General features: G+C 35.2%; 8 protein-coding genes and 1 pseudogene across 13 annotated transcripts; 7 read left to right on the top strand and 2 right to left on the bottom strand.

Moving 5' to 3' along the window:
- Positions 1-155: 155 nt before the first annotated feature.
- LOC116016789 (protein CNGC15b-like) lies at positions 156-4183 on the top strand. Its single transcript, XM_031257192.1, has 8 exons — positions 156-418; positions 931-1009; positions 1145-1697; positions 1790-2002; positions 2083-2381; positions 2561-2672; positions 2750-2986; positions 3157-4183. The coding sequence occupies exons 2-8, from the start codon at positions 981-983 to the stop codon at positions 3862-3864; spliced, it is 2151 nt and encodes a 716-aa protein (XP_031113052.1). The 5' UTR covers positions 156-418; positions 931-980; the 3' UTR covers positions 3865-4183.
- Positions 4184-6362: 2179 nt separating this feature from the next.
- Positions 6363-9234, top strand: LOC116016791 (UDP-xylose transporter 1-like). 2 transcript variants are annotated; one of them, XM_031257194.1, is made up of 8 exons: positions 6363-6604; positions 7221-7345; positions 7457-7641; positions 7839-7906; positions 8035-8167; positions 8442-8603; positions 8699-8971; positions 9051-9234. In XM_031257194.1, exons 2-8 carry the CDS (start codon positions 7225-7227, stop codon positions 9150-9152), a joined length of 1044 nt encoding a protein of 347 aa, XP_031113054.1. In that variant the 5' UTR covers positions 6363-6604; positions 7221-7224; the 3' UTR covers positions 9153-9234. The 2 variants fall into 2 exon arrangements, with proteins under 2 accessions (XP_031113054.1, XP_031113053.1); XM_031257193.1 differs by having other exon boundaries at positions 7218-7345.
- Positions 9235-12713: 3479 nt separating this feature from the next.
- LOC116016812 (protein ENHANCED DISEASE RESISTANCE 2-like) lies at positions 12714-19303 on the top strand. Of its 2 annotated transcripts, none has more exons than XM_031257228.1 (21): positions 12714-13141; positions 13669-13743; positions 13872-13925; positions 14022-14087; positions 14166-14224; positions 14357-14487; positions 14849-14895; positions 14981-15078; positions 15636-15731; positions 15813-15877; positions 15961-16032; positions 16294-16440; positions 16541-16845; positions 17146-17221; positions 17299-17474; positions 17865-17966; positions 18102-18152; positions 18246-18389; positions 18538-18633; positions 18764-18865; positions 18960-19303. In XM_031257228.1, the coding sequence occupies exons 1-21, from the start codon at positions 12974-12976 to the stop codon at positions 19050-19052; spliced, it is 2223 nt and encodes a 740-aa protein (XP_031113088.1). In that variant the 5' UTR covers positions 12714-12973; the 3' UTR covers positions 19053-19303. The 2 variants fall into 2 exon arrangements, with proteins under 2 accessions (XP_031113088.1, XP_031113089.1); XM_031257229.1 differs by having other exon boundaries at positions 17158-17221; positions 18960-19052.
- A 2312-nt stretch (positions 19304-21615) lies between these two features.
- LOC116014823 (GATA transcription factor 11-like) lies at positions 21616-25372 on the top strand. Of its 4 annotated transcripts, none has more exons than XM_031254778.1 (3): positions 21616-21703; positions 22799-23056; positions 24387-25372. In XM_031254778.1, the coding sequence occupies exons 1-3, from the start codon at positions 21701-21703 to the stop codon at positions 25041-25043; spliced, it is 918 nt and encodes a 305-aa protein (XP_031110638.1). In that variant the 5' UTR covers positions 21616-21700; the 3' UTR covers positions 25044-25372. The 4 variants fall into 4 exon arrangements, with proteins under 4 accessions (XP_031110638.1, XP_031110639.1, XP_031110640.1 ...); XM_031254779.1 differs by having other exon boundaries at positions 21617-21703; positions 22802-23056; XM_031254780.1 differs by lacking the exon at positions 21616-21703 and adding an exon at positions 21715-21871.
- A 14521-nt stretch (positions 25373-39893) lies between these two features.
- Positions 39894-41720, top strand: LOC116016191 (auxin response factor 18-like). Its single transcript, XM_031256353.1, has 3 exons — positions 39894-40450; positions 40694-41358; positions 41631-41720. Exons 2-3 carry the CDS (start codon positions 40786-40788, stop codon positions 41718-41720), a joined length of 663 nt encoding a protein of 220 aa, XP_031112213.1. The 5' UTR covers positions 39894-40450; positions 40694-40785.
- LOC116016517 (auxin response factor 18-like) lies at positions 41383-45777 on the top strand. Its single transcript, XM_031256823.1, has 5 exons — positions 41383-41930; positions 42174-43351; positions 43748-44631; positions 44767-44829; positions 45333-45777. Exons 2-5 carry the CDS (start codon positions 42266-42268, stop codon positions 45412-45414), a joined length of 2115 nt encoding a protein of 704 aa, XP_031112683.1. The 5' UTR covers positions 41383-41930; positions 42174-42265; the 3' UTR covers positions 45415-45777.
- A 5566-nt stretch (positions 45778-51343) lies between these two features.
- On the top strand, positions 51344-53673 carry LOC116016968. The gene has a single exon (XM_031257456.1). It carries the CDS (start codon positions 51941-51943, stop codon positions 53282-53284), a length of 1344 nt encoding a protein of 447 aa, XP_031113316.1. The 5' UTR covers positions 51344-51940; the 3' UTR covers positions 53285-53673.
- Positions 53671-55342, bottom strand: LOC116016969. Its single transcript, XM_031257457.1, has 2 exons — positions 54709-55342; positions 53671-54493 (listed from the first exon to the last, which is right to left on the bottom strand). The coding sequence occupies exons 1-2, from the start codon at positions 55307-55309 to the stop codon at positions 53775-53777; spliced, it is 1320 nt and encodes a 439-aa protein (XP_031113317.1). The 5' UTR covers positions 55310-55342; the 3' UTR covers positions 53671-53774.
- A 10918-nt stretch (positions 55343-66260) lies between these two features.
- Positions 66261-70999, bottom strand: part of LOC116016190 — a 6278-nt pseudogene continuing 1539 nt past the window's right edge.

Raw genomic sequence — 70999 nt, 5'->3', positions numbered from 1 at the left:
AATGACATATCGTTCATTTTATTATTATTATTATTATATTTTTAATAAAATATGAACCAAAATGTTGAAAGTCTTATGGTAACTGTTCTTCCATCGCTTGTTTCTTTAAAAAAAAAACGAAAGAAAGAAAATGAACTGGCTGGAGGCAACTGGCAGTCTGCAAGAAGAAGGGATCAGAGAGAGGCCTTGTTGTTGTTGCATCAGGGCATCACAAACAAACAGAAGCCCAGAATTTAGCAAGCTCTTTCCTTTTCTCGTTCGGAGAATCAGAGGTTGCCAATTGCCATAATCATATGATTCTGGATTCTCACTGAAAATTCCTCACTGGGTGTCAGAAAGTCTCAACTTTTGCTACCAAAAATGGCGTCTTTTTGGTGTGTCACTTTCCATTGCAGGGTTTTCTTGTAAAATAATGCTGGTTAGCTCTCTGCCTCTCTGATTCAGATCATGGCAAGCTTTAGTTTGTAACTGTTGGAATTCATATTTCTTGCATTTCTGTTCGTTTTGTTTTTTGTTTTTGTGTTTATATTTGTTCTTCTTCAAGAATATTTAGTGGGATTTTATTTATATTCTTGCCCCTATTATTGGATTTTCATGAACTTATCTGAGTCTGCAATGCATTTTGTATTATGAATTATTGGAATTTCAATATGTTTAGTCAGGGGTAAGCAAGATTTTGGGGTCTTGAAATCTATGATCTGTGAGAAAAGGTCACGGGTTCGACCTCAGCTTTGAGCCTTAAAAGAAAACCAAGAATCTTACCTACTTTATCTGCAATTTGAGTTTAACTTTTTTGTTTCATCACATGATGTCTGCTGAAGCAAAGCACAGCTTGCTCTCTCTATATTGGTGGTGTAGAGCACATTAGAGGTCCTTTTCTAGTGATCCCCATGCTGTCTTTCACAGATTTCCTCTTTTTACCTTGTACAGATCAAAATTTATAATTGAAGCCGGGGCGAAATATTTTATCAGACAAAATCATGGCTTACAGTAATTCAAAGTCTGTAAGGTTTGTATATTCTGAACTTTTGCTAATTATTAGTAGTTTTTTTTCTGTTTGTGTTGTTCCACAGATAGTTTTAGCACTCCTTTGTTGTTATCAGTTTGCTTATCGATTTAGCTTGTGGTTAAAAATGTCTTTCAGATTCCAAGATGATCTTGAATCAGCCAAGTATGTAAATAATGGAGGAGACAATAATGTGATTAAGGTGAAGTACAAGATTGATGGATCGAGGCTGGTAGAGCCGAGCTCTCGAAAGGGAGAGAATGGTGGCAAGAGCGGGAAATCGTTGAAGGCTAAAGTACTGTCACGAGTTTTCTCAGAAGACTATGAGAGAGTGAAGAGGAAGATCTTAGATCCTCGAGGGCCTACAATTCGAAGATGGAACAAGATCTTCTTAGTAGCTTGCTTGATATCTTTATTTGTAGACCCTCTGTTCTTTTACCTGCCAGTTGTGAAGGGCAACTTCTGCATAGATATCGGGATCAGGCTCGAAGTTGCCCTTACGGTTATAAGATCAATAGCTGATGTCTTTTACATATTTCAAATATATGTCCGGTTTAGAACTGCTTATGTTGCTCCATCTTCTCGAGTATTTGGGAGAGGGGAGCTTGTTATTGATGCTTCAAAGATAGCGTTAAGGTACTTGCGCAAAGGCTTTTGGATTGATGCCCTTGCTGCATTGCCTCTTCCTCAGGTTGGTTGGTTTGTTGGAGCACAAACTTTTTGGCATTTTAAGATTGTTAGCAAACGAAAAAGGTTTGTTTGATGTTTTGGATGGCATCGCAGGTATTGATTTGGGCCATCATCCCTAATCTCAGTGGCTCATCAATGGCAAACACGAAAAATGTTCTTAGATCAATCATCATCTTTCAGTACCTCCCCCGACTTTATCTCATTTTCCCGCTCTCATCCCAAATCGTGAAGGCTACTGGTGTTGTGACCGAAACTGCTTGGGCTGGCGCTGCTTACAACTTGATGCTTTATATGCTCGCAAGCCATGTAAGTAAAATGGAACCATTCATTTATTAGATTTTCGTATGATTATTGCTCGTTTTGACATCGATATGTTCCAAGCATAGATATTAGGAGCTTGCTGGTATCTACTTTCGATCGAGAGACAGGAAGCGTGCTGGCACCACGTCTGCACTCTCGAGACCCCTTCTTGCCAATATGATTACTTCGACTGCAACAAGGTGAAGGACCCGAGACGAAAGTCCTGGTTCCTGTCGAGCAATATTTCAGAACAATGCAACCCGGATAGTACAAGTAGTGGCTACCCATTCGGGATATACAAGGATGCTTTGACAGATTCTGTTACATCCGCAAAGTTTTTCAACAAGTACTTCTACTGTCTCTGGTGGGGCTTGAAGAACCTAAGGTAAATCGCTCTCTCAAAACCTGCCTTTGCTCGTTTAACGTTTTCCAGGACATTATAGAATAACATTTCTGCTTGTAAATAAGTTAGAATTTCTTACCTGATCTGAAACCTTAACTAATAATTGATGGAAACTATTCCCTATATTGTTTGATTACTATATAATTTGTGCTTATCTGCAGTTCTCTGGGGCAAAATCTTTCTACAAGCACTTATGTTGCAGAAATAAGCTTTGCCATCGTAGTTGCAACTCTCGGTCTTGTTCTTTTTGCGTTGCTTATTGGAAATATGCAAGTATGCTGACACGACTCGATTAAATTGCTGTGTATTTTCAGTGTCCATTAAACTAATTAACTTGTGATTGCTGGCAGACTTATCTGCAATCGACCACAGTTCGGTTAGAGGAGTGGAGAATCAAGAGAACCGATACAGAACAATGGATGCATCACAGACAGCTACCTCTGGAGTTAAGGCAGTCTGTGAGGAAGTATGATCAGTATAAATGGATTGCCACGAGAGGCGTTGACGAGGACGCTTTGTTGAAAGGTCTCCCTCTGGATCTTCGACGGGATATCAAGCGCCACTTGTGTTATGACTTGGTTAGACGGGTAAGCTTATTAGTCTGACTGTCAGCTTAAGACTTTTAGTTGAGACAGAAAACAGACAAGAAACATAGTACAGTACAAAACAGTTATTCACTTGTCTGAGTGTCAGTTTAAACTTTTAGTTGAGACAGAAAACAGACAGTTTTTCACTTGTCTGATATGTCCTTAATTAGGTCCCCTTGTTTGATGAGATGGATGAGATGATGATAGATGCGATTTGCGAGAGGCTGAAGCCGGTTTTGTGTACTCAAGACACCTGCCTGGTGCGGGAGGGCGATCCTGTCAACGAGATGCTGTTCATAATCCGGGGGAACCTGGATTCCTACACCACGAATGGCGGGCGCACTGGATTCTTCAACTCGTGTGGCATTGGCCCGGGGGACTTCTGTGGCGAGGAGCTGCTGACATGGGCGCTGGATCCCCGCCCCAGCGTGATCCTGCCATCCTCAACTCGAACAGTGAAAGCGGTTTCTGAAGTCGAAGCTTTCGCCCTCGTGGCAGACGACTTGAAGTTCGTGGCAGCACAGTTCAGAAGGCTGCACAGCAAGCAGCTGAGGCACAAGTTCAGGTTCTACTCTCACCAGTGGAGAATGTGGGCTGCAACTTTTGTCCAGGCGGCCTGGCGGCGATACAAGAAGCGAAAGAGTGCTGCTGAGCTAAGAGCGATGGAGGACGACGGTGAGAGTGAAGAAGGCAAAACAGCGAATCGCCCCCGCCAGGCGGAGATGAACTCACGGCCTCCCGGTTCAGGGTTCGCTCTCCACGCTGCGAGATTGGCAGCGAGTAGAAGAGGTCACCATAGGCGAAACGATTCGGATTCTGGTGCTGTTAGCTCACTGCAGAAGCCTGCAGAGCCTGATTTCTCTGTAGATGATGAGTGATTGGGGAACATGTTGAAATGGGATCAAGTTTAGAGGGAAAAGATGTATGGATTAATGTTGGTTTAATTATCATAATCCTTTCCCAGTTGACAAATTGGCCTTCAAATCAGAGGCTTCTGCAACATAATTAGAATATCTGCATCAGATACAGCAGCAGAAGTTGAAGATTGTCAGCAAGTTAGAATACAAACTAGAAATTACCATCAAATCAAATTCAGATTCTCTACAGATGTTAGAATTGCAATGCAGAAAGGCAAGAGTTGTAATATATATACTTCTGTTTTACTCTTTATTTTTATTCATACCTTTTTTCTCTTTTTTTTTTTTGCCCCCTTCATAGTTCATACCACCACTAAAGTAATACTCTATGAGAATAGGCTTATTATTTTATGGCATAAGGCACTTCATTGGTGCGACTTCTTGATTCCTCTACTTGGGGAAAGGAGACAGCTAAAAGCTAAACTTGCATTGCATCTAAAGTTAGGGATGATAATAGGTCGGGAATGACTACATACATTTACGGCCTAGTTTACCCTTATATATACTTTCTCCATCCACCTACACTTTTAAATCGATAGCGAGTGAACTTTTTCAAAACAAATCCCCACTTAACCGGATGGGGCTGGGGCGGATGTCCATAGTTTATTATCTTATTAAAAAACTTCAAAAACTAATAATAATAATAATAATAATAATAATTCAATTCACTAGTTATATTAAAACATACTCCGTAAGATAATAAAAATAATCACATATAATAACTAACATATTACTTTTTTTTTCAAATAAACCTATTAGATTAAAACAAAAAAAAAACAAAAAAAGTAAAAAAATTAACGAAGGTTATAAATTCTTTTAGAATTAATTACATACTAATACTTATTTTGTTATTTATAAGTAACAACAACAACAGCATGGAGGGTTTAATTTTGTGAGACTCACCTCCAACCACCACTCCACCACCCACTATTATTTAAAAAAAAAAAAAAAATTGATCCATGTAAGGTGAATATCTGCAGGGTAGAAATTGGAATCCCTAATAACACGCTTAGTATGCAATTAAAGTACAAAAAAATGTTATTTTTTCATCTTAATTTTATGCCATAATGTAATTTTAAAAAAATAAAATAAAATTGAAATGACGGTTCAAATCAAAACCTTACTAAAAGGTTTCAATTGTAATTTATTATTGTTTAGAACTATGAACCCACGATTTAGATTTGAAACCAAACCGGTATATCACTGACCACGCAATATTCGAAACCAAACCGTGGTCCAAAAACCAACAGTCCCAATTGCATGTAACAGATTTCATAGGGCGTTAGAAATGTTAGTTATAGTCAAGGAGTTGAATTTGCATTTTTTTGGAGTAAAATAAAAGTTTTTGTCTACCAAACAAAAGCAGTTACGAAGTCACACATGAAATGTTCATTCCACCTTTCTGTCTTGTATTATAAGACTGGACCAATCTTTTAAAATCACCAATATTAGGTGAGCCCAGCCACCCAACATAATATAAACATTTAAGCTTACCCCCCAAAAAAAAAAAACAATTACAATATAATATAATATTCTCTATAATATTCTTTCAACTCCTTTTAAGTAAAAGATTTTGTATCGAATTACGTTTAAAAGTCATTCAGCATAAATAAGAGGGCTTAGACTGAATTACACATAAGCTAAGGCATATGTTAAAGAGTATTCACAAAAAAAATTGTGTGAAATAGTGTTACGAATTTTAGTATATAAAATAAATTTGACACACAAAAAAAAAAAAAATTTATTTTCAATAGTATCATCTTGTACCTTAAAAATGATATATTTTACTTTAAATTAAAGTTAGTTGTTGCTACAAAATTATTATATTTTGACTAAAAATTAATAAGTCTTACGAGATGCTCTAAATGTGCCATGTACTATTCATTTACAAATATTTAGTTTTCAATTAAAGAGTAATACTTGCTAATTTTAAAAATATTACATTTTAGTTGAAAAATGATAGATTTTGCGAGATATGCAACTAACAACCCTATAAATTAAACAAATAATCATTAAGGTTCAAAACAAATGTATTTCTGAAATCATCTCACACAAGATCAATCGAGAATTAAAATGTCTCACGTTGAAACATTAAATTGAAAAAATTGAATTTATATATAATGTTATGACTTCAACTAAAATTAGTTAAATGGATTCGATCATCCACCCTTAATTTGACTTGACAAAGTATAATAAAGGACTATAATATTTTGCACCATCCAATATAATTAATTGAATAATGAAATGCTGAGTGTTGTTAAAATAGCAGGGAATATTAATGTTTGTTGTTAAATATTAAAAAATTGAAGAATGATTGAAGCAAGCAAATCAAAGTCATGAGTCGAATGGCATTGCTTACGATAACAGAAACCAACTAACCACAGCTTACGTTAAACCACCAACCGCGTGTGTGCGCGTACTCAAATATGGTATAAAACAGTTTCTTCTCTACTCTCTGCATTCTCATTCAAGCAACTCCGGTCCCGCCTCTTCCTCCTCCTCCACCGGCCTCCGCTCTCCGCCGTCACCACCTCTCCGCCGGCCACCTTTCCGGGACATTCACGTGGAGGAGGTGTATTGGAAGCTAAGCTAGCTAGCTACCCAAATTTCCTTAGCATATATATTGCCATTTTTGAGAGTTCTTTTTCCAGATTTTATTTTCAAGTCTTCTCAGTTCGATCAGCTGCTTAATTATACAGAGGTATGTAAATTCCTATATATTTATTTGCATTATATTATATATGTGTCTGCATACATATATACAACATGCAAACCAAAAGATAATATTTCCATCTCCTTCTTGAATTATGTCATCACTACTTTTCTACTGCCTATGTTTTATTCTTGCTTTATGCGTTTGTATATTTTCAATCAAATATACAAACAGGAACCGCATTTGAGTTGGTAATAATCACAATATTTCAGATTCGGCTCTCTTAATAACTACCTATTGCCCATCTTGGTTAGAGTGGATTAGCTATGAATAACTAATGGTCGCAAGAGGCATTTCACCCGATAGCACATTTAGATAGTGATGACGATTTTTGGGTAAATAAAAAAATATACAAAAATCATACCAGATTTTTTTGTTTATAATATAATAATATTGATTTTCTATACTGTCTATAGTATTAGAATCAATGTATTATATCCGGTTCTATGTGCTGATGGACAACATAAAAATTCATATAATTTTTTTTTTATAAAAAAAATGGACATACATCTTTTATATATATATATATACACACACATATTTATTTATTTGGGATTTGTTCCTCATCATAGTCGTCTCTCATTAATTCTTCTTAATAAAGTAGAGAGATGGGAGAAATGTCAAGCTTTCAAGTTGGTGTTATTGGGGCATTGTTCCTATCCGTGGCATCATCGGTGTCCATTGTCATTTGCAACAAAGCCTTAATGAGTAATCTTGGTTTTAAATTTGGTAAGTTTTCTTTTCTTTTCTTGAGTATATTTAGAATTTTCATACCAATAACTAATGAAGTTTTTTGTTGTATATGTATAAAAGATTTTTTTTTTTAATTATTTTTTTCAGCTACGACATTGACGAGTTGGCATCTGATGGTAACATATTGCACTCTCCACGTTGCACTGAGACTAAATTTCTTTGAGAACAAACCTGTCGACTTTAAGACAGTGATGTTGTTTGGCATATTAAATGGAGTTTCTATTGGTTTTTTGAACTTGAGCCTTGGCTTTAACTCAATTGGCTTCTACCAGGTAACCCCTACTTGCCCACATATTGGCCTGATAATGATACAAAGTAAAACAACAACCTTGTACTATAGTATTTGATGTAACTTTCATTAAAAAAAAATCTTGTGCACGTAGTCATGTGTTATACATATTATCAACGTTTCATGCATGGTTTTTTGTTTTTTAACTTGTCTGTTGCTATTTTTCTGGCCTCTCTGCAGATGACAAAACTTGCAATCATACCTTTCACCGTATTGTTAGAAACTATTTTCTTGAAGAAACAATTCAGGTAGTGTTGGTTGCTGCTTTTGTGGTTTAGGTAGTGTGATGACAATCCTGATACACTGATTGAGAAAGTATAAAACAGATATTACTTAGCTACGATTATTTACAAGATAATTTTTTTTTCTTTTTCAGTCAGAATATAAAGTTGTCTCTCTTCGTCCTTCTCATTGGCGTTGGCATTGCCTCCATTACCGATCTTCAACTCAACTTTGTTGGGACAATCCTTTCCGTACTTGCCATTATAACAACTTGTGTTGGTCAAATCGTATCCTCCTATCAAAATTTGTTTAAGATATATAGATTAATACTTTTATGAAAAAATTTACCAATTAATTGACAATGGAATTAATAGTATTAATCTGATACAATCATGTATTTTATTTTTTGTTATACTGGATACTATTAAAGCTAATGTTAATAGTATCTTGTGCAACTAGATATAATATACATGATTGTATCCAGTACTTTAATATCATCGTCAATACACAGGTAAAATATTATCTTGTTTTCTTCCTTGACTTAATGATCCAACAATTCAGCTCACCAACACAATACAAAAGAGGCTCAATATCTCATCTACTCAACTTTTGTACCAATCAGCCCCATTTCAAGCTGCAGTTCTGTTTGTCACAGGGCCAGTTGTGGACCAATTTCTAACCAAACAAAATGTCTTTGCATACAAATATTCTCCCATAGTATTGGTACGTATACCCAATTAAATTACGCATTTTATTTTAACTGAAAGTTTAACCTAATAGTCTCAGAAATATTGATGGTTTGATTTTGATTTATGAAGGCTTTCATAGTACTTTCATGTTTGATTGCGGTTTCGGTGAACTTTAGCACATTCTTGGTGATCGGAAAGACATCGCCGGTGACTTATCAGGTGTTAGGTCACCTGAAAACATGTCTTGTTCTTGGTTTTGGTTACACATTGTTGCATGACCCCTTCACCTCTAGGAATATCATTGGAATCCTGGTTGCCATAGTCGGGATGGGTTTGTATTCCTATTTTTGTACCCACGAGAGCAAGAGAAAACAAGTGGCGGATATATCCTCGATGTCTCAAGTATGATATGATTGGACCGCTCTTTATTTAACAAATTATATAATATGGTATTAATTAAATCAAATTTGAATTGTTTCAGGTCAAAGACAAGGATGATACTGCGCCACTTCTGGCAGGAAAGAATATGGGTCATCAAGATAAAGATAATCATGAAGGCAACAAGAAGGATTCACTTGTTTAAAGTTTAGAATTCATCCAAGATGAGAATCATATCCACCTTCACCTAAGATTTTCTTTAATTCTTATGTTCCATTTGTTGTAAATGATTCTGTCTTTTACCATTTACCAAATAAATCCCACCATCTCCCCCCCCCCACTCCTCTTTATGAACAATTTTTGCAATATGTATGTACAAGGTATGTAATGTAAACCACTAGATTATTATTCTTGTTCAAAGAAATCTGTTAGAAAATAATTGGTTTATTATGTTTCACGTGTTGATTTCATAAAACATTTTCGAGTTAACTATTCTATAGTTTAAATTTTAGATAATAAATGGTTGTTTAATTTTACTATTTGCAATTTAAAAAAAAAAATCTTATACTGATTGTATGAGGCAGGTATTAGTATTAACAATAACATTACAACAAAAAAAATAATATACACAATTATATCAAACATTATTGAAATTCTAAAAAATTTTCGCATATATTATTACGTTCTTAAAAGTATACGCATAATCACAATTTGCAACTTAACAGAAAATGAAACAACACCAAATAGCAAATTGACAATTATATTATATATTATTGAAATCTTAAAAAATCTTTCGCATTTATTATTGTATTCTTACAAGTATACGCATAATCACAATTTGCAACCTAACTGAAAATGAAACAACACCAAATAGCAAATTGGCAATGACCAAAGATGCAAAGATAAAAGAGAACGAAACGACGACGCATCTACTATGCCTTCAAATCCCTAGTCTTCGGCTCTTTGCGAAGCTCCCAAATTGCCTCAATTTTGTAATGAAACGACGCCGTATTTGCCCTTTTATTATTCTTAAATTTTTCCCTCTCCCAGTAATCACCTTAACTGGTAAGAACAAAGCGGTGATCGGTGGTAATTAATTTAGGCTTAACAATTTTCCTTTAAAAGAAAAAAAGTAAAAATGAAATTAACAATTTGGGGACAGATAAGTATTAAATTTATAGGAATTATTGACAAATGAACTAATCAATCAAAAGACAGCTCAGACTTTAGTGCAGTAACGTCCTGGTCTCGACAAATTCTTGGTTGTCTGTTCTTTTCAGTTTTTAAGATGATAATATATAGTTATACAGAAATTTCCTGATTTAAATTAAGATATATTAAATGTATTTTACCGAAATATCATCATTACTATTTTTTAACATACGGATAAATAAAAGAATTTTAAATAAGTACGCGTTTATTTTTAGGAAAAGGACTAAACGTCTTAGAAAAAGAAAACTTCAAGATTTGTGAACACACAAATTTGGCATTTCTATTTTATAGTCTAGACTCTAGATAATATCACATATTTTTTCTTTAAAAATTTTTATTCAGTTTATTTAAATTTTAGTTATATTCTTTTCATTTGTAATCTTTGATTTAAAGGTAGATAAATTTTTGTATCCAATTTTCAGTCGTATTCAAATAATATTTATCCTGTTTTCAATTTTCATAAATTTGTAAATATATTTATGGGAAAATCCGCAATTGTTAATCGAAAATATACTTTGGGTGAAGTCCACCATATATCCTAGTCAACAAAGGACTACAAGAAAGTAAACCAATATAGGTTGCTCGTAGTTGATCAACTCGAACCAAGAAGGTCAATAAAAGCTCCCATGGAAGTCGAACTTTGAACTATGTGATTCTTAAACCAACTATTTGGCCAACTTAGCTGAAGTTGTCTTCACAATTTTTACAGTGGAAAAAAAACAGGGGGACTAACTTTTAAATTAATCAATTCTTAATATTATATTATGGACTAGCGTCCACCTTGCATAGTACGTCATGTTTAAAGCCATTTCATTTTATATTAAGTTGTTAACAACATAAATTAGTGCATAATGTACTATGTTTATAACTTTTGTTCTATAGGTTTTTAAACTTAAATCTTAGTTTACACTACTTTACATAAATACTAAAACACTCATCATATATCTATTTACATTCACTTTGTATTAACTTTATAATGTTAACAAAACTTAATGTACACAAACATTACACTATAGGCATGTCATGTTTAAAAACATTAATCTCATAGTATGTTTATAATATTTGTTTTATATGATTAATTATTATAAATCTTACATCTTAATGCACATAAACACTAAATTGCAGGTAAATAACATATATTCATATTCACTATGTAATATATAGGTTTATAATATTATTTCTATGACTCACACTTGTGTGTGCCTTTCTCACGAGAATTTATCAGTAATACGGGCCGGTTGTGTTGAGTTAATATGAAAATATAATATTTATATTGAAAAATGTAATTTTTTTTTGAAAATCAATAATATTTAGTACTAATAAGCCATAATTGTTATATAGCCACTCTTTGGAGTAGCTATTTTTGTGTAGTTAGTTGGTTTACATATATAAAAATTCAATTTACTATGACAAGGACCTTGTAGTCCAGTTGCACCAAGTTGCTCCCTCATATAGTCTCAGTGGAGACGATATTGAATTTTTATGCTTCAATAGGTTGAGAAAGTAATTATGAGCATATACTATATTGTAACAGAGTCAATAATATTCAAAAAAAATAAAAATCAATTCACTATAAAATGCCACATGTGTGTGATAAATCATAAATGTAAAGGAATTGTAGTAAAGTCTTTAAAAATAACATAAAAAGTAATCTTTGTAAAAGTATCATTTTTATTGATGGTTATGTAACTTATGTATATAAAAAATTCAAATTGAGTATTTGATCGTGTTTTATTAATTTTATTTTCTAGGAAGATAATATAGTATACAGAAAGAGGATGATGGAATCAAACCAGGAATAATTATATGTTTCCAATATGACAAAAATCCAATTTTTCTAATCAATTAAAAGTAACGGCTTGTTATTTTTTAAAGAAAAAAATAATATAAAAAACAGAATGGGATCAAATAATAATATAAAATTAAAATTCTAAAAGAAAATCAGATAGTAGTAAATAAGCTAATTGTAAAAACAACTTCAATGTTGTCCAATTCTATTTTGGGTTAGGCTATTTATGAATAAAAGTTAAACACTATATGGGTTTCCCTTGAATTTGAATTAGTTTCAGAATAGCGATAGTATAAAATATATGATAAAATTTGATAATTGAAGGACCATAGACAATTAATTTGGATCACAGGTGGTCAATTTAAAAGTTTATGATTAAACGTGACAAAATCAATACACTCGAAGGACCACATATGACATTAACTTTATTCGTGAGGCGGATTAAAATTTTCACAAATATTACACTTTCTCTCATAAGTATTACACTTTTTATTCTAAATAATTCTTAAACATCTAATATTACATTTTGAACACAGTATGATGCATTTTCGCATACCTAATACTAAACTCGCACCAATTGTACAAGAAACATTGTCACCATTTGGACCAATATATATAAATAAAGATTAAAGAACAAAATGGGATGAAATAATAATATAGAATCAAAATTTAAAAAGAGAGTGAGAGGGTAAAGTGGAGATTTGGGTATGAAATGATTTTGGGTGCCAACTTTAAGACTCAGCTAAGTACCTCCCCAGTTGCTTTAACACAGAGTAAAAGGTAAGAACCGCCCCCACCAAACAAAGAGAAGTATAGCGCAAGATTTCTGGTTTTCTCCATAGATTCTTTTTCCCAGAATCAGAGTGCGAGAGAGAGAGAGAGATTACCATCGACCTTTAGTGAGGCCATTGATGGCGTATCTCTTTCTAGCTCTCGAATCCGGAGCTTCAGATTAGTATCTCGCTGCTTTGCGCGCACAATTCTGCTGCCCAAAACCGTCTTCTCGGTGAAGTTTTGCCGAGAATATGGAAATGAGTGGTTCGCGGAGCGACGGTAGTAGTAGTAGAATGGAAGGATGGCTGTATCTGGTCCGCTCCAATCCGATTGGGCTTCAGTACTCCCGCAAAAGATACTTTGTTCTTCAAGATCACTTCCTCAATAGTTACAAATCCATTCCCATATCTAGAGACGAGGTTCGATTCTGTTACTGTTCTTCCTCTTCTTCTTTACTTGATTCGAATTGAGGCTTATTTGAGCCTGGTGTAGTTGCTTTCCGTATAAAGAGCCGTGAATTGCTTGTATTTACTTTATTTTCAGAAACCGTAGTGTAATTAATGAGTCTTACGAGAATAGGAGATTAAGCTGACGTGGTGAGCTGATAATTAGGAATGTTGCTATGTTGTGAGCTTATGAGAAACAATCTAAGGGTTATTGTGACTTGTTTTTGTCTTTATAAAAGGAGAGAAACAAATACCTAGTTGTGAATGATTCGATGCTTTCACTTTCTCTAGTGCTGAGAATAAACGATATTGAGTGTTTGGCTCTTATCCTAATCTCTGAATGCATTTTTTGAAGTCAATGCCCCAACACTGAAGTGATACATGTTTGGGGAATTATGTTTCTGCAGTTTTTCTACAGTCGATTTCTTTGGTTTTACACTTTTTTTTTTTCCTAGTATCATATTGAGTTATCTCAAAATAGACCATTTACCTTTTATCAGGATCCTATCAGAAGTGCAGTTATTGATTCTTGCATCCGGGTGACAGACAATGGGAGAGAAAGCATAAAAAGAAGGGTATGATCTTCACTAAAGTTAGATTACAAAGTTGGTGCTCTTGAATGTGCTTGCCCTCATTGGGTTTGGCCTTTGACATGCATCTTTTTCCAGAGATATTTGATGGCATTTTTGTATGCTTTTTGCAGGTCATTTTTGTTTTCACTCTTTATAATACTTCAAATCATAACGATCAGCTCAAGGTGAAGAATCTTCTTCTCCTTTTGGGCACATAACTTCAACATAATGGGCTTATTTATATTAGACCAATGTGGTAATGATGTGATACATATTCGTAGTTGGGTGCAACCAGTCCTGAGGAAGGTGCGAGATGGATTCAGGCAATTCAGGAAGCAGCTTTGAAGGTATCAGCTATTAAATAATAAACCATATGGAGTAAAAGAATCCTAGGTTCTAATGTTTATAATGATGCAAAACTGTAGGCAGACACAAATCAAGGGGATGCCTTGGATTTCCCAAAGCATGGCTCACAGTCTTTAAGGTATATTGAATTAATATCTACTGTGATTGATCTATGCCTGTCTTTTCTATGGCAGGCGAAATAGAACAACTTACTTTTCAGAAAGAATGGGTATTGATTGGTTGATGTTGATTTAATTCTATGTTTTCACAGGTTAAATTGTTCGAACAGGTCTCATCGCCGGGCAAATTCCATTGACTGGACTGCTTTTTCATCCTCTGCTGCTGATACAAGATCTGATGTTGTTGCATCCTCATCTTGGACAATCTTTGGTTGTCAGAATGGTTGGTACCATGTTCATTGATGCTTTTCAAGATGGCTGAGATACTGTGCAGTCTTCTTGTTCTAAGGAAATAAATGAATTTGCTCTGAATATCTTTTGTGGAGATTTAAATTTTAGACTGATCCGTACATAATTCCTCCCATCCAAAAAAAAAAAATTTTAAATTAAAATTAAAAGAATGAAGACCTGACTTCTGTCTCTGTTAAAGTGATATAAACAAAGTTTTGTAATAAATCAAGACACATTAATATTACTTACTGGATCCTTTGGTTTAATTTTATGTTTCATTACTAAATTTGTTAATTCTGCTCCTCTTTTTACTGTCTTTCTTGCTTACTGTCTCCTTAACCTGTCGCACGCAGGACTTCGGCTATTTAAGGAAAGTAAAGATAGGGAGTCTTATATGAAGGTTAGTAATATCAGTGTGGCTAATTGGGTGTCAGTAATAAATTTGAAAACCTATAGCCAATTGAATGTATTCCTATGCTTTGCAGTGGGATGACCATCCTGCAATAATGGCTGTTGGTGTAGTTGATGGAACATCAGAGGCCATTTTTCAAACACTCATGTCCCTTGGTCCTTCAAGATCAGAGTAAGTTTCATATCCCACTGTAAATCTTCACATCTGAAGCCTTTTATGCCCAAGGCTTGATGGTCATGAAATCTAGGTTCAATAGGTGGTTTAGTATGAACTTATGTTGGACTACTTTGTTTTCAAGTGAAGAAGGTTTCAGTTAAATTCAGTGGAAAACAATAAATATCAACTGCTGAGTGCTGAAAGTAGGAAATCCACATCAGATGATGTTGTACAACTAAAACCTAGGTTCTCAGACCCCTTAATATATCTCAGCTTACCACTGCACCTGTGCTGGAAAAATATACAGTTAATTGGATTCTTTGCATAAATCCTTCAAAATAGACTAAATAGCTATTAAATTTGTGTGTACTATGTCCTTGTGTTCAACATGTACTTGTATGCAACATGGATACCAAGTCCAAGTAAATACTCTGAAAATTTTCTTCCTCCCTCAATCTGAAAGGTGGAAAGGGAGTTGATATTGTTCCCTAGTTCAGTGTACTAAAGTTGTCCCTTACTGAATTTATGTTTCAAGCTACTTCATAATAACATGCATTTTGCCTATCCTGCAGGTGGGACTTCTGTTTATACAAGGGCAGTATGATTGAACATCTTGACGGCCATACTGATATAGTTCACAAGTGTCTTCATCGTAATTGGCTCCCTTGGTCTGATTCTTATCTTCAGTGCTGTGAGAATTTTTTGTAGTTTCTTGGTTTTGAATGTAGAATTGACATGTGGCTTCACAGGGGCATGAAGAGAAGAGATCTTCTATTGCAGCGTTATTGGAGAAGAGAGGATGATGGGACATATGGTAATAATGTCTTCTGAATTCTAGTCTCTCTACTGGCTTGGAACTCCTAGATCAAGGGATGACATTTGTTTACTTTCGTGCAGTCATTCTGTACCATTCTGTGTTTCACCAGAAGTGTCCACCTCAAAAGGGATATGTCCGTGCCTGCCTTAAAAGTAATGTATGCTTAACATATAGACAAGTTCAGTTTGTTTCGAGTTTCTTATACATTATACATTATGTTCATGCCAAAACTTTTTGAACTTTTATGTCATTCATTATGTCTGAATTGCTGGTTTTCTCATACTTAATGCATGCCTGGTATGAATTGGCTTATATATTGTGCCCAAGCACGTTCCATTGCTTTTACCTTTCTGCATAGCATTTTCTGTTGGTATATTAAGTTTCTGTCACATTAAGATATGCACTCCATGCAGGTGGTGGGTATGTAATATCACCCATGAATCAAGGGAAGGCCTCAGTTGTTAAACACATGCTTGCTATCGATTGGAAATTCTGGAAATCTTATGTACAAACATCTTCAGCTCGATCTATAACCATCCGCATGCTGGGAAGACTTGCTGGTATGTTTTTCTAAGCAATTTACTTATGCAAATTCATCTTTTAAGATAATTCTATTTTTATAGGTCACATACTTAGCTAGTTCTAAATTTGCATTTCTAGCTCTAAGGGAGTTGTTTAGGGCAAAAATAGGAGAATATACATCCTCTGATTCCTCGGGTGAGCTGATTAGAGGGAGAAGATTGCATCGAATTGAAGAGAATAATGTTGAAGCCCAAACAAGAGTAGAGACTGGGAAGCATAAGGAAGACATGGAGGAAGAAGTTGTAAAGACACCTTCTGAACATGCAAGCCTCACGGGGTTAAATGATGCTGCAGATGAGTTTTTTGATGTCCCAGAACCACTAGATTGCGAGCAATCAGAAAATGGTTGGGCATCTGACTTTGGGCCAGAGATGTGTTCTCAGGTAAATTGGTACCATTTGGCATTTTCAATGTGATAGCACTCCATATGTGACAAAGTGGATTTTTGATGGGGCATAGCTACCTTGTTCCATTATAAATTTACTTCTACACTGGTTATAACGATTCAACTAAGACTTGGCTTCATGCTGCTTGTGGATGAATCCATGAATTTACATGTCAATAATTTGTTAATTTATATATCAACACCCAGACTTGTGTTTGCTTATGCAATTTAAAATTAGAATCTTTTACCTGGTGTTGATGCTCCATTTGCCAAGTGTTCAGCAACTGTTTTTTGCAAGTTGATTTTTCAGGATACGCGCCATCCAAAAGTGTCGAGTGCTGCTGTTTTTGTGAAGAAATTGCATGATCTTGCAGGTTAGTTTGATAGGCTTCTTTTGAGAACCTACGTCATCTTTGAATACTTGAGAGCTCAAGATCTTTTTCTTTTGCAGTTCAGAAGAGGGGTTATGTAGACCTACATGAGATGGCAAGGGAAGATTGTTCATCATGCAACTATGGATCCACTCTTCCAAAAGATCCACTTTGTAATTTGCTTTGCAGTTGGACCCAAACAGATCCCTCTACATTTCTAATTCGTGGAGAGACTTATTTAGATGATCGTAAGAAGGTGAATTTACATTAAACCCGACTTTGAATCAATTTTTCTTTGAATAACTTTGTATTAATGCGCAGGTCCAGTTCTTTAATATTTAACATTGGAGTAATAGATTTATGATAAGAAATTGCAACCAGATAATTAATTTATCTAGCCAGCTCTTAGTCATCTGAGTAACTAGTTTCTGGTTCAATTGTGGTTAGTCTATGTCTTGGTTGTAAATCTGAAGTCACTTAATATGCTCCAGTTCACTTAGTGTGCTCCAAGTGTTGTCACAATTATTTACACCAATAGGTGTTTGAATCGTTTAATATGCTCTTACGTGTTATATCTTAAATGCTTACTAAAAAACATGCTTCTTTAGATCCTCATATTGTCTCTTCTCCGTACGATGTTTCATAGATTAAAGCAAAAGGCACCTTGATGCAAATGGTTGGTGCAGATTGGCTGAAATCTGATAAACGAGAAGATGATCTTGGTGGCCGCCAAGGGGGCATTGTTCAGGTTTTCCGAATATTTATTTTGGGCGTAACACATCGATCAAAAAATATTTTAGCTCAGCTAACTTTCATACCACTTTGTACTGCAATTGCGTCGTTGTCTCTGAGGTTAACATGTATTACCTTTATTATGCTGTAGAAATATGCTGCAAAGGGTGGCCCGGAATTCTTCTTCATTCTCAACATACAGGTGAAGGCAGTCTTATGTTATCTTTATGTGCTTTTCTTTCATCAACATTCGAAGAATTTAAGATTATTTAACAATAAAGTTGTGACAAATCAGGTCCCAGGTTCGACGACATATAGTCTTGCTTTATACTATATGATGGATACTCCTCTAAAAGACACACCCTTGCTAAAAAGCTTCGTAGAAGGGGACGATTCCTATAGAAATTCAAGGTTCAAGCTCATACCTTATATATCCAAGGTTTGTGTTCTTGACTTTGCATGGAACTACTTTTCCTACTATACCAGTTAATTTTAATAGCTTGCTTCCATTTTAGTCCTTTGAGTACGAACTTGCCCATTAATTGTCCTACATTTATCATCTCAAACCAATTTTTGTCTTCCCTCAGGGGTCATGGATTGTCAAACAGAGTGTTGGACGGAAAGCGTGCCTTATAGGCCAGGCGTTAGAGATAAATTACTTTCGCGGGAAAAACTACTTGGAGGTAAACTGCAACAATAATTTAACATTGCATTGAACAGAAACTTTTTTCCTCTGACATCGATCTGCACATAATGCTAGCTCATTGTGCTTTGTTCTAAACGAGATCGAAATATTTTCTTCTGCAATTTCAGCTTGGAGTCGATATCGGTTCATCCACCGTGGCAAGGGGTGTGGTTGGCCTTGTTCTAGGCTACCTAAACAATCTAGTTATTGAAATGGCATTTCTCATACAGGTAATTTTACAAACATCATATGGAAATGTTTTGTGCTTTTGAATGTTCTGACAGTTGATTCTGAGAAATATATGAATGTTGTTGTTGTTAACAGGCCAACACACCAGAAGAGCTACCAGAATATCTTCTGGGAACCTGTCGTCTTAACCATCTGGATGCTTCAAAAGCAGTTATTGTGAAACCTTGATGATGTATATTCCTTGGATTCTCCCCTCTTCTATTGAAGGAAAGCTGCACATCTCATCTATATCTATTGATTTGCACAGAATCACACAGCATTTCAAGTAACATGTGGATGTTGCCTATTCTTTCATTTAGACCAATCAAATGATGTTTACTAATTACTATAGTATATTGTTGTGAATACACAATTCTTGTACTGGGGTTTACTCAAGATTGAGATTTAACATGTTAAGGAATATATTTTACTTCAACCCATCCTCATCTAAACCAACCAACTTGGTTGTGTTCTGTTTCAACTAAAAAGTTAACCCGATTAATCTGGATCACTTTCCTGGACCAATTAACAATATTGGGCAGAGGTCGATAAAAGTAAAGTCCAGTACCATGTGATTAGGGGAATTGTTAGGCGGATGTCGGTAGAATGTCAAGTATAGCACCCAAGATATGTGACAGTATAAGAAATAAAGTTGTGTCTTCATTATTTAGGTGTAATTTTTGGTGTAGTGATAACAAATATGGTGACCTTTGTGATTTGTGATTGCATTAACAATACATTTATCAATTGTCTCAAACTATTAGTGTCAGAGAGATAATGAATGTGGCCCTGTTCTCGATGAGGAAAGCCATGAAACCTGTATAATATGACAATACAGAAATGATAAGTCATAACCATTTTCGTCTGGGCATGGCTCATGATAAACGAAACGTGTACCATACAAGTAAAGAAGCATGTTCTTGCCCATCTCAATCCAATTTATTTTGGATCCACTCCCAGCTCATCAAGACCTACAATTCATTGGTAGTGAGGGACAGGAAACCAAAGGGAGCCCCCACATCTCTTGACAGACAAAGTGTTGCATGAAATTGGTGCACTCAGAGATGTCATGATGCAATTCAATGGTGAAGCCTTGTCCTTACTCCTTACTGGTAGGGCTGGCAACTAGTATTTTTGCGGAAAATTTATATTTTTGGTCATTCAGTTATATTCGTGGTACAGATTACAGACTTTATTCCTGAGTTATATGTGTGGTTCTACCACCAATTTGTCACTTAGTGACAAATTTGGTCCTTCAGTGACTAAATTCGCTACTTTGCATATAACTAGAGAGACTAAATTTGTACTACGAGTATAATTTAGAAGGCCAAAAATGTAATTTTTCCTATTTTTTATTAAATTAGAATTCACATACATTAAGCATAGCTATAATGTGGTGTTTGGTACCATGTATCATAACTTAGTGCCAAACTATCATGATGAATGCTGTACTGCACACTAATGAATCTCGTATAATGCTGATTTTAGTACGACAATCACGCATCACTTTCCTAGATCCATAATCAACGGCCACTTTACTACACCATTGACATGAACCTGCAACATCATAAAATAATAGCAATAATAGCTTCACTTCACCAATCTCAATCCATGATTTCAATTTTTTTTAATCTGAAAACGATAAAATAAATATATATACATTTTCACCACAAATAAAAACTTTATTACGTTATGCCTCTACTCTTTTGGTGGGATAAAATTTATATAGGTTGTTACTATTTAGTTGAGTGATTTGAGTCCAACCATAATAGAACGTGATCTATAGTTTAATATCACCTCAAATAGGACTTACAAAAAATATTAAACATTTTGTCTTTTAATACGGATCACTCTGTTTTTTAATTGATCCTGATACTTAGACTCCATTTTGTGCACAATTAAATTTGTTTTCAATATTAGTTGTCTAGTTTACGGCAATCATGTGTATAACCACAATATATTCTGAGTTCAACTCTCCGTGTGAGTTATCTATTTGTCTTTTTGGTTTAGGCCGATCAATTATGGGTACTCTAGGTAGATTTACCTCCTTGTGGTCTTTTAATGACTAAGGTCACAAGACGGACTTTGACGATTAGGGTCACAAATCAGACCTCACTCAGAGTACACATTTAAATAGTGGCTATGACTTTTCTCATAAATCAAAGTAATTATGTGTAGGGTTGTATTCCTATCGAGATCGAAGAAAAAGGTATGGAATTTGCCTTATGGGTGTTAAAGTATTTTGATTAATGAAGCATATCTAACTAGGGTTGTACAATGGTCAATTCAATTGTTTTCAATTAATAACTCAAATAACCGAGAAATTGTTAACATAAATGTAACTAATCGATAAATTTTTAAAAGAATGAAATAACTAACATCTTTTAACTTCATAGCCGATAATCATCGTCAATCCCTACATTTAAAATGTTTATTCAACTCTTAACCATCAAGATAGCCATAACATATGATACAATTATTTTCATCATGTGAATTGTAAAAAAAAATATTTACATTACGAACTTAAAAATAAGAGTAATCATGTGAATTCTAAAAAAAATATTTACATTACAAAGTTAAAAATAAGAGTAAAAGTTAAGAGTAGAAAATATGTTATTCATCGTCTGAATTAGGTAGCAATACTTCACATTCAAAGCTTTTTATTGAACATCAAAACGTACAATGAGGACACGTCAGATTTAGGCAATAGTAAAGTAAAAGAACCTAACCTTAACGCACATTTAGCTTATTTTTCCCAAATTTGCGTTATTTTCACTGTTCGCTCTGCAAAACTCCTGAAATAATGTCCAATGCCCTAATCTAGGGTTTTAAGCTTCATGGTAAGTTCCAATCATTGTCCATGCAAAACAAAATAAGATTGTTTTTCATCGTCTTTCTCCATTCCCCTTTCTTCAACTCTATCAAATATTACACCCAATTTTCTCCATCTCTGCTTTCAACTATTTTAGGTCTTTTTTTTTTGTCTGTTTGGCTGCTGATAATATGAGGTAAAAGTTCTTAGTTTTGCTCATTAATTTCATCCATTACTGTTCTTTCGCTTTAGTCTTCTGAAATATGCAGAATCCGGTATCTATGGCTTTTTTCTTTTATTCTTTTTAGTTCTTGCATTTCGTAGCTGCCAAACAGGAAACATTTCTGTTCTGTGTTTGCTAAGTGATTGTACTATTCTGGGAACTGTAAAGTGACAGGGAAACGGTGTCGTACTACATTTTGAGTAGAAGTTTAGGAAAAAATTAAAAAGAAACGCTTCCCCACATTTATGCAGGGTGCTTTAATTGCTATTTCTGCTAAAGATTCTATGTGATTTTCATATAATTTTCTAGTTTTTTTTCATTTAGTTTTATATTTTTAGGACTTTTCTTCAGTGCATTATTTGTATTATGCAAAAGGAAATCAGTAACATATAGGGAGAAAGATTGTTTTGATGGTCAGAATCAAAAGAGACCTATTTTTTGTAGTATATATGGTTTTGGGGAAAGAAAATGTTACTTTCCTTAAAGCATTTGTCCTGAATTCTGTCTCAAATGACATGGTTTTTTGTAGATAAGTGTCAAAACACTTCATTTTCCTGTCAATCACATAAAGTCACCACAAAATATGGGGAATGGAACATTACTCTTTTTGGAAATATTATGAGGGTGGATTGTAGTAAATTTTACCTTAAAAATGCTGTACATATACAAAATCCCCAATACCCCTATATGGCTATATGTGATAATCTTTTCTTTTTTTTTTCTCTTTCCATATCCTTTGCTGTAAATTTTCTTCTTAGCTTTGGATGGTATCTTATCAATCATATCATCTCCTAATAATATGTGCATATGTCTTTTTGTGTATGGGTCTTTATTGGATTCTTGGTGTACAGTCATAGTCATAGGCTTTAATAGTTTCTTTAACTTGTGTTTGCATTCCAGAAGATGAGTATGGTTGAACCCGGTTATTGGGATGGGATTGCCACCGGGGCCAATGGCGACAACTTTCATGACTTGCTCAGTATTCTGGATTTTCCCATGGAGAGTTTGGAAGGAGATGGCTTCGATGACGATTGGGATGCTAGTAATTTGCAATGCCTTGGGCCAATCCCTTCCGATGCTTTAATGGGCTTGCATCCTGTTCCCCAACCCTATACTCGCAACGGCTCGTTGGGTGTAACGATCAAGTCAGAGGCTTCGGTAAGTTGTTCAACCTTTTAGCCCTGCAACTTTTTATGCTTGAATGCTTTGTAGATTCATGCATTTTTTTTTCAGTTGTACATAATTTTTTTGGCATGTTCTTCCCCCCTCGTTTTTTCTGATTATGTGTTTTCCTTTACGAGTTCTTCTTCCTTGAGGGTAGGGGAAGTGCATATGTTTCATTGTCGGTAGGGTTTTGATTGAAATGGGCAGAATTGGAGTTAGCTCAACAAAGTTTGAATGCTGGAAAAAATAGGCAAAACCTTTAGGGAAATGTATTTGAGACAATAAGCATGTTAGAAGTGTGTTTGGCTTAGTTTCAAAACCAATTTCCCAGATATTTTTGGAAAATAAGCTTTGACATAAAATTTAATTCCTAGAAATAAGCCATATCTCTGTATTTAATTTATTAAAAAAAACACCAAATGCATTAACGCAATTCCCTAATGCGCTTAACACTAAATATAATATGTATCCCGCTCTTAGTTTAGGGATGAACTTGTTCAAAATCAGAATTTAGGAAAATATAACAATTGAACTTTGAGATAGTGCAAACTCCAGTCCCCAATGCAATCCCGAGTGCCATTTTAGGCCTGACTCTAGGCTGGCACCTTTTGCTGCTAAGTGAAGAATAAATTGTTTTTTGAGTTAGTTACTGCTGTGGAGGATTGTATATGATTTTTCCATGAAAATCATGCAATCATCGAGGTCACTCTGAGACACTCTTGTTAAAGCTAATTAAGTTTTCCATACCTCATCCCTCGTTTCTCCTATAAAATTTGAAAAGAAGTGAGTGTGTCTCACCAAAAAAAAGGAAGTAGGCACGTATGTAGTCTAACATAACACAAATATGCTTTTCTGGTTGTCTTTATAGAATTAGGGATTATAAACAGCAGTAGTTTTTAAACATTAAAAGCGGTTTATGCTTTCCTGGCTCTCTCTGTTCTGCAAACAGGATTAACTGTTTTTTCTTCCAAGAACTCATTAATTTATGTTGAAGAATAGCTTTATCAAGCCAAATAAAAAGTTCATTATATACTTTCAGCTTAAAGTTTTCTTAAAGAAGCCAATTATGACTTGTGCAGAAGTTTTGGTTTATTCTTTACTCGAAAAGAAATCTCATTTTCCTATTTGTTGCCATTGTGATGCTTTTAAAGATCAATGTGTCTTTCTGTTCCTGGAAGAGTTACCCATTAAGAAATGGTTTTATTCTGTTGATTACAACTCTGCTTTGTGTACAGCAATTTGTAGCAGTCGAGTTTCCTTAATTGCTTCTTTCTTGTTTGATTGTTCTACTTGTATTTTATTAACTGTCTTGTTCTACCTGAAGGTGGACAGCATCTCCCGGAAAAATCAGCTGCTGAATTATGGTGAAAAAACCCCTGGTGCAGCCCTTCTTTGTCCTGATAATTATTCTGAGGACCACAAATCTGGAATGTTTCAGACACAAACCCCAACCCGCATCTCTGAGAACCGTGCTCTTTACTTGGGCAAAATGATCGCGGCCATAAAATCCAACTTCATAGTCCCAGTAGGCACTCGGTCCAAGCGCATGAGATCCTCAAAGTTCAATCCATGGCCTTTTATTTCTGCCACCTTCGCATACAAAAATACCCAAAGCACCAAAAAGAAACGAGAGAGAAAGTTGTCGCAGAGATCAATTGCCGCAAAGGACATCGAATCAGATCCTTGTGAGCAGAAGGGACGACAGAGTTTTCCCGTAAAAAAATGCTTACACTGTGAAGTTACAAAAACACCACAGTGGAGGGAGGGACCAATGGGGCCAAAAACACTCTGCAATGCCTGTGGAGTTCGGTACCGTTCTGGACGCCTATTTCCCGAGTACCGACCCGCGGCTAGCCCGACATTCATTCCTTCTTTACACTCCAGCTCTCACAAGGAAGTCACAGAAATGAGAAGAAAAGCGGGGCAAGAAGCAGTCACTCATGGTGAATGTCAGCCATGGTTGAGGACCCATACAAAGTAGCCATCTGTCTGATTGAATTTAGTTAGAGAGGTGAGAACAATTTTAGTTTTAGGGGCTTAAGCCATTTTCATTAAGATCAAATCTTTGATTATATTATTGTTATTGTTGTGTATTATGGTAGAAAGGAAGACAGGCTTTGAGTTGTACAAAAATGGAATAAGGATTAAGGAGTCTTAGGTTAGGCGCAGGATGTGTCCTAAGGGATGTGCATGAGCCCCTAGGTTTGGTAGCTAGGATATATGTTTCTTTTCTGAGTGTAATTGAAACCATTGTATACTTCCAAATGTATTAGGGAGTTGAGTTCTCTTATTAAACACCTCTTTTTTCCATTATTCTTTCCACTTTGTATTAAGTTCGAGCTCGAGTTCATGCCACTAAACGAGGGTTAACACTTGTTTATGTACCATTTAGGTATGTCATTGAACTCGATTTGGTTACTATTAGCCAAACTCTAACTTGAGTATTTCGTGTAATGAATTGAACTTGATCATCTTAATATTCAGTTCGGGGTTTTTTTTTTTTTTTTTTTTTTTCCTTTGTAATAAAATTTTTGTGTAAAAATTATGAAAAGTCGAGTCTGAGCTCAGCCAAGCTTGAGCTTTGGTTATTTGTTTTTTTAATTGAGTTGAGCTTTAAACTTTCACTACTGAACTAAATTATACCTCTAAATTATCACTCTATAATTTCTTGCAGAATTGATGTGGAATCGCATTAGCCGGTATACTCTATACTCTTTTTTTTTTTGGTTTATGGTATACTCTATACTCTAATTTATGCTTTCCAGTATAGAATTTACTTTAGGATTGGGCCAGAATCACGACTCGTATACGGGCTCTGCATCACGGCATTTAGTGGGCTCTGATAGGTAAAACCATGGGCCTAATAATTGAAAAGAAACTAATAAAATAGAATGGACTAATGGGCATCAATTTTGCAAATTATGCGAACTCTATGTTCACAATTTTAGATCTCAATACACAAAATCACATTACTTAATATTTACAATTTTGTTATATAGATTCAAAATTTGTGTTATACTGTTAAATATAGAGTTATATATAGAATTCTGTAATTATGAATATAGAATTCTGTAATTGTGAACATATAATTCTAAAATTGTGAACATAGAGTTCTAAAATTGTGAACATGGACCCGAATCCACCTTGCAAGATGGATCTGCGTCCATGTTATAACAACTAGTATCAATTTAGTCGTATTCCGTAATATCAAATTATATTGTCATATTACATAATAGATTGCTAATAAATGTTTATTTTAGTATATATATATGAAAAATAAACATGCATACTAATAATCACCTTACAATATAACTATGATCTACCGTATAATAATTGATAATAACGTAACATTCACTTAGCAAATGAAAATTAATTATTCTTGAAATTTTATTTTAAAAAATTAATTGAAAAAAGATAGATAAATTATATAGAAATTTTGAGAATGCCGAATTATATATTATATATTTATAATTATATATAGTTGAATCTCCCATTCACAAGGACCTCCCCACATCCATCTCACAATAACATTGAGAGAATGTAAATCACTATGCCAAGTATCGGTGCACACAATAAATCTGCCTACTGTAAACATAATTCTTACATTATTGCTATCAAAGCTCAAACCTTAATCTTTTTTTTTTCAAATACTGTGTCTGCTGAATCAACTAAGCTAGTTCGGCACGGGACCAGGATAGGCACTACAGCGGCAGCCCCACAGCTGCTACTTTCTTAATTTGGTCCCCTTTTTACTGTCTTTGTAATTTGTATCCTTCATTCACGTGAACCTCTCCTTTCCTCAACGTTACTCTACAAGCACCCCCCCTTACAATTTCTCCTATTTTCACACTCTCATACGCTTCCTTTTAGGTTCACTCTCATTTCTCATTCCTCTCAAATACCACGTGTTGATTTTATGTCATTGTAAAATTTGCCACAATAATATAGTTAAAACTTAAACTTGCTCCAATCTTATGATTTAAATTACAATGATTTTTACTAATTAAAAGGAAAAAAAAAAGTATAAAATTTGGAGTAATTTAAAATGAGGTGAAGATATTGAGAGAACATGCAAGTATATAGTACTGTTTGTGATTTGATGTGGCTGTGGTCGGGTGGGGGCACCACGTCAGCACCGTCTTGGACCATCCAATAATGTTCTGACAAATGTGGTACCAAAACTTCATCTTCACTATCAGTCAACTACCAGAGACACAGACAGACAGAGACTCCCCGCCGGTTGTCCTTTAGCTGTCAGTTTCCCTTCTTTATGGCGCTTTCCGACTTCCCGGCCGGCCCTCCGGCGCCGGATAGGACCGACCCCACATCTTTAAAAAAAAAAAAAAAAAATTATTCGGCTGCTAAGGACAATAGGCACTGTTGCCGTGTCATCATAATTTATTTTTTATTCATTAGGTTTATATGTACTTATACAAAGTGTCTTCATCAGTTCTAATTAATTTGTTGGGTTTTAAATCTTGCAATATGTTCATGTTTTTAGTGGGAATTGAATTCGTATCCTGTCACAAAAATTGTGAATTTTTTAATTGGGAATTGAATTCGTATGCTGTCACAAAAATTGTACTCCCTCCGTCCCATTTTACCTGTCATATTTACTATTCATTGGTCAAACCAACTCTTTCTTGATTGCTTATTTTCTTTAGTAATTTTTTATTATTTTTAAATTTAATTTTTTGTGTTTAATAGTACTTTTGATGTAGTTTTTAAATATATAAATTTTATATATTAATACTAAACTTAATATTATAAAAAATTGGATTAAAAATAACTTTTGAAATGAACCAGACAACCAAAATGGAACGGAGGGAGTAGTAATATTTTTTGAATAATTTTTTAAACATTTGAGTTAAGTACCACGAAACTAATGTCATCATAATTGAGAAGGCAGCAGAGAGAAATGGCAGGCAGAGAATGATGATTGATGACGAGTGATTGCAAGTTTTTATGTCAGTTTTTGCTGTCGTTTCCTCCACCAGCCTGTCCATTTGATTTCTTTACAAAATCTGACGTTGATTTTTCTCCTATTAGATTTTTTTTTTTGGATCAGGAGGGGGTGGAACCCAGGAAACCAATTACAAGTTCCTCTCAGTACCTTTTTTTTTTTTTTTTTTTTTTTTTTTTTTTTTTTTTTNTTTTTTTTTTTTTTTTTTTTTTTTTTTTTTTTTTTTTTTTTTGCAAGTTCCTCTTAGTACCTCTAAGCTTTTTTATGTTTGGTCTAAGAGCAAGGCAATCAGTGAATCATATGGAGTTATTAGTACAATCTTTGCTTTGCTGGAGGAGAGATAGTCAAGGAAAGAGAAGAAAAGGAAGCCTCTGCAAATGAGAAATATTGGTACAGTAATCTGTACCCAAAAAAAAAAATTGCTTGTTGCGCTTGACACGCATCAGGCGCAACAAGCGCGCCCGCTAGCAATGAGCAGAAATCTCACTCACGGGCCTAAACGACGAGAAAATATATCTCCTGCCGGCGCTAAAAGGGAGAAAGTCCTGAGAGTAGTTCCAACGCCTGTGGATCCGGTCCCGGGTTCAACCATACTGCGAATTCTCAAATTCAGGGTAAAGAGGGCCCTAGAGAGAAAATTATAGAGAGAAGAGTGGTGTTGCCCCTTTTTCTACCATTGGAAAAAGGGACACCTGTGGGAACATCTCTACTGACGAACAATTTCAATAGTATGGGTGTAGCCGTGCCACGAGGCACGACCAGGAAAGTAATTATCAATGCCAAGTTATCTTAAGCTCACCCTATTTATTTATAATAGCAAAGAAAAAACTAAACAAGCAGCCCTTTCCACTGCCGGGGACTTCCATGAAATGAAAACGGCCGGCATCGTCGTATGCTCCACTTTTGTTGCCCTGGTTTATATCCCGGAGTACTCCTATGGCCGATCTGTCACCCAACCTACTTAAACAACCTAAAGGCTTGGCCCCGTCCCGTTTGGAGAATGACCCCGTATGGCACGACTTAGTCAGTTATTCTCGCAGTTCAGATAAGATTCGGACATGCAGAGTTAGTGAGCGGTGTAATAGGCGACCATTTCGCGCGGTTCGGGGGGCACTTGACTCAGCCGCCGGCGCCCGACAACGTCTTGACCCCCATCCAATTTTTGGGCCGAACCCATAAATTTTTTTGAAAGATAGAACATTCTTGATCCTTCCTTTTACTTACTAGTATTTTTCTGGAGGGCGTGTCAGGCGCGCCTGACATTCTTGTTTTTAGTTTTTTTTTTCTTTTAAAATCAGATTTGTTTATTATTTTTTCCTCCCCTCCCATTTTCTCTTTCCTAATCACACTTACAAAAACTCCTCAATTACCGTGAAATAACCACATTGATGAGGATGCTCTAATCTATCATCCTTTAAAGCATCTCCACCAATGGATATTGGTGGGGGATATTGTGAGCTTAGTGCCACATGGCATGAGAGAGAGATGAAAAATGAGAAGAGAGAGAAAGGGGGATAAACTTCTGCAAAACAAGAGATAATGCAGACCAATGGGTCCCACTAAAGCAAATGAAGAGGCACTCACGCGTGCGTGAGCGCCACTTGCTGCGCCCAGCGGGCGCGTGTGCGTCAGGCGCTCATGACAACCTCAGTTATATATATATATTTTTTAATTTGATTTGTTTTTTTTTCCTCCAGCCCTATTTTCTCTTTCCTAATCACACTTACAACAACTCCTCAATTACCGCGAAAAAAACCCATTGATAAGGATGCTCTTAATAAGGTTCAAGAATCTTGATAGTATAAGTAGTATTTTCTAATTGATAACCGGTTAAAATCTAATCGCATCTTCACACCTGAGCAAGTTTTCACACCAACCAAACTTGCTCAGGTGTGAAGATGCGATCAGATTTTAACCGGTTATCAATTAGAAAATACTACTTATACTACCAAGACTCTTGAACCTTATTAAGGATGATAGATTAGACCAAACATTACAGCTTATAAAACTCGTCCCTATATATATATATATATATATATATATATATATATNTTTTTTTTTTTTTTTTTTTTTTTTTTTTTTTTTTTTTTTTTTGCAAGTTCCTCTTAGTACCTCTAAGCTTTTTTATGTTTGGTCTAAGAGCAAGGCAATCAGTGAATCATATGGAGTTATTAGTACAATCTTTGCTTTGCTGGAGGAGAGATAGTCAAGGAAAGAGAAGAAAAGGAAGCCTCTGCAAATGAGAAATATTGGTACAGTAATCTGTACCCAAAAAAAAAAATTGCTTGTTGCGCTTGACACGCATCAGGCGCAACAAGCGCGCCCGCTAGCAATGAGCAGAAATCTCACTCACGGGCCTAAACGACGAGAAAATATATCTCCTGCCGGCGCTAAAAGGGAGAAAGTCCTGAGAGTAGTTCCAACGCCTGTGGATCCGGTCCCGGGTTCAACCATACTGCGAATTCTCAAATTCAGGGTAAAGAGGGCCCTAGAGAGAAAATTATAGAGAGAAGAGTGGTGTTGCCCCTTTTTCTACCATTGGAAAAAGGGACACCTGTGGGAACATCTCTACTGACGAACAATTTCAATAGTATGGGTGTAGCCGTGCCACGAGGCACGACCAGGAAAGTAATTATCAATGCCAAGTTATCTTAAGCTCACCCTATTTATTTATAATAGCAAAGAAAAAACTAAACAAGCAGCCCTTTCCACTGCCGGGGACTTCCATGAAATGAAAACGGCCGGCATCGTCGTATGCTCCACTTTTGTTGCCCTGGTTTATATCCCGGAGTACTCCTATGGCCGATCTGTCACCCAACCTACTTAAACAACCTAAAGGCTTGGCCCCGTCCCGTTTGGAGAATGACCCCGTATGGCACGACTTAGTCAGTTATTCTCGCAGTTCAGATAAGATTCGGACATGCAGAGTTAGTGAGCGGTGTAATAGGCGACCATTTCGCGCGGTTCGGGGGGCACTTGACTCAGCCGCCGGCGCCCGACAACGTCTTGACCCCCATCCAATTTTTGGGCCGAACCCATAAATTTTTTTGAAAGATAGAACATTCTTGATCCTTCCTTTTACTTACTAGTATTTTTCTGGAGGGCGTGTCAGGCGCGCCTGACATTCTTGTTTTTAGTTTTTTTTTTCTTTTAAAATCAGATTTGTTTATTATTTTTTCCTCCCCTCCCATTTTCTCTTTCCTAATCACACTTACAAAAACTCCTCAATTACCGTGAAATAACCACATTGATGAGGATGCTCTAATCTATCATCCTTTAAAGCATCTCCACCAATGGATATTGGTGGGGGATATTGTGAGCTTAGTGCCACATGGCATGAGAGAGAGATGAAAAATGAGAAGAGAGAGAAAGGGGGATAAACTTCTGCAAAACAAGAGATAATGCAGACCAATGGGTCCCACTAAAGCAAATGAAGAGGCACTCACGCGTGCGTGAGCGCCACTTGCTGCGCCCAGCGGGCGCGTGTGCGTCAGGCGCTCATGACAACCTCAGTTATATATATATATTTTTTAATTTGATTTGTTTTTTTTTCCTCCAGCCCTATTTTCTCTTTCCTAATCACACTTACAACAACTCCTCAATTACCGCGAAAAAAACCCATTGATAAGGATGCTCTTAATAAGGTTCAAGAATCTTGATAGTATAAGTAGTATTTTCTAATTGATAACCGGTTAAAATCTAATCGCATCTTCACACCTGAGCAAGTTTTCACACCAACCAAACTTGCTCAGGTGTGAAGATGCGATCAGATTTTAACCGGTTATCAATTAGAAAATACTACTTATACTACCAAGACTCTTGAACCTTATTAAGGATGATAGATTAGACCAAACATTACAGCTTATAAAACTCGTCCCTATATATATATATATATATATATATATATATATATTAAAAAATAGTATGAGATTTGAGACCTTGATATAATCTAGATCAACTGTCCATAATTAAAGTAATTTTTTTTTTAAAGAAAAAGCTTCCTGACAATTAGTTGAAAATGATCTCCTCCCACCATTGTCGTTTTCTTCCTTATCTTCCTCTTCTGATGCGAATTCAAACTAGTATTAGTAATACATTTTGGAAAGAAAGATGCTAGATATATTTTCAACTAGTATAAATTATGGTGTAAAGATTTTATTGGATAAATATCATGCATTTTAAGTTTCAAAGTGATGCACCTTAAGTTTCGAACTAATGCACCTTAAGTTTCAAAGTGATGCACCTTAAGTTTCGAACTAATGCACCTTATGTTTCGAAGTGACGAATCTTAAGTTTCAAACTGATGCATCTTAAGTTTCATACCTATGCACTTTAAGTTTCGAACCGATGCACCTTAAGTTTCGAACTTAAACACCTTAACTTTTAAGTTATGCACCTTAAGTTCTAAATTATTTATTAAATTATCATAATGCCCCTGCATTTTTTGTAATTTTTTATCATTTTGGACTATTAATTTTGGCTAAATCAATAGAAAATATTACTTGTAGTCTTGTACTCCCAAATTCTATTTCCAATTTTTACTTCTCTTATAAAAGGTTAATGTTAACATTTTTCTTGAGACCTACAAAAGGAAGATAACTAATCATATTGTTATGTCAGAGAGTAAAAATAATGGAGTACATGTAATATAACTCGAATCAATAGTTGAGATTTTACATCATATTTTACGTGAGAATTCCTTGACATTTGATCTCTAGTCTCTATATATATATATATATATATATTTTAGATTATATATAAATAAAATTTTTATTATTTTAATAATCCTCCGTTTGAGACAATGAGTTAGAGGGAAGATTATCACGTGCGTACGGAGTATATACCAAACCATTAATGGCGCTTCAGCCCTTGTTTAATATTTGTTGGTTTGCGTCGGAAAGTATCAAAGTACATATTCAAAGTTTTTTTTTTTTCTTCAAAAAAAAAACTTTAAACCAATTTATTATTTTGGTTTCTCAATTGTTTTTCAATTGTTCTTTCTTTCAAAAAAAAATTATTTTTCAATTGTTAATGTAGTTCATAGTTTTCAATTTCAATTAATTTGATTCTTGAATTGTTTAAAATTTCGTCAATTAAACTCTATCGAGAGATCAAAATGATGATTTTTCTAGTTTAAAATTTCTGTCAATTTGATCATCAAAGGATTTAATTGATGAAATTTTGAATAATTTGATGATCGAATTAGTTAAAATTGAAAATTATGAACTACATTGATAGTCGGAAAACAATTGATCAACCAAAATTGTAATTTTTCCTTATATTTATATGTTACTATGTAATATTATCTATATAAAAGAAATTAAAATTACAATCATATTCGTTGCCCTTATGTATTTCACATATAATTATATTTAATATAATTGAAAACTATTACCAATATCAATACAAATATATGTCTTATATTCTAAGGAAGATAGTCATTATTGACTTGGTAACCAAGTTATAACATGGGACTATCAAAATAGCGGTTTATTGACATTTTTTTATTTGAGCCGCTTAGCTATAAATAACCTAAGTTAATTTACTTATTTATCCCTTTGTAATTCTTTGTCGACTATGGTCATATGGTGGAGTTAACGAACTTAACATAATGTACACTCTCAAATAGGGATGGGGTTAGAAACTATTAGCAGAGTTTTTCCTTCTTCATTTGTATCATTAACAAAATATATAATACAATTTTATTATTATCTGATATTTAAAGTTTTTAAGTGAGTTCATATAGCATTATATTATAATAAACTTTCTAAAAAACTTGTGAACAAATTAAAAGCTCTGCTACATTAATCAGTGGTAGCTAGGAAGGAGATCAGTCATCAGAGGAAGTAAAAGCAGACAAATAATACTGTAAATCTGTAATATCCACCAGAGTACATTTAATAATAATTTTTTTATGAGACAAAATAGTAAAAAGTAAATGCATATTTGTGTAAAATATATGGAATAAGCTATACAATATACTATCAACAGTGGACCGTACACATTTATATTCATCGTCTGCAAGACATTCCATATTCAACATTGTCTGAAAAAGGTGTAATAATTATTTCCATACCCAAAACCATTTATCACAAGCCCAAAACCCTTTTAGCTCCAATGCTTGGTGTAGTGGTCTTTAACTTTATTGGATGTATTCATCTTATAATTTACATTTACTTATAAGTTATAATATATGTATTTCGTTTTTTTGTGTGTGTGTTTAATATAGAAAATAGAAAATCAGCATATTTGACCCCTTAAATATGGATAAATAACTAACTCAATCTCTCAACTATTAACTTGGGATTTCTCTTTTCATCTCATTTTCTCTTTCCTAATTACACTCACAAAAACTCTTAAAAAATCGTGAAAAAACTTTATTGATAAGGATGCTCTTAAACTAAACAAAGCAAAGCATCCATTAAATCATGAAGTAAATACGAATTAAAGGTAGGTAGGTATGAGGTATAAACAATATTAGCAAATTGTGCAAAAAACGTTAGGATGGCATTAACTGCTTCCTAGTCCATCGTTGTTGTTGGCTTGATGTGGTATATATGTCTGTTTCAATTCCAATTCATCCTGCACGTGTCGCCTGTGCCTTTCAACTTTCAACTTTCCACTAAGCTCCACCCCCTTTTGTATTTTCTCTCATCTAATACTACTACCATCATTAGGTCCATTGTCCAGGCCGCCTAATAATTTGTACAATTTAATTATTATTTCTTGACGTATAATCCGACTAGGAATAATAAGGAATTCAATATTTTTTTTAAACATTTATAATTTTAGAAGGTAAAATTATTTGTTCGACTCCAGGAGTTTGATCCTGTAACCACATTCGTTCAAAATGGTTATAAGGGTGTTATCACATTATATATAATAGTTGGCAAAAGAAATTCAATATTTAGTCTGAGGAATAGTTTATAAAACAACAATCATGAGGGGAAGAAGTTAGAGGATGGCATCTATTTTAATTGATTATATTTTGAAAGATATAATAAAAGAAGTGATTCACGCATTTTGTGAACGAAATAAGTGTGCAAATTAAGTCATTAAATTAAAGTATGATTGTGACTACTATATACTTAAAGCACTATTAAAGTTACACTTACAATTACTTACCTTGAAATTTATAATAAAGCCTAAATGTCAGCAAAAACTTGTAAAATTGCACTATTGAAGTTACACTCACAATTACTTACCTGGCTGAAATTTATAATAAAGACTTATTTTGTCACACTTTAATCTGTTAATATCAATAATTGAACGTCTAATCGAGTGACTTAATAATTCAATAAGTCATTAATAATAAAGCTGACACATTATTAGGTTGCATGCATGTTTATATATATACACTTTAAATAATAATGAAATTATGGATATAATAAAGTAGGGCAGAATTATCCAAACATGATATCTAGTGAAACATGCTTCCAGCCTTGCGTGTCTCAAGTGTCCAGTCCAGGATTAGCTGGCCATAGCAGAAAAGAACAAGTCTTTTTAGGCAAAACTCAAAAGGTAGGAAAGGGAGGGGTGGGGGGAGTAAATCATCAAATCAATATAATGGACTGTAGCGGCATTAATGGTATGGGCAGGGGAGAGGAGGAGGATGGTCCACAGCCTCTCGACATGTTTGGGACCTCACGGTACACTGCGCCACTGCTGAAACCGCAATTATGGCTGCAAAATTCTTTAAACAAACCTATGATGCCTCAACTTTGATTAAAACTAAAGGAGTTTAAAAGTAAAGTGGAAATGCCCAGTTTTCCCCAACTAGTGTGTGTTCCACCGTGTCCTACTTACTCTAGGGGAAGAGGGGCCTCTCTGCTCTGCAAACACTGGGAAAAAGAAAAGAAAGTTTGAATGGTAGTAGTAAAATGGGAAATGGAGCCTGGCCTGTTTAGAGTTTAGAGTTCAGAGTAACAGTATGTATATATAATGGCACCACTGTTTCTCTCAGCCCCACCCATCATCAGATCGCGACCGCTTAATGCAACTTATGCTTCACCCTCTTTTGCGTGTTGGACCCAAGTCTAAAATGTCAAAGTCCAATGCTATGTATTTCAAAAATGTGGGGCAGGTATAAGAAAATAAAGTTGTAAGGTTTTTACTATTAATTATAGTTTTAAGTGCAGTGATAAATGTTAATTTGGAGGGTGTGTTGAGTGGAAGAGACTTATTCACCCTTAATCAAAGGTCAAGTGTGTTCAATCCTTGGCTAGTTGTCCCACTCGATAGAGGTAGTCTTAGTCTTATGTCGTGATCATAATTGATATTTATTAATAAGTTTTATTATGGTATTTAATTTGGGTGTAAATGCTAATTATTACAAGTTTGTGTCATTGTGTGTAAAAGATATTTAAAACATTCTTTTTATTAGTCTTATTTGAGTCAAGTTTGAATCGTTAAAGCTTAAATTGAGTTATTAATCTTAGAGTTTGATCAAACTTGAGCCTAAATTGAGTTAAGATTCGAATTTTGATGGTTAGCTCGACTTGAGTACACACCTCTATTAATTGCACATTCACAACTTCGGAGAGGTAAATTGTGAAATATATTTAATAATCTATTAATTCATTTTGAATTAGTCACCTAATTAAGTTAATACCACATCCTCGCTTAAGAAATTGAACCAACTTAATATATATATATATATATATATATGTTATTTTTATCGCTTTTATATTATGATTCAATTTAAATGAATTAAATTTTGAATTGTTTTTAAAGCAGATAAAAATAGAATAAGATTGTAATCATATGGTATTTGACTGATTTAATACGGGTCATGTTCAATATATCACTCTATCAGTATATATTTTTAAAAGAGTTAATTATCAAAATGGCCATTAGCTATTTTTAGTAATTAACTCTTTTAAAAACTAACACATGAATTTTTATTTTATAATTAACCAAAATTAATATAATTTGTTACCACCCATTTGGTTCACTGAAAAATATTTAAAGGAAATTGAATTTAAGTTCTATAAAAAACAAATTACTAGAAAAATAAATTACATTGTTTGGTTTAATTTGTGGAAAAAAAATTACTAGGAATATGAAACCTAAGATTTGCTAGGAAAATATTTTCCTCATTGTTAAGGAAAACTTTCTTCAATGAAAATTGTTTTCCATCAATCCAAACAACATAAAATACAATTTTCCTCAATTTGTATGAAAAAACATTTTTCATGTTTTCCATCCAACCAAGCACCGCTCAGGGTTGCTAAGGGATATGCATGCAGAAGTAGATGATTTGAGGATGACAAGCATGCACTAATTAAGAGATCCGATTTGATTAATTGTTGATACATACATGCATACACATGTTCATGTGTTTGTTGTGATCAACTGTCCTTCCACCACTTGTACTAATGTTTAATAATCAATCATAGTTTAAGGAATATAGACATCATTATAATTTATTACATTTAATTGATCATTAAATGTTTTGTATAAATTATATATTGACTAGAAAAGATGATAATAATGTTTTAGTTAACAATTATTACAAAGATCCTTATAGAGAGATGAATATTAAGGGTATGAGTTTGGGTTGAGTTTTTGTTTAATGAGACGAATTTATAAAATTCATGATATAATATGGTGAAGTTTGGAAACATGAGATATAAAAAAGAAATGTAAGCACTTAAATGATGATTTTGAATCCTAGTGGGAGCAATTACTCTTTGTGCTTCTATATGTGAAGAAAATATTTATAGACAGATATTATATTGTAACAGAGTCAATAGTATAAAAAAAATGATTTTGAACTTATACCTTTTTTTTGTGATTTAATGATGTTTGAAAAGAATAAATTTTAGTTGTTGAAACTTTCTTGATCCATTTTATATTCCGGCGGAAATATTTAGGGGCCAAGCTTGTCTTACGGAGCAAAGTATGAGTCTCAAAACGACATAAGCAATCATTCCACAGTTGAAGAGGTTGGACGGAAACCTGTCGACCACGCGCTCTGGGCGTGCGTATCACGAAGTGCGTTTAACTAAGGTTACGGATACTGACAAACGGAATTTTTCCTTTTTAACTAGAGTTAAAAAAAATCCCCAAAAGTCAATAACTGTTGTTCTCAAATTTCAGAGCACATACAGTCAGTAAAAGGATTGTGCCCATCTCATCTCGCATTATTATCGCGATAAATTGGTGAGTCAAGATAATTTCGTTTTACCCACTCATTTCGTACAACTGTCAGCATGCCAAATATCGAATTTCACTGTAGTTAATTACAACCAATCAACTATACAGTACTGGTTTAAATACTTTTCTAATTTGTAAGATCAAATAGAAAAAATCAAATGTATATCATTATAAATTAATAAATAATTTTTAGAACTATAAAATAAAATAATTTTTGATCTATATATGTATAATTCTAATCCTGAGAATCACTCCCCAAGTGAGAACTTGTGAACAAATCTAAACTATTGATAGAAAATTAAGTAAAAAATGAGCGGAGTCATTTTTCATAAATATTACAAAATTTTAAAATGAACGGGTCATTTTTATAAATATTACAAAGTTTTTTTTAAATATATATTTTCAACCGTTAGATATACTAGATTAATGGTTTAGATTTGTTCACAGGTTCTCACCTAGCGGAACTACTACACTAGTGCGTATATATATACACTTCATATTTGTTTGTTATAAAGTTACACACTTGCTTGCTTATAATAATTTGTCACAACTGCCAACTATCATATAGTATGATGATATTACAGTTATCAATTCAAATGAGTGGTCATAGATTTGAACCTTGGAAGTGGGAGTTTAAATTCTATGAGCTAAAAATGATTTTTAAAAAGTATAAAATAGATAATATCTTCTAAAGAATCACTCGCATTTAAAAACAAAAACAAAATTGTCACAAACTACCAAACCTTCTTTAAAATGACTCCCAAACATTGTTGGAGTGAAACTAATGTTTATTTTAGATCATTATAAAATTGTTTTCTTACAAATGTTGGGACTACAGAGAGCTTGATGATGTAATTAATGGAAGTTTAGTAATATTTTAATATTAATATAAAAGCTATTTACAACATTATTGATGTCTTTAATCATGTGATCTAAACTTAATGACAACCAAGCTGAGCGTTGAATGGCGTAATTGAGTGTAGTAGTATTTATTAATCTGGTGAAATTTTGAAGTAGCTGAATTTAGTTCCATCTTTTACTAAATGAAGAGTGTGAAAGATTCCTTCATTAATTAATTGAAAATTTTATGACACTGTCTTTCATTAATTATAAGGTAATTATTTAATTTTGTTTATATTCTTGACTCGTTTGTGATATATATTCTTTTTTTTTTCCTACTTTATTATTTGTAAAATAACATTTTAATCAATTAAACTAGTAATAAAATCTATCATATTAATCAATAAATGTTTTATTAAGGAAATTGTATAAAAATCTAGTGGTTAATAAGTCTTACCGAACACTTACTTCCAGGGTAGGGTGAGCTTGGACTCATTGTGTGACGAAATGTACAATAGTATGATTTCGATTGTGAGATTTGTCGGGAAAAAGGATTTTGTAAAATTTTTCGGATGTGCTTTGATAATTTATGTAATATAAAATCTGATGTATTTTGTGATGATTTGGTTAAAATTATTATTTTATAAATAATTAAAGAGAAAAAATAAGTGTCAAATTTTTTCTTTTTATTTGATGTAAAAGTAGGGGCAGTAAAAAACCTTAGAATATACTAGTACGTATTATTCTGATAAATAAAAAAATGTAATGAATCGTCCTCCGTCCGTGCTGTCTCTCTCTCTGTTCAGTTGTTCAGATCTGAGGAGAGAGAAAGCAAAGATAAGTACAAAACCAACACGAAGAGCGGAGGGGGGGGGGGGGAGAGAGAGAGAAATGGAGGTTTTGACTAGAGAGAGAGAGTAGAGAGTAGTAGGAGTGTTGTGTGTGTATTCCGTTAACAACAGCGGCGATTTCTGAGGCGCTGTGTCGTGTATTCTGTTTCGTCGGTTTGGTTGAGGGCCGATTCACTCGCCCTTTGTTTCGCCCAAACTCCCATATCTTATCGCCGATTAATACCCGATGAGTATTGTGTAAGGACATTGAACATTATTCACTCTTTTCATGCACAGCTCTCTCCCCCTCTGATGCGCTCTGGGATCGCTGAAGATTTTGGGTTTGCAGTGATAGCAGTAAATGCTACTATTCAATTCCACTCCTAGAAGCTTATATAGGCCTTAATCCCAGTGTTTATAGCACTGCACAGCATTTACGTCCGTATACGTATGCATATATACACGTTTATGACCTTCTGGTGTAGAATTTGATTTGATGGAGCTGTAGAGAGGACTCTCGCTCAGAGCTCTTCTTAATTGCTTCCTGTTGTTTTCGTCGAGGTTTAATATACATGTGCAGTTCTTCACGTTTCACAGGTAAGCTTCACAGATCTCTACTCTTCTGCTTCTCTCTGGCTCGGTATGTATATCTGCTGTGTTTTTGTAATATTTATATATAATGTGTTTGTATGTGTGTATAGATACGTACGTATACATACACTTGTGTGTTTTTATGTGCATCTGTGTAGATGTGGTTTACTGTAGTGTGGTATGGACGTTTGTGGGTTTAGAGGATTGTTATTAAGTTTCTGAAATTGTTTGTTGCTATTGCGATTCCAGTGTTTACTAAGGAAGAGTGAAGGGAGGTTTTAGCAGCGGAGGAATTGAAGATTAGGAAAATTACATCTCGAGAGGGAGGTTTGGAGGAGGAAATGGAGTCGTGCGAGGAGAAGAATTGTTTGGACTCGCAGCTATGGCACGCTTGCGCCGGCGGGATGGTGCAAATGCCTCCGGTGAACTCGAAGGTTTTCTATTTCCCGCAAGGCCACGCTGAGCACACTCTCACCAATAATGTCGATTTCTCCATGCTGCCTAAGATTCCAGCTCTGATTCTCTGCCGAGTCGGCGCCGTGAAGTATTTGGCCGACCTCGAGAGCGATGAGGTTTATGCTAAGATTCGGCTGGTTCCGATTGGGAACAATGAGCCTGACTTTGAGGATGCGGTTTTAGGGAGCAGTGCATCGGAAACCGCCGAAAAGCCCACTTCGTTTGCTAAGACGTTGACTCAATCAGATGCCAACAATGGTGGCGGTTTCTCTGTTCCCAGGTACTGTGCGGAGACGATCTTCCCGCGATTGGATTACACGGCCGATCCTCCTGTCCAGACCGTGATTGCTAAGGATGTTCATGGTGAAACGTGGAAGTTTAGGCACATCTATAGGGGGACGCCAAGGAGGCATTTGTTAACAACAGGGTGGAGCACTTTTGTGAACCAGAAGAAGCTAGTTGCNGGGGGGGGGGGGGGGGGGAGAGAGAGAGAAATGGAGGTTTTGACTAGAGAGAGAGAGTAGAGAGTAGTAGGAGTGTTGTGTGTGTATTCCGTTAACAACAGCGGCGATTTCTGAGGCGCTGTGTCGTGTATTCTGTTTCGTCGGTTTGGTTGAGGGCCGATTCACTCGCCCTTTGTTTCGCCCAAACTCCCATATCTTATCGCCGATTAATACCCGATGAGTATTGTGTAAGGACATTGAACATTATTCACTCTTTTCATGCACAGCTCTCTCCCCCTCTGATGCGCTCTGGGATCGCTGAAGATTTTGGGTTTGCAGTGATAGCAGTAAATGCTACTATTCAATTCCACTCCTAGAAGCTTATATAGGCCTTAATCCCAGTGTTTATAGCACTGCACAGCATTTACGTCCGTATACGTATGCATATATACACGTTTATGACCTTCTGGTGTAGAATTTGATTTGATGGAGCTGTAGAGAGGACTCTCGCTCAGAGCTCTTCTTAATTGCTTCCTGTTGTTTTCGTCGAGGTTTAATATACATGTGCAGTTCTTCACGTTTCACAGGTAAGCTTCACAGATCTCTACTCTTCTGCTTCTCTCTGGCTCGGTATGTATATCTGCTGTGTTTTTGTAATATTTATATATAATGTGTTTGTATGTGTGTATAGATACGTACGTATACATACACTTGTGTGTTTTTATGTGCATCTGTGTAGATGTGGTTTACTGTAGTGTGGTATGGACGTTTGTGGGTTTAGAGGATTGTTATTAAGTTTCTGAAATTGTTTGTTGCTATTGCGATTCCAGTGTTTACTAAGGAAGAGTGAAGGGAGGTTTTAGCAGCGGAGGAATTGAAGATTAGGAAAATTACATCTCGAGAGGGAGGTTTGGAGGAGGAAATGGAGTCGTGCGAGGAGAAGAATTGTTTGGACTCGCAGCTATGGCACGCTTGCGCCGGCGGGATGGTGCAAATGCCTCCGGTGAACTCGAAGGTTTTCTATTTCCCGCAAGGCCACGCTGAGCACACTCTCACCAATAATGTCGATTTCTCCATGCTGCCTAAGATTCCAGCTCTGATTCTCTGCCGAGTCGGCGCCGTGAAGTATTTGGCCGACCTCGAGAGCGATGAGGTTTATGCTAAGATTCGGCTGGTTCCGATTGGGAACAATGAGCCTGACTTTGAGGATGCGGTTTTAGGGAGCAGTGCATCGGAAACCGCCGAAAAGCCCACTTCGTTTGCTAAGACGTTGACTCAATCAGATGCCAACAATGGTGGCGGTTTCTCTGTTCCCAGGTACTGTGCGGAGACGATCTTCCCGCGATTGGATTACACGGCCGATCCTCCTGTCCAGACCGTGATTGCTAAGGATGTTCATGGTGAAACGTGGAAGTTTAGGCACATCTATAGGGGGACGCCAAGGAGGCATTTGTTAACAACAGGGTGGAGCACTTTTGTGAACCAGAAGAAGCTAGTTGCTGGGGATTCGATTGTGTTCCTCAGAGCAGACAATGGAGATCTCTGTGTTGGAATCCGAAGGGCAAAAAGGTGTGGCAGCATTGGCCTCGACGCTCCATCCGGATGGAACACCGGTGCCGGAACCTATGGTGGATTTTCAGCTTATTTGAGGGAAGATGAGAACAGAATCAAGAGAAGTGGTATTAATGGAAACCCAAATTCTTCTGGTGGGGGTTTTAGGGAAAGGGGAAAAGTGAAGCCGAAATCTGTTATTGAAGCTGCATATCTCGCTGCCAGTGGGCAGCCGTTTGAAGTTGTTTATTATCCACGGGCAAACACACCGGAATTTTGTGTTAGGGCATCATCTGTGAATGCCGCAATGGGTCTCCAGTGGTGCTCGGGGTTGAGGTTCAAGATGGCATTTGAAACTGAAGATTCTTCTAGAATAAGCTGGTTCATGGGAACAATATCCTCTGTTCAGGTTGCTGACCCCATCCACTGGCCTAATTCACCATGGCGGCTTCTTCAGGTAATGCAGCTCCCAGAAATACTATGTTTACAAATCTTAGACAACTGGATCTATTCTGTGAAGACTTGTTTGTTTTGTTTGTGTCCACCCAGTTTGACCCCTTTTTCATAATCCTATGACTGTTTTCATAATCCATGTGAAACTTTAGGAGTATTTAGTACTTGGCTATTGACACTTAGCTATTTGAGTTGTGGCATGAGTATGTATTAGGAGATGTTTGCTATTCTATTTGATGCTGCTAATGTTTATGACTGGTATGTCAGATGGATTTTGGTTTTGAGGGATCTCTTCAATGTCTATTTCAATTCTCAATTACTGCAGTAAATCTGTTTGTTATGGACTTTGATTAGCTTATTTACATTCTGGTTTTCTGTTTCCATCTGCACTATACTATAGGTGACATGGGATGAACCTGATTTGCTGCAAAATGTGAAGCATGTGAGCCCGTGGCTAGTTGAGTTGGTCTCAAACATGCCCATGATTCATCTATCACCTTTCTCACCACCAAGAAAAAAGTTGTGTTTACCACAAGATTTGTTGATTGACGGTCAATTTCGAATACCGTCATTTTCAAGCAACCCCCTTGGGGCCAGCAGTCATTTCTGTTGTCTATCTGACAACATTTCTGCAGGCATGCAGGGAGCCAGGCATGCTCAATTTGGAGGACAGTTATTGGATCTCCACCTTAGAAATAAAATGCAGTTGGGACAATTACCACCAAGTTTCCGGCAGATTGATTCTGAATCTAAAGTTTCTGATGGGATGATTAAGAGTCAAAAGGAGGGCAATGAAAACACCTCTTGTTTGCTAACCATTGGGAACTCTGCTCAGAGGTCAGAGAAAACTGATACCGTGATGACACCTCGATTCTTGCTCTTTGGTCAGCCAATACTCACTGAGCAGCAAATGTCACATGGCTGCTCTATTGATGCAGTTTCACAAACTTCAACAAGAAAAATTTCCAGAAGTGAGATGCAATTACAACCAGAGAGATCCCATATTGACCGGAAAGACCTTCAGGAAAATCTATCAAGTCCTACATTTTTCCTGAATCAAGCTTGTCATGTAGCTGAACTTGGCCAACATACTGGTCATTGCAAAGTTATCATAGAGTCAGAAGATGTTGCTCATACTCTTGATCTCTCAGTTTTGGGGTCATATGAAGAGCTATACAAAAAACTTGCTGACATGTTTGGAATAGAAAGATCAGAGATGCTACGCCGCATAATCTACTGTGATGCAACAGGTGCCCTCAGACAAATCGGAGATGAACCATTCAGGTACTTGACTATTTTTATCAACACTTTTATTCCCACAAAAATTTAATCTTTGAGGCTATTGATTAGCAAAGGGGCATATTTTACAATGAATTCCAGCTAAAAGCCCTTGCCTTGCATTGTTTAATGTAATTGCAGTGAGTTCAAAAGGAATGCAAAAAGATTGACAATTTCAAAGAATGCCGGCAGCAGTGCTGGGAGGTAAATGTCTATGTTATTAATATATTATTTTCATTGAATGCAAAAAGTTAAGAACTCCCTCGCCCTTGCCCTGCATTATTTAATTTAATTGCAGCATGTTGGTGTCAATCATTCCAGACACATTAGAAACATAGACAACACTTTTCTGGATAAAGTGCATCTTCCTTAAAATTTGAAGTACATTTTAAAAAATAAATGCTTAAATGGTGAGAGTATTATAAAACCTTAGCAAAGGTTTGCTTTGTGCTTAAACAAGAGGACAGAAAGTGAGTTTCCTTAGATATATTGCGATGCCATCAAAACATTGTCACCAACAAAATGGTGAAGTAAATATTTTCTTTGACCTTTGTGGTTTTCTTGAAGTGCTTCTGGTGAAATACCACATTCATGAGTAGAAATCTAGATTTGCAATTATGTAACCTAGCCTTTAATCTGGAGAATCTTTTTATTCAACAATGTATTCATTTAAAACCTTTGTTTCTTTCCAACTCTTGATAATTCAGGACATGGGTCACTGGTTTCCCAACTGGCGAACGAGGGCTAAATTCCTCAAACCAGGCGGGCGCTCTCAGCATATTTGCATAGGCTTACCAGCACCATATGGTTGATTCAGAGAATTGAATTGTGTATTGACGAGCTTCTCGAAAGATCTTCCGTTATGTATTGCCAAATAACTACTCAATTGCAAGTTTCTCTGTGACGGTTAGTCTCTCCCCATTGTGTCTAGTTTGGATAGAGTTGACGTTCAGTTGTTAGCCGCTCATAGCTACCTGGTAGCAATATAATATGAACAAATGTGGTGTGATGTTAGTATTGACGACTGATGTGTAGCAGCAAGGCTAGGTATTGATGATAGCTAGCAGAACGTGAATTCTCTTTTAGGTTTCCAATTTAATATGTTCAGACAAAGTATTTGGTTTCAAATTATGTTCGTTGCTCTACCTTGCACATCTTTTTGTTAAATATATGGTGCATCATGCATGAATTTGAGATTAGCTAGGCACACTTTCTTGCTTCAATTTTGCACTTTAAAAAAAAAATACATTATGGAATATTATTTGTTTGAAATATAATTTATTTAATTAATTATTAACAAAAGTAGTTAATTAATGGATAATTAATAAATATTTGAGAATTTTAATGTTTATTTTTTTTTTAAATTGAGATGAAATACAAACTCACGCTAAAAATAAAACTCGTAATGTTGTGAAGACATTATATTCCTTCTTAAAATGGAACAAAAGAAATTATTCTTATAATGGAACAAAAGAATTTTTCTTTTTAATAAAAAAGACAAGAAAATGGACAGGCTGGTTGTAATAAAAAATTGTGATTCCAAAGAGTGAGAGTAGTAGGCAGTTAAATCAGGTTGGTGAGACAGAAAGCATTGCACTCCAACAAGAAGTGTGGGATGCGTCATCGATTTGATGTGAATTTGTAATCTTTGAAAATTTAAACCTAATTAATGTACTCCACATAATAATAATAATAATAATAATAATAATAATAATGTCGTCTAATCAAACATCTCACGTGCGGCCTCCCGGTTGGGACTGTTTTGTTTCTGCCTCTTTCTTCTCACCAAAACCTAAATCCTATTCTTATTTGATTTTTTTTTATTTATTAAATATCAAGAATTACAAATTGAATTTCTGGTTCCTATTTAATATTACAGATGATGTTAGATTACAAGATTTTTAAAATGCTCTTTTGATAGCAAATCTTATATGCCAGTGAGCTAGGGTTCTGTATCAGTCTCCACCCTTATTTTTCTAACAATGTCAGAATATCAATTAGACTCTTATTGAAAAGATTTTGTCTTGCTTATTTGCTTGATGATGTGACATGTTAATTGTGTTAAATCAAAAGTTTTCTTAATTAGACAATTACCTAGTTATAATATAAGATGTTAAATCTATCAATTATTTTTGCCAAACATAATACACATTAGCCTTCATCACTTCATATTGTATTAACTACTAGAAAATTTATAATTTTCAATCACCTAAAAGTGATTGAAAATTTAGAGTTTATAATTGAAAAATTGCTTTCCAATCACTTAAATTTTAGATAGTTAAGTTGTTGAACATGTTACATTTTCATCGAAGGTGGTCATACATTAAAAAAAAATGCAATTGTTGAAAAAAAAACAATCATGGTGAAGGTGTTTATGAATAGTTGCTTGATGAAAGAAATCATGTGATTTTTTTGAAGAGGAAATCTTTGTATTCATGCTTATTCTTTTTTTTTTTTTTTTGGTCCTTCTTCACTTCTCTTTCTTTCTTCATTGTAAAAGAAATATTTTTTTAATTTTACAAAACAAACAATATTATTATTTATGACGTTAAAAGTATGTGTGTGTGTGTATATATATATATATGAACACATTCAAATTTAGGAAAAATGAAAATAAAGGGCATCCCAAAAGAAAATGAAAAAAAAAACTTGAAAAGAAATTTTTTTTAAAAAAAAAACTTTTTTTTTTTTTTATACTTTACATTATAAAAGAGAAATAAATTAACTGTGTTGCCGACCAATAAGAATCATTAGCAACTGATAAAACGACATAGATTTGGTGAGATGGAATCACTGCGGTGGAACCCACCATCTCACTCCATCGTCACGTCACAATCCAACAGGACGCCGTCTACAGAAGAAGGTTAACGTGCACGCAGCAACGGTTATCTAACGTCCACGGTTTAGGATTCATTTGACGGTTAGGTGGAGAGATTTTATTACCGCACGGTATAAAACTCTTTAACAACGAATAAATGGGGAACCTAATTTCTCCCGAGAAATCAAATTCTCGTCACGCCGGCTCTTATCAAATTTCCTATTCGGCCCATTATATAAACCCATTTATATACGGGACCCATTGCTTAGTCCATAGTCTAAATTCTTCATGGATCTTGAAATTGGGCCTTAAGGAAATTGCACCCATCATTAGACAGTAGACCATGGTCAACACTTATGTAGATCATAGTCCAAACCATTTTTTTCTAAACATAATTATAAAAAGAAATTGCAATCGTTACGCTTAACTAATCTTGTATTTATGATGTATTTTGATAGGGATAAATTTTCGATCTACGTAGCCCGGTATGGCGTTCCCGGTCTAAGTATAATTATCGGTCTATTTTAACCTACCGGTCCATTGTTACGTGTTGCCCCTGACCGCCTGCTTGGTCTAAGCAAGTCGGTCAGATATGTCACCCGACCTACTTGAGTCGGGGCACTAAACCCCTCGAGACCTTGACTGACTTCGGTAACCGGGCGTCCCGACCTCTGTCGGGAGATACTCGCTTGTAAAGTCTTGACCCGTTCGGGGGCTTACATCTGGCCTTCACATGTAGGGCTGTATTTATGACTGGTGCATGCTTGACACGCGTAGCGCATGTCGCCGACCTGGAACATGTCCCCAAGGTCACCTATAAATAACGCATTTAATGCTAGTAAGAGGACTTTTGACTATTTCTACTATATAATAGTCAAGGAGACCGGGAATCTCTGACCCACTGTCACGTAGACCGGATTCTCATAGGGTATCTTGTACTGTACCCGTTCTAAACATTAATAAAGAGTATTTTATTCATATTCCCGTATATTACTCTATCATATTCAGAATAAAATGAAATTACAGTAAATCTAAAATGAAATTGAATAACATGTCTCACATATTAAGTGTATAATGTTAAATGAAACTGTATTGAATACTTGAATTAGAAATACTTTAGTTGTGTTGTAATGAAACTACAGTATGTATAAAATGAAATTGAATAACAAGTTTCACATACTGAGTATATGTTGTCAAATAAAATTATATTTGAATTATAATGATACTTTAGTTGTGTTGTAATGGAACTACCATGTGTATAAAATGAAACTGAATAACATGTCTCACATATTGAGTGCATATTGTCAAAAAACTGTAGTTGAATTAGAATGATACTTTAATCGAGGTGAAATGAAACTACAGTGTATTTAAAATGAAACTAAATAATAAGTCTCACATATTTGAGTGTATATTATCAAATGAAACTGTAGTTGAATTAGGATTATACTTTAGTGGTGCTGTAATTAAATTACAGTGTTTATAAAATAAAATTCAATAACAAATCTCGCATATTGATTATATATTATCAAATGAAATTATAATTGGTTTAAAATGATACTTTAATTGTATTGTAATGAAATTACAGTGTAAATAAAACAAAACAAAACACGGCATAAAAACATTATTAATTAACGTAAATACATATAAAACTATTTAAAATTAACCCTAGAAGGCTCATCCTTCTCTCTAAACTCTTTGCTTCTTCTTTTCCTTGGTTTGGCAGCCGCCACCTCCGCATGCTTAGCGGAGGCGGCGTCTTCTCCTCTTCACGATTGTCATTTTCTTTTGCTCTTTTCTCTCTGCCTCTCCTCTCCATTTTCGCCTCCCCCATCGCCGTCCACCACACCTACGATCTCGCACTGTCGCCGTGTTCTTCGGCTATCGCCGCCCCTTTTCCTTCCCTTCCGACATTATTCCTCTTTCCCAGCTTCGGATCTGTCAAGAAGTACATCACCATTGAATAAGGAAAAGAAGGTTTTGGGTTTTGCAAAAGGTGAAGTAGGAAGGAGTGGTTTTTCTTGATTCAAAGCGGTGTTGTTTTTTTATTAGTAAGTTTTGTTGCTATTATATCTTTCGTTTATTTATCGAATTTGTTGCTTCTCGCATCTTTAGCAAGTTTATTCCCTCTCGCTTCTTTTGCGAGTTTATTCCCTCTCGTTTTTTTGGCGAGTTCTTGTTATAAGCGTACGTAGAACGATAATTGGTCATGGCGTATGTGAACCACAAAAGAATGAAGATTGATACTCGGGTGGTGTCAACGACTTTTGAACTAGAGTATGCCTTCGTTATGTTTGACCAAATTACTATTGACAGTAAAGAAGCTTGGAGTGCTCCTGTCGACTTCAGCTTCAAATTTGTGAAACAGTCTGCGATTCAAGTTTTCGATAACATTGTTATGAAATTTGTTTCTATGTCTGACTGTAAGGAATGTTTGTCCATTCCATTAATCTTTCTTGTAAACGTTTCCGCTTATGATTCAATGAATTAGTCTCGAGAGATTATTATCAAAAAAAAATTAACGTAAATACGTAATGTGTGCCTTTAATTTTTTATTTTTATTTTTTAAAAAAAAACTGCACAATTATAGACTATATGCTAGCAATCCAACAAATGCCCATTGTTCGTGCATCTAAGATCAGCCCAATGGAATGGCCCATTTATACATATTTTAAGTTTTTGAAGACTAAAATAAATAAAAAATTTAGACAAAATAATACTTTTGAAAGATTAGTTCTTCTTTGGTAAATGATGTTTTGACCATTTAACGAATTTGATCACTTTAATGGTTGAACTTGATCAAATCGTCAAAATAATGAGTTGGTAACTATCAATTCTTTTAGTGACTACAATCTAACTTATCAGTAGTATCTGATCAATAATAACTATATATCAGTTTTAATTTACAATTTTCGTATCGAAATGCTGAAACAAGAAACAACAACCATACGGTAAAATTATTACTTTATATACATAAATTTAGTTTATAAGAATTACACACACACATATATATATATATATATAGAATATAGACACTATAATTTGCTGCCCATGTTTATGTGTTGTGTTGCAATGCTGAAGAACAGTGTATACATGGAATAATATATCACTGGATAACATTAAAAATGATGAAATCAATTATATAGTGGATACGTTATTCCGGTAATTCACTCCAAATTAAATGAAGACAGCTGTCATGGTTGCATGATTGAAGATTCCAAAAACATCATTGCTATCCCTTTCATTTATTTATTTATTTTTGCCATTTATTGGAATGATACCAGTGTAGTTGGGGAGTCATTTCAAATCCCTTTCATTCCCACTGATTTTTAAGCGTTTGGGTTCCCAGGTGTCGAGAATTCGTCGGCTAATCCTCATTTCAATAATAAGTGCTTAACAACGTTGGTGGATACTTGAAGCTTTATGTTTAGCATTATATTCTACTTTATAACACACATTTTATAATTTATTACATATACGTTATATTATTATTAATGTTGTTGTTGTTTTGTATTATGCACTTATGTTCATATTTAATGAGATGAAACTAATAATTTTTTGGATGGTGCAGTTGAGTGGAAGAGACTCATTCATTCTTAACTAAAGGTCAATGGTTCGATCTTTGGCTTTGGGTATGGAGTCAGCTGTCTCACCCGATATAAGTGCCTACAATCCAAAGTATATTAATGAGAGTACAAATTTACGGATAACATTTTAGGATGAAGTTACAAAAAGCAAGATGTGTCACCATATGGTGTCACAATAATTTTTTTATTCATTAATTATCATGAATTAATTGGTCAATCCATCCGCACTAAAAACAAACTATTTATATTGTCACATTAGTAGCTTCTCAACTCCACCATTGCCACTTATCTCCCAAAACTACACTAGTTCAGTAGTTCTTCACACTTCATGGAATAAAAGTTTAGGAATAACAAAAATGACATTGTAAGTGGTTATATTATAGTATAAATATGTGGGATTTTAAATAGCACTTCATTCACCGACACCCACTGAGAAACTTGAACCTTCCAATGATTCTTCCCTCCCAATCTTTCAATTCTAGATTCTATAATAAGCTCTCACTTTTTGCTTCCATTGCTGCCACTTTTCTACTCCCAAAACCTTATCTATATACACAAAGTTATATGCCCGTTGTTTCTATTATCTAAAGATCTTCAGTTTCTGTGTGTATATAGTTAATAATGTAAGGGGGTGAGTAACTGGTATTTCGATGAAGATGGGATTGATTTGGTTCGAAGCAATGGCGAAAAGGGTTCCTAAAACGATGTTCTTTGGTCTCCAAATGTCAATAGTTTTACTCGTGGGTGGAAACCACACCTCCTCCAGGTTCTGTACTCGCTAATTTCTTTAGTTTCTGTTTCACTTTGGCTTAATTTCTTGTTAGTTTTCACCATATCTGTGTGAGATATCACAGCTAGCTTTCTTGATTTGAGAAATTCCCAAGGCCTGAAAGCTTTTAGTTGAAAGAAAGAAATGAATTTGAAGGACTTGAAATTGCAAATTCTTCGTTCGTTCATGAGGCGCTTGCTCCTCAAAATATTCATGTTTTGGGCTGCTCTGATTGCCATTTCGTTTCTTCAAATTGCCACTGAGCTTCGAAAGCCTGAGCTCTTTGGGTTGAATCCTTATTTCAATTTCACCCTGCTTCCCAATCCCATATACATTCCTCTGTTTGGGATGTCTGTTGCTTCGCGCATTGAGAACAAAAATTTGACAAAGAATGTGTTTATGGAGGTGATTGGGAATGGTTTCTTGGATTCAAATGCTAAGGCGTTGTGCGTTGGGGAAGGCGCTGATGCAGCCGTGTTGGCATTGCAGGAATTAGGATTCTCTGATGTTTTTGGCATCAATGTACACCCATCTTTCTCCCTTTTGAGGAAGAAATTTGTGTATGAGATAGAGTTTGAGGATAATTGTTTCGATTTTGTGTTCTCTAGAGCTCTTGATAGGGTTTCTGTGCCAGCTCTTCTTGTGCTGGAGATGGAGCGCGTTCTAAGTCCAGGAGGCACCGGTGCTATGCTTGTTGGTGCCAGCAATTTCTACTCGGCTGCTAACTTGGTTAGGTTAGCCACTCCTGTTTCGTCGTTCTTGAAGAGCTCTGATGTTGTGCATGTATGCAATGTTGGCTCCCTTACTCTTGTGTTGTTCAAAAAACGAATCGAAGGTGCTGTGTCCTTTGAGCAGTTTCGGCTTCCTGATCATTGCCCTGCACTTGTGAACAACAAAGCCATCATGTGCCACATTGAACCTCTTGCCAACAAAAAGAGTGCACGATTTAGACCAAAAATCTCTTACCTGCCCGGTTTCATGAATATCTCATCAAGAAACAGACTAGTCTACTTGAATGTTGGTGCGGGGGAATTTGTGGAAACCACTGTTAAAACAGTGCTAAAGCCTCATTACCCTATTTCCCACTTGGATGTTTTCGTCGTTGATCACAATGTCTCTGCCCTCACTTCGTATGTAAAGACTCCCGGTGTCACATTTGTTTATCATCCAACACTGTCAGGAAAGGAGGTTTCTTTGCCCAGTGATGATGAGGAATTTGTTGGTGCGCCAATGGATGAAGAAAAAGGGTTTGATTTTGCTCAGTGGTTCGGAGAAACTGTAAGCGAGGGAGACTTCGTTGTCCTCATGATGAATGCTGGAGAAGCAGAGCTGCAGATTCTTCGCGACTTGTTCAAAACTGGATTGATCTGTCGTGTTGATGAACTCTTCCTTCGCTGCTCAGACACTGCAGGGCAGGGAGACTGCACCAGCCTACTAAGGAGCCTCAGAAACAGCGGCGTCTTTGCTCATCGCTGGTGGGGAGATTAGACATCGTGTTTAGTTGTGTGATCCCCTGATATCTTAACCCAACTTCTTGCTTCAGTTTTGTTGGGTAGGGTTGGTGAAAAGTCAAGTCCAGGTGGCATCCTAATAAGTTTATTGTGAGAAATAATGTGAGGGATATAATGTAGATTCAATATGTAATGTACCACCCTCTTCTGTTGAAGTGTATCTCATATAGTACACAAAAGTTGCAGTGTGTGTGTAAGTTCCTTGATCTTACATGCTGCAAACCTGCAATTGATATTGTGTATTGCTATTTTCAGTATTTTGCTGTTTTTGGCATAACTTGTTACATGTTGTGTTTGGTGCAATCTCAGGTAATGTCTCCAAATAAAGCAATAGTATCTCCAAATAAAGCTCACATTGCAAAGAAAGCATATTCATTACTTCATCCAGCAGTTTAATGACAATTAGAAAGAATTTCTTTATTCTTTAGTACATTTATTGATAATCAATCATTATGTTGTTATTATTATTACATTGTGCTAATCCCAGAAGGTCTCTGGAACCTGCAATGCTTGCAGAGAGGTGAGTAGAGTGATGGGGTTTGGTATTTGTCTTCCCCGCCCATCATAGGCATAGCCACGCCTCTCTTCACCGGGCTCTCGTATCCTGGCTGGTAAGTCTTGCCCAGAACTCCTTCCACAGAATCCGAGAGAGCGAGGAACTTGAACTGTGTTTCCAGGTGAGCAAAAGCATTATCTGCAGGTATCTGGTAGTTGTGAGACCTGTTTTCTTGTTCTCCTATGGGGACAACCTTAGCAGCCAATTCTAGGAGCCCAGAGACTGTGAGTTTCACTGTGTTAACATCATCTGTTCTCTCAACCACCACTGATCTTTCTCCTGTGTTAATTCTCCACTCAGCTTCCCCATCTGTGGGGACATTTACAGTCTCCCCATCCCACTTCACCATGAGGGAATCCACACTGTCATCCCATTTTGAGACTCTCTTTGCTGCAAGGACTAGAGTGTGGGAATCAAACATGACAGCAAGAGCTTGAACCCAGGTAAAATCGCGAGTCCTCCCTTGTGGTCTTGTCCCTATGAAGTGTGCATTGATGTGCAGGTTTTCATCTGAGACTATTGCAAAGTCTGCCCCTTTTGCTCCATGGAAGTAGAACATGACTCCATCGCCCCCCACGAAGCGCGGGTCATAGCACAGAGAGCCATAGCCACTGCACTTGGGCTTTCTCCCTGCAATCATCACAAAAGGGAAGAAAAGATTGGTGAATTGTCTGAACTCTTACTGTTAGGCCGAGGCCAGTGAAAGGCCAAGTCCAGCAATTGCATTTCAAAAATGTGGCGGTATAAGGAAATAAAGTTGTGCCTTCGCTACGAGCTAGATGCTAACACTTGCATTAGTTATATAGCGCCTTTAAACAGAAGAAGAAAGAGAAAGAGAGATTTACATTTGCAGACAGCTTCACACTTGCTACCACAGTTGATAAAGCACCCCTTCTTCTTCTTGTTCTTCTTGGGCTTCCTCTCAGGGCACTCAGCAGGGCAGGTGAGTGTCTTGTAGTAACAAGCTCCCTTGGCTTTGCAGAAGGCGCGTTCTTGCCCCGTTGTTGGTACTTTTGACAACATTTTGTAGTGTGTGATATCTTTATTGCTCTCCTTGCCATTGCCATTCCCGTTGTTGTTGCCATTATTGCCATTTCCATTCCCATTCCCATTGTTGTCATTCCCGTTGTTGTTGCCATTATTGCCATGCCCATTGTCGTTGCCATTATTGCCATTTCCATTCACATTCCCATTGTTGTCATTCCCGTTGTTGTTGCCATTATTGTCATTTCCATTCCCGTTCCCATTGTTGTCATTCCCGTTGTTGTTGCCATTGTTGTGATTCCCATTGTTGTTGCCATTATTGCCATTCCCATTGTTGTTGCCATTATTGCCATTCCCATTGCCTTTGCCTTGAGACTGGGCTATGCTAGCTTGCAAGAAGAGAAGCAGGAGAGCCAATACAAGGCACAACCTTTTCATATCCATCTTCTTCATTTCAATCATCCAAGTAGGTTACCACCTGGATGATGTTTATGTTCTTTTGTTTGAGTAATGCATGAAGAGAATGAGAGTTTAAAGGGGATATATATAGAAGCCAAGGATGGGCTAAAGTCATGCAACTTATCTTGCAGTACAAATCAATAGCTGGAAAGCTCCATTTTCTGGCGTGATACTATCATCTTTTCAACTACTTTTCTTCCAATAAAAACAGTGAATTGAATTAAAGTATCCCAAAGTTGAAGAAATTAAATGCTCCTTTTCCCCAACAAATACTGAAAGGCAACTTTCTCTAGAAGTAAAGTTGTGTCAACTTTAATTTCTTAATCGGGCTCGCAATTGAAAGTTTTGACTTTTGAGATTCCATTTTATAAACTCCTCCGCTAAACTAATAGGGTAAATATGGCAGAAAGTAGTGGCTGAGTAGGTAGAGTATAATTCTCGTACCAAAATGATACAAGTTCAATTCTTGTCAATATATTCTGAGTCCATTGCACAGGATCTTTCAAGTGTGGTTTAGCTTTCTTGTGTAGTTTATAAACTATTATACATGAGCGGATTTGACCTAGAGCAGTGGTTGTGCGTTTCCTTGTCAACCAAGAACTAATAGAGTAAATATCAAACAATAGTTAAATTTATCAAAAAGTGATGACCCAAGTGGGAGGGTTGAGGAGTTGAGTCATTTAAGCATGGCAAATTATTCTGTCGATCCGGGTCTAAAAATACACAATTTATATACTAAATGCTCACAATTTTTATATACTAAATGTTCACAATTTAAATTATGAACATTCAGTATATAAATTGTGTATTTTGACTTGGGTCCACCTTGCAAGATAGAACCTGTGTCCATGACATAACTGCTGTTTAAGCATGAGACTTGATTGAAGTTGGGCTTGATTAGTCTGATTTTGTGGGATGCGGATATTAATAGGGAAAAAAACAATAATAGTACTAATAAATAAATAAAAATTACTAATAAATTAAAGAATAATATAATTGAAGTAAATTTTACTTTTCTTTCTCCATATTTTAGTTATGGTTGCACTAGAAAGACAACCTAAAGCTTAGTTTAAAATATTCATAAGTTATATATATATATAAGTTTAGATGATGAGAGACTATATGCAAATTTAAAGTCAGCACTCAGCATATGCTATTAATAAGGAAAAGTGTCAATAAGAGAATCGAATTTAAATCATTTGAACAAAGTTACTAATTAGAATGAGACTTAATGAAAATGTAAAAATTTATAAAGATCACACTAAATATAATCTATAATATCAATTTGAATTATGATATAGAAAGAAATTAAAACGTATAACAATTAATTGAAAATCGTATCTATACGAACGAATATAAATTTCTTTTTACATATATAAACTTGGATTAGGTCAAATTGTTGGTTTCATTAAATTAAATCCTTTAATCAAGAAATAAAGTATACTGTTGGATGCAGACAAGAGAAATTTTGCGTTCATCATCATACTCATAAAAGAAGTGACGAAATAATGTTGTTAGAAATAAACCAATTATATATGTGATACTGTGATAATAATAACTTTGTAGAGGAAGCAATAGGATCGACCATACCTATAACCATAATTGTAGGATTGTCACAAGAACTATAAATAAATGTCATTACAAATATTTTGATTGTTGATTTGTTGGTGTTTGTAGAATTGATTTAATGGGCATTTCTTACCCCTTTTAGTTATAATTCTATTATTGGGGCCAATGACTATGTATCAAAATAGATTCAAGCTATAGCTACTAGAATAAATCTCCCATCCCCCTTTTTTTCCCCCTCCAATGTGCCTATTAGTATTTGATAAGGTTTGTCATTGAATTAGAACACACAATGCCTATTGGACTATTAAATTATTGAATTTTGATTATATTGGCCTAAAATGAGAAAAAATGAATTTGAATGAATTTAATGAGATTAGAAATGAGACTTATGAAAATTAAAAATATTATAATTATATTAAAATGTTTAGTTGAGTCATTTTTCCTCCCTAGTATTGCCAATCGAAATAAAATAGTAAATCGAAATTGGTATTACAGGATATATAGATCAGATTCTCATTGATGCCTTGTCGACTTCCACCATAACATTTCTCATAATAAAAATATGAATTAATCTCATTTGTATATCACAATGACTAAATCCCAATTATAGTGGGACTGAGCCATATGTAACTATTCTTTTGCACCTATACTCCTATAGTCATGAAAAAGAATGGAAGTTAATTCACACCATTTGGTTTATAAATCTTGTAAAATATTTTCTGATTTTAGCTTAAATCTTCTAAGAATTTTGTTGTTTTCATAAAATCTTTACTGTTCATTAGATCGTCTTGAAATTTAGATAAATTTGAGCTTACAATTTAAAAAATATATTTTCATAGCTACTCTTTGTGATTCTATTAATTGCTCTACTTTTTTTTATATCAAACATTATTAATAAATTGTCAAATATCATTACTAAAAGTATGATTGTGTAGATGCATGGATTACTCCATATGTGAATCGTATCAATACTTACAATGGGTATGTACACTCTAGTTGTACTCTTTGAAAATGTTATATTGGATTGAAATGGAATGAAAAATTTCTTTTTATATTTTATTGGGATGTTAATGTGTTTTTACCGTTTTTAGCGATTGAAAATTAATTTGTTATATTATTATAATAAAGTAATATAATGCATACAAAAAATTTGAGTTATAAAGAATATCATGAAAATTTATTAAACATTAGATACTATAGAAAATAATTAAAAATTATTATACACAAAATTATTATACTATCACAATTTAAAATAATCATAAAAATAAATATTTTAAATATTTAATTACAAAATATTATAGACAAAATTATTATACTATCACAATTAGAAATATAAATAAATAATAAATAATAAATATTTTAAATAGAAAACATAATGTTTGACCAACTTTAATTGCACCATCTATAAAGCTATTAAATAGTGGTGTAAATAGAATTTTAGGTGATACAAATAGAATTACCCATTGGAAAACATTCCTTCCCTTGTAGAAAGACTTTCTGGATCAATGGATATTGAAAGTGCGTTTAGGGCATCGTTCGGCATCAAGAAAGAGCAGGATATGGTGGAGTTGATCGAAGCTGCGGTGAACGTTGCGGCTTTGATTGTCCCTCACAAGCTGAAGAAGCATAGAAGCAGAATCGTGAAGTTGTTGTTTGATGAGGATCCAGCGAATTCAACTCGTGACTTCTTTTCCGATGACGAGCTGGGTTTCTACTCCGACGACAATGATGATGAATTATTGAAGGTTACTTCTACGCCTACAAAGAACAAATCTCATTCCCCGGAAATCAAGAAATTACAGTGGTTGTGGTTGCGGTTCGAAGAAAGCGATCGACGTTAGCGTCCGCGTCCGGGAAAGGGTGCTTGCGAGTCTGAAGAGGATGAAGGACCAAAATGAGAAGCCAAAGTACAGTGTATACAAAAAGAAGATTGTTGAAGAAGATTGATGTGAAGATCATCAGATAATTAAAAAGGTTCAGATCAGATGTGATTTTTAATTTGTATCAAACAAACTTTATTTATTCATATTCAGTTCAGTTGTTATAAGAGTGTAAGTGATGATGAACACACATCCAGTTTCTCTTGCATTGTCTCATCTGCATCCATCAATATACTTTATTTCTTGATAAAATAATTTCATTTCATGAAACCACCAATTTGACCTAATTCAAGTTGTATGCATGTAAACGAAATTTCTATTTTTTTTTTTTTGTATGGATCGGATAAGGTTTGCAACCAATTCTTATATGTTTTAATTTCTTTCTATATGTCATAATTCAATTGTTGTTAATTTTTGAAATTTTTGGGTGACAAGGAAACCCTAATTAGCCACCACCCGAGGCCGTGCACGGGGTAAACTCCGGCCACCTTAGGACCCTAGCCGGCAAATGACTACGAGGTAAATCAATCTAGGTTACTCATAGTTGACCAGCTAAAATAGATAAGACGAATAGGCCACTCCAATTGAAAACTGAACTTGTATTATAACATTGTGGTTACAAGTCAACCGACCAATTTGGTTAGGGTTGTTTGAATTGTTGTTAATTTTCATTTGATGATGTCCCGATATAGTATGATATTATTGAATATACTGAATTTATTTATTTTTTGTTAATATCTAAAATAGATACATTATCATAATTAAATTCTTATCGTATCCATAAAAGATGAAATTTTTTCGTCCCAATGACCCCACCCAACCCCACACGCAATCCAACAAGATAAGGGATGAGTAAATCACGATCGGTTCATCATTAGGTGGGAGGATCAATATTTAGTGATTAGAAAGAACCCCGTTATCATAATTTCTTTTGAGTGACGAGTGAAACTCGCATCCACTGTACTATTTGAGAATGTACACTAAATTAATCGCATATTGTAACCCGGCAGGCAAAGAAATAACTTCTTTAATTTTATTATGGAGATGAGAGGAAGAAGCTTAATTATTTACAATTATCATGAACTAAACGATTTTTTTTTTAATTGTCACTAAATTTGTGTCGTTAAATCATGTATGTCAGTGACCAATATAATGTCACAATTGATTTATGGTTCTTCCTCCTGTCCACAGTCCACATAATAAACGAATTTATGATAACATCTATATAGCAATCTATATTATATTCTAGATATTGACAATACATAAATAAATCCAATGTATTCAAAATTTTACTAATTTGGAAAAGTAAGTCATATAAATTGATACGGAAAGAGAGTAATTGAATTATCACACTAGACCAATAATGGCATACCATTTATAAACATCATGAAATTAAAATCAACAACAATCGAAAAAGGATAGAAAGAAATTAAATTATTACCACCTTTCAAAAAAAGAAATTAAATTATTACCATAGATGACAGGGTGATCGGGCGGATATGAGATTGTAAATATTTGATAAAGGGGTTTAACTTTATTCTATTGAGAGAAGCTAATAAGGAAACAAATGTGCTGACTATCTGGTAAATTTGGGCCATATCACGGAGTGCGGTACAACAATCGTGGTTGAGCTCCCAACGGATCTTCTGATGCTCCTCCAGACAGATATTGGCGGGACTTGCTCAAGAAGAATCATATAATGTTCGATACGATAAGCAGTGTCATTTTCACAAAAAAAGAATGAAAAAGAAATTAAAACATATAAGATTTGATTGCAAACCGTATCTATACCTATGATTACAAATTTCATTTACACATACAACTTGAATTATGACATACAAATTGATAGAGAATGACTAATTTGTGAATTATGACATAGTCGATAAATGATTTTTGTTATTACTTCTTTTATTTTGAATATTCAAGATTTTGATTGTTATATTTTTGTAATTATTTTTAATTTAGACGATGAAAATACTATTCATGACAAAAGATTAAAAAAAAAAATGAGTGTCTAACTTTTAGAATTCTAATAGGATGGGCTTGAATAGTTGATCATATTGAATTATGATTGAGTTAAATAACTTTGATTGAATATCCGACAAAAATTCGTTAAATTAGAAATAAATGATTAAAATTAAAAAATCACTATAATTGGAACAAATGATATTAATTAAATTTTGCTTAATGTATGTTGATTTAACTTTTCTAATACCCAAAGCTTCTATTCCACAAGTACGGTCACTCCCACTATTCTCGGTCTCAATTTTACCATATTATTAAATTGGCAAAAGGGTCAAATAGACCCATGTAGTAACACTGATTGTTCATCCAGCACCATGAACTAAAATATCCATCTAAGTCATTATACTCCTAATTATTTTTCATTTAGCATTTTTAGTCCATTTCTAACAAGTAACCCATCTAATTTGTTGACATGGAAAAATAAAATAATAAAAAATGATGACATGTTATTTATATGAATGTTTTGGATGATTTTGCCATATTTCATTAATGAAGAAAATGATTTCTTGCAATGAAATAGGGTAGAAATCAAAGTTGTTATATAATGTTTTAATTACAGTGTACTGCACGACTGTGTATGTATAGTGGGATATTCAAAGTTGTTCGGCAATGAAATTCCATGAAAATCGATATATTAAAATTAAATATAATAACTTAAGATATTATATTGGGTAAATTTGATTACTTTTTAAAAAATAATTTAATTTTTATATATCAATTTTCATGGAATCTCATTGTCGAACGACACTGAATACCCCGCTATACATATATAGTACACTCTGCTATGCATACACAGTACACTGTAGTTGAAACTTTATATAGCAACTTTGATTTCTCCCCTATTTCTTTCCAAGAAATCATCCAAAAATACAATATCTTAAGTTATTCAATTATCCAAAAATCCAAAAATATTAATTTATTTTTAAAATAAAATAAAATTTACCCAATACAATATATCTTGAGTTATTATAAAAATAATTTAATTTTCATATATCGATTTCCATGAAATCTCATTGCCGAACGATAGTGAATACCCCGCTATACATACACTCATGTAGTTAAAACTTCATATAACAATTTTGATTTCTACCCTATTTCATTGCAAGAAATTATTTTTTTTCATTAATGAAATATGGTAGAAATCATCCAAAACATCCATATAAATAACATTTTTCTAATTTTATTTTTCCATGTCATCAAATTAAATGGTTTACTTGTTAGAAATAGGCTAAAAATGCTAGATGAAAAATAATTAGGAGTATAATGACCTAGATGGACCATATTTTAGTTCATGGTGCTAGATGAACAATCAATGATAGTACATGGGCCTATTTGACCCTTTTGCCTATTAAATTTTTAACTTTAATATGGATGAATTCAATTATTAAAAATTAAATGATCTCCCTTCAAAAAAAATAAAAATAAAAATTAAATGATCACAAAAGTTTAAATAAAACAAATATATGTAAAACTTGGTTAAAGTATCTATGCTATAATATATGGTTAAAAAATTAATATGTAAATAAAGAAATCTTGTAAAAATTTACATGAAATCTTGACTTTTTTTTTTTTAATCAAAAGGAGGGGTGAATTGTACTAGCGCCTCTCAACCGAACACCTAGACCAGAAGGTTCCTAACCAGCCATCCTCGATCTCTCTTAGGATTCCCTTAGTATCTCTTAGTTTGTAAGTTCCTACTATATATTTTGGTGGGTTGTCATCTTTGTTACAAAAGCGTTTGGCCATTAGCAGCACAAGTTTGCTCTCTGTAGACCTATGTGAGTATGTGACCGTAATCTACTAATCTTCCATTCTTTAGCTATCATTTTCATGCACTTATCAATTTTATTCCTCATAGGGGCAATGCATATATATGTAAAATCTCACCCCTAACCCAATTAGTAACTTGTTTAGGCCTTCTACATTAGTTGAATTTGGTGGACTTTTGAAATAGTAAAAATTAAGGAATGGATTTTTAATAAATGTGGTGGTGAACTTTTTGAGAAATTCTTCTTTTGTAATTTTAGAGCTTTTGACAGTGGAGAGTGGGGTCCACCTTAAGGGAAAAGTTGCTCCTCGTGAGGTGCAATTCTTGGCCAAGCAGGCCCATAAATTCAAATTTATTTTTTCTTTTTACAGATTTTATTTTTTCTCTCTTTTTTTTTCCCTTATTTCTCATTTTCCCTTTCCTAATCACACATGCAAAATCTGCTAAAAAATTTCACACGATCCAGGAAGGCCATAGAGCATCCTACTAGCAGTTTTTATGTGGTTTTTGTTAGTAAAAAAATTTGGGCCGAAAATACAACATTGATTTGGAGACCAAAATTTCTTTTGTAGGAGATGATACGAAAATTATAAAAAAAAATACTAAAATCAAAAAAATAATCTAACCCATTAATTTGATCAATGACTCATATTTTTTAGTTCCCCTTATATATATAGGTCTAACTTTATATTCACTCTTATTTTTTAGTTCCCGTTTTATTATAATATAAATAACTGTGTTCACCGCGCAGGCATTCACAAATCACAAGTGGGCAGGAAATATTAGAAAACACACACTCAAGTGCTCTGTGTCTTGACGTCTAGGAAAATATATACAAAACACTCATTTGTAAAAAGAGTTTGTTGATCGATCAATACAATGGATGTGGAAAGTACGTTTAGGGTTATGTTCGGCGTGAAGAAAGAGCAGGATATGGTGGAGTTGATCGAAGCTGCGGTGAGCGTTGCGGCTTTGATTGCCCCTCACAAGCTGAAGAAGCATAGAAGCAGAATCGTGAAGTTGTTGTTTGATGAGGATCCGGGAAATGCATCTAATGACTTGTTTTCCGATGACGAGTTTGGTTTAGACTCCGACGACGACGATGATGAAGAATTATTGAAGGTTACTTCTACGCCTGCAAAGAACACATCCCATTCCCCGGAAATCAAGAAATTAGGGTTCGGGAAGAAATCTGTAGAAGAATCTCAGGTTGCTGCTCCTCAAATGCCGCCATTAAAGATGGAGGGTCGTCAAGATAAGTCAATACGCAAGTACCCTGAAGAAGAAGAAGCGAAAAAGAAGGGCAAGAAGAGGACGATACACATGGATTTCTCTGAATCTAAGAAGCATTGCGTGGACGGTCGCAGTAAGGTCAGCGGCCATGTCGGACAACGTACGCCTACTTTCAAGACTGAATTGAAGGTCCGCCAAAATGGAAAGCCGAAGCCAAAGTCCAAATATTAATATTGTAGCCGCCAGCTAGCCAAACTAAACTCTGTAATCTAAGAACTACGTGTGGCTTGATCCCAGAATTCAACAACATCAAAACCTGGGTACGTAGGCACCCTTGATTATTACAAGGTTCAGCTGCGATGAATACAATTTTTATACACTCACATCCATGTTGATTGATTTATTATATTACCTATGTAACATACCATACTCTTCTGTTAAAAGTGCATCTCATATAGTACTCAAATGTTGCGGTGTCTGTAAGTTGGGCCAGTCCTGAGCAAAGACGGGCTGGACAATCGCTTAGGACTTAAGCTGGGCGCGACAGGTTGGGCAATCGCTTAGGACCCATGCTTCCCTCTTGGTTGAGCATTGTTTGTGGGTTTGGGTCACTGTCAGATGGGTTGTTATGCCATGTACTCGAGTCCACCTTGCAGGTTGGTCCCAGGTCCATGTTCACAGTTTTAGTACTCTATGTTTACGATGGTTGAATTCTGTGTTCACAATTTTTGAACTCTATATTCATAATTTTGGAACCATATATTTACAATTGTTGAACTCTATGTTCACAATTGTTGTTTTTTGAACCCTATATTCACAATTACAGAACTCTATGTTCATAATTTTTAAATTGTGGACATAGAATTTTTAAATTGTGAACATGAACCTGGTTGGGTCCACACCTTGTAAGGTGGAGCCAAGTCCATAGCATAATTTGCCCACCAGATCCTAGTAGCTTACATGGTTGCCCGTTTTAAAACAAATTATTGTGTGAACCATGAATACAATACACGTTTTTAATTAGTGTTGCAAAAATTCCGCCTAGGTATCGATTAATCGGCGCTGGCCGGCCACCTAGTGTTGCAAAGACTCCTACCAGTTTAATTAGTGTTGTATTTGGAGAACAAATTAATCATCAAAAAAATATGAATTTAACACTTCTAGAAGATTCAAACATGATGTTTTACTGTTTGAAGTCGATGATAATAAAAAATTATTGTCATGAGAATACCAGAACGCCGGCAGAACCCTCATTTCATTGTTGATTAATCACCCATCATTATTGCCAGTACTTATACTGTGGACCATGGTCCACAATGCATTGTGTACCATGGGTCATGGTTGATACTGCAGTTGTGTTGAAATGATATTGTAGTTGTGTTGAAAGGATACTGCAGTTGTGTTGAAAAGGAACTGCAGTTGTGCGAAACAGATGCCGTGTCATTCATCTAGAAATGCAGTTGTGTTGAACGGATACTGCAGTTATGTTGAAAAGATACTGCAGCTGTGTTGAACGGATACTGCAGTTGTGTGGAACGGATGAACGGCCTCTGTTCCATGCAACTGCAGTTTCCTTTCAACACAATTGCAGTATCTTTTCAACACAACTGCAGTATCCGTTCAACACAACTGCAGTATCAGTTATGATCATGGTCCACAATCCACGATATAATTTGCCCATTATTGCCTATGTCCTTTTCAAAACAAAATTAAAATCTTAAAATATAAGTGCTGGAAGTGTTAAGTTTAAATCAGCAGCGGTTTCTTCCAACCAACTAGAGGTGTTAAGCAAGGCGACCCCCTATCACCTCTTTTGTTCATCCTTGTTTCGGAGGCATTATCACGCTCCCTCATTCTGAAAATGGGCACAGGTATGATTTCGCCTTACTCGACAAGAGTTCAATGCCCAACCATTTCACATTTAGCCTTTGCAGATGACATCATAATATTTATAAATGGATCATCAAACTCCCTCAAGGCCTTGACGGAATCATTAAGACAATATCAAGCAGGTTCAGGGCAACTGATCAATTATAATAAAAGTTTCTTTGTCACTTCCAAACATTGCTTAGCGCAGAGAACGGCCACAATGTCACGAATCTTAGGCATGCAACGTTCAATTATGCTTTTCGCTATCTGGGAGTGAATTATTAAAAAAAAAAAAAAAAAAAAAAAAAAAAAAAATAAGTGCTGGAAGTAAGTATGCATCAGGCATGCATGAGACCAAGCTAAGCTAGACTGAATATTCATTCATTCTAATAATTAATTAAAAAGAAGCTAAGTTACAAGGATTGAGGTTCATAATAAATGTAAAATAAAAAATAAAGCCTAATGTAAGAATTCCAATTAGTACTCAAAAAAAAAATAAATTCCAATTACAATAATAAATCTAAAAATTAAAATCTTAAAAAAAACAATGAAATAAAATATGGTATAGTTGATATTGAGTTTCAAACTATATATCTTCAATTGCACTTAATTAATTAGCCGAATCAATGTTGGCATTTTCATTTTCATCAAAGCATCTCTTCCACAACCAATGTTTCTTCCACACTCTTTCGTTCATCTCATCAATGGGGATCCCCTTGGTTTCAGGCAGCAAGAACACAACAAACAACCCCATAACCAAAACGAAGGAAGCAAACATGAAGAAGATGGCGGATTTCATGGTGCAAAGCATAGTAAGAAAAGCCTGGGCCACAATAAAAGTGAATATCATATTGGTGCTAACCGCAAAGAAAAATCCTGCCGTTCTCGTCTCGAGTGGATATATTTCACTGGCAATAAGCCACCCCAGTGGACCCCAAGACCAGGCGAAACCCATCACAAACACACAAATAAACACCAACACAATTACTGCTGCAAACTTTGGTATCATATTTGTAGCTTGGAGATATGCTGCAAGAATTCCCCCTACCACACCCTGGGCTACAAGCATTTGGATGGCACCTTCAATCAGTAACGCTCTTCTCCCAAAATAATCGGCGCCAAAGATTGCCCCAACTGTAGAAAGTGAATTAACTGATCCAGTGATGAGAGCAGACAACAGAGATGCATTTGCTCCTAACCCCATTGTTTGAAACAACACAGGGGCGTAGAACATGATAACATTGATGCCGGTCAACTGCTGAAATACCTGAAGAATTGTACCACAGAAAAGTTGAGGCCAACTAGAACGCTTCATTAGGTTTCTGAATGGAGTTTTAATCTTTTTAGCCATCTCAGTGGAGCGTAAAATGTCCAAGTACTCTTTCTCTACGTTTTCCACGCCCCTTATCTTCTTCAGAGTTCGCAAACCCTCCTCATTCTTGCCTCGTTCAATCAGACTGGTAGGAGTCTCGACGATCATCAGAGAGCCTAAACCTAAAAAAATAGAAGGAACTGCAGCTACACCTAGAGATACCCTCCAGCCATTGGAACGTATATATTTGGAAGATAAATAATTGACAATATTGGCAAAGAAAATGCCTATTGTGATCAAGAATTGAAAGAGAACATTGAGGAGTCCTTGGTCGTAGCCTTTTTTAGGTACAAGCAAATACCCGGAGTATTCCGGGGTTATCGATCCACAGGGAAGCGGGGTATCAAGCACTAGTTACTAATTAATTCACGAGAAGCTATTCCTACGTTAACAATGGGTATTTATCTATAATTATGAAAACAAAATAAATGAAGCAAGGCAAACGGACTTTTATATACAAGAGATTAAGCGCGGGATTTTTGGGTGTCAAAGTGTTTAATCACCTAGTGCCAATCTAAAGTGAAATAATCATTCGGGTTCAACAAGTGTGGATGATTGCAATCTAAAAGGGAAAGATTACTCTCGTAATTCAATCCCAAAATAAGGTAATTGGAATACTCACTCTCGTGAGCTATTCACAACATATAATCAAGAACTAGCAATAAATGGAATACCCACTCTCGTGGGCTATTCACAATTGGAATACTCACTCTCGTGAGCTATTCACAATAAATCCCTTAATCAACATGTCCTCTCTCGAGGTACAAGAATCAAGTGCAATTGTGGGTGCTCTAATTCATAGACAAATTTAGCAATGAAACAAGTAATTAGGATCCTTAACTACAAGCATCAAGAAATTAAGCCACGATTACAACACAAGTAATAAACCCAAATAGATATTTCATTCAAGCAATTAAAGAACTAGGCACATAGGTTCATAAACACTTATCAATCCAAAAATCCCAAAGGAAAGCTTAGCCTATCATGGCTAAAATAGATTCAACAAATATACAATAAAGTTTTAAAATAGAAAAGAGAGGAAGAAATTCTCCCGAATGAAGCCTCCAAGCTCTTCTCTTTGATCTCTCTTCTCCAATTGATTTTTCCTTTTTGAGCTCTTTGAGAAGATGAGAGCTTCCCTTTCTTGATCTCCTTTTGTCCAAATCCGCAGCCAAGCTTAGGGTTTGGAGAGAAAATGATGCTTTTATAGTGGGTGGAGAATGAGGGGCAAAATAGACATTTCATAACAGCAGAAATTTCAGATCTGCGATTTCTCGACGCGTCGAGGACTTTTCTCGACGCGTCGAGATATTCCCGAACCAAAATCTTGGCATTCTGCCAACTCTCGACGCGTCGAGAAAATTCTCGACGCGTCGAGAATCTGTCTGCAACACAGTTTCGACTTGCAGCCTAATTTTGACCCTTTTACCCTTTGAACCACACTTTGATGTCTTCATAAGAGTTGTAGCCCTTGAAGTCTTCTTTCCAATGGTTCAAGAATCACCTCATTTGGATATTCTTAGGCTGAGATATGGTCCGATTACCGAGGTGTCGCCATGGTAGCGGGAATTACAACTCTTTGGCTCCTTTGGATTGGCTTTTGCTCCCAAATGGTTCTAATGCACTTCTAAACACATCAAAAACATCTAAACCAAGCATTATACCATTTTAAATATGAAAACAAGGAAATAACCATTGGACACAATATTTTATCACACAATTTACTATAAACCCTACATAAAAACACAAGTAAAATCGGTACAAATGGGAGTGTATCAAACTCCTCTTTTGTTTGCAGGAGCAATTTCTGATATGAATAGTGGCACTGCCTGCAAGAATGAAACAATGCATTAATTATATATATCAACTTCAAATTAAAGACAGATTAATTACAAATGTAGAACAATAATATAATAAATAGTATACCTGGTTGCCAAAACCGACACCAGCGCCGAGAAAGAGGCGTCCGAAGATGAGCATAAGAAGATTAAGGGCTGTGGTGTTGAGGATAACTCCAATGATGAAAAAGATAGAAGCGAGTTGAATGGTTAGTTTCCTTCCATAGCGCTTGCAACAATGGGAAGCGAAGAAACTAGCTACAACGGCAGCAAGGTAGAGTGAAGATGTGAANCAATGTTGGCATTTTCATTTTCATCAAAGCATCTCTTCCACAACCAATGTTTCTTCCACACTCTTTCGTTCATCTCATCAATGGGGATCCCCTTGGTTTCAGGCAGCAAGAACACAACAAACAACCCCATAACCAAAACGAAGGAAGCAAACATGAAGAAGATGGCGGATTTCATGGTGCAAAGCATAGTAAGAAAAGCCTGGGCCACAATAAAAGTGAATATCATATTGGTGCTAACCGCAAAGAAAAATCCTGCCGTTCTCGTCTCGAGTGGATATATTTCACTGGCAATAAGCCACCCCAGTGGACCCCAAGACCAGGCGAAACCCATCACAAACACACAAATAAACACCAACACAATTACTGCTGCAAACTTTGGTATCATATTTGTAGCTTGGAGATATGCTGCAAGAATTCCCCCTACCACACCCTGGGCTACAAGCATTTGGATGGCACCTTCAATCAGTAACGCTCTTCTCCCAAAATAATCGGCGCCAAAGATTGCCCCAACTGTAGAAAGTGAATTAACTGATCCAGTGATGAGAGCAGACAACAGAGATGCATTTGCTCCTAACCCCATTGTTTGAAACAACACAGGGGCGTAGAACATGATAACATTGATGCCGGTCAACTGCTGAAATACCTGAAGAATTGTACCACAGAAAAGTTGAGGCCAACTAGAACGCTTCATTAGGTTTCTGAATGGAGTTTTAATCTTTTTAGCCATCTCAGTGGAGCGTAAAATGTCCAAGTACTCTTTCTCTACGTTTTCCACGCCCCTTATCTTCTTCAGAGTTCGCAAACCCTCCTCATTCTTGCCTCGTTCAATCAGACTGGTAGGAGTCTCGACGATCATCAGAGAGCCTAAACCTAAAAAAATAGAAGGAACTGCAGCTACACCTAGAGATACCCTCCAGCCATTGGAACGTATATATTTGGAAGATAAATAATTGACAATATTGGCAAAGAAAATGCCTATTGTGATCAAGAATTGAAAGAGAACATTGAGGAGTCCTTGGTCGTAGCCTTTTTTAGGTACAAGCAAATACCCGGAGTATTCCGGGGTTATCGATCCACAGGGAAGCGGGGTATCAAGCACTAGTTACTAATTAATTCACGAGAAGCTATTCCTACGTTAACAATGGGTATTTATCTATAATTATGAAAACAAAATAAATGAAGCAAGGCAAACGGACTTTTATATACAAGAGATTAAGCGCGGGATTTTTGGGTGTCAAAGTGTTTAATCACCTAGTGCCAATCTAAAGTGAAATAATCATTCGGGTTCAACAAGTGTGGATGATTGCAATCTAAAAGGGAAAGATTACTCTCGTAATTCAATCCCAAAATAAGGTAATTGGAATACTCACTCTCGTGAGCTATTCACAACATATAATCAAGAACTAGCAATAAATGGAATACCCACTCTCGTGGGCTATTCACAATTGGAATACTCACTCTCGTGAGCTATTCACAATAAATCCCTTAATCAACATGTCCTCTCTCGAGGTACAAGAATCAAGTGCAATTGTGGGTGCTCTAATTCATAGACAAATTTAGCAATGAAACAAGTAATTAGGATCCTTAACTACAAGCATCAAGAAATTAAGCCACGATTACAACACAAGTAATAAACCCAAATAGATATTTCATTCAAGCAATTAAAGAACTAGGCACATAGGTTCATAAACACTTATCAATCCAAAAATCCCAAAGGAAAGCTTAGCCTATCATGGCTAAAATAGATTCAACAAATATACAATAAAGTTTTAAAATAGAAAAGAGAGGAAGAAATTCTCCCGAATGAAGCCTCCAAGCTCTTCTCTTTGATCTCTCTTCTCCAATT

Source organism: Ipomoea triloba, chromosome 4 (genome assembly GCF_003576645.1).
Source record: "Ipomoea triloba cultivar NCNSP0323 chromosome 4, ASM357664v1".
Taxonomy (NCBI): domain Eukaryota; kingdom Viridiplantae; phylum Streptophyta; class Magnoliopsida; order Solanales; family Convolvulaceae; genus Ipomoea; species Ipomoea triloba.
The sequence above is the reverse complement of the archived record's forward strand: the minus strand, read 5'-3'. Positions and strand labels throughout refer to the sequence as shown.

Excerpts from the sequence above, each read along its gene's own strand:
- LOC116016191 (XM_031256353.1), top strand. The coding sequence starts at position 40,786 with ATGGAGTCGTGCGAGGAGAAGAATTGTTTGGACTCGCAGCTATGGCAC.
- LOC116016517 (XM_031256823.1), top strand. The coding sequence starts at position 42,266 with ATGGAGTCGTGCGAGGAGAAGAATTGTTTGGACTCGCAGCTATGGCAC. Across the intron at positions 43,352-43,747 it reads CACCATGGCGGCTTCTTCAG|GTGACATGGGATGAACCTGA; the intron begins GTAATGCAGCTC and ends ACTATACTATAG. Across the intron at positions 44,830-45,332 it reads GCCGGCAGCAGTGCTGGGAG|GACATGGGTCACTGGTTTCC; the intron begins GTAAATGTCTAT and ends TTGATAATTCAG.
- LOC116014823 (XM_031254778.1), top strand. Across the intron at positions 23,057-24,386 it reads CGATCAAGTCAGAGGCTTCG|GTGGACAGCATCTCCCGGAA; the intron begins GTAAGTTGTTCA and ends TTCTACCTGAAG.
- LOC116016812 (XM_031257228.1), top strand. The coding sequence starts at position 12,974 with ATGGAAATGAGTGGTTCGCGGAGCGACGGTAGTAGTAGTAGAATGGAA. Across the intron at positions 17,475-17,864 it reads ATTTAGATGATCGTAAGAAG|ATTAAAGCAAAAGGCACCTT; the intron begins GTGAATTTACAT and ends GATGTTTCATAG. Across the intron at positions 18,390-18,537 it reads TCATACCTTATATATCCAAG|GGGTCATGGATTGTCAAACA; the intron begins GTTTGTGTTCTT and ends GTCTTCCCTCAG.
- LOC116016791 (XM_031257194.1), top strand. The coding sequence starts at position 7,225 with ATGGGAGAAATGTCAAGCTTTCAAGTTGGTGTTATTGGGGCATTGTTC. Across the intron at positions 8,168-8,441 it reads CAACTTGTGTTGGTCAAATC|CTCACCAACACAATACAAAA; the intron begins GTATCCTCCTAT and ends CCAACAATTCAG. Across the intron at positions 8,972-9,050 it reads ATATATCCTCGATGTCTCAA|GTCAAAGACAAGGATGATAC; the intron begins GTATGATATGAT and ends GAATTGTTTCAG.
- LOC116016789 (XM_031257192.1), top strand. The coding sequence starts at position 981 with ATGGCTTACAGTAATTCAAAGTCTGTAAG. Across the intron at positions 1,010-1,144 it reads AGTAATTCAAAGTCTGTAAG|ATTCCAAGATGATCTTGAAT; the intron begins GTTTGTATATTC and ends AATGTCTTTCAG. Across the intron at positions 2,003-2,082 it reads TTTATATGCTCGCAAGCCAT|ATATTAGGAGCTTGCTGGTA; the intron begins GTAAGTAAAATG and ends TTCCAAGCATAG.
- LOC116016969 (XM_031257457.1), bottom strand. The coding sequence starts at position 55,309 with ATGATTGAAATGAAGAAGATGGATATGAAAAGGTTGTGCCTTGTATTG. Across the intron at positions 54,494-54,708 it reads GTGTGAAGCTGTCTGCAAAT|GGAGAAAGCCCAAGTGCAGT; the intron begins GTAAATCTCTCT and ends TGATGATTGCAG.
- LOC116016968 (XM_031257456.1), top strand. The coding sequence starts at position 51,941 with ATGAATTTGAAGGACTTGAAATTGCAAATTCTTCGTTCGTTCATGAGG.